General features: G+C 47.4%; 1 protein-coding gene across 1 annotated transcript; it reads left to right on the forward strand.

The window, feature by feature from the left end:
• The first annotated feature begins 679 nt into the window (after window positions 1–679).
• gli2a (GLI family zinc finger 2a) lies at window positions 680–59,211 on the forward strand. Its single transcript, XM_070976488.1, has 13 exons — window positions 680–815; window positions 26,434–26,539; window positions 34,754–34,959; window positions 38,069–38,275; window positions 45,282–45,483; window positions 45,678–45,876; window positions 47,373–47,483; window positions 47,939–48,079; window positions 50,154–50,303; window positions 52,353–52,517; window positions 53,345–53,623; window positions 54,759–55,125; window positions 55,288–59,211. Exons 1-13 carry the CDS (start codon window positions 701–703, stop codon window positions 57,627–57,629), a joined length of 4,590 nt encoding a protein of 1,529 aa, XP_070832589.1. The 5' UTR covers window positions 680–700; the 3' UTR covers window positions 57,630–59,211.
• The last annotated feature ends 12,878 nt before the right edge of the window (window positions 59,212–72,089 follow it).

The following is a 72,089-nucleotide window of genomic DNA, read 5'->3' on the forward strand; positions in this document are numbered from 1 at the left end:
TGTGTGTGTGTGTGTGTGTGTGTGTGTGTGTGTGTGTGTGTGTGTGTGTGTGTGTTCAGGGCCTGACCTGACATTACTTACACTGGCAGAATGAACTCACACACCTGTGGAGGAGTCACCGCGTAAACTTTGGACCGCACTTCAGCTTTTGGTGCTACTTTGGAAAAAAGGGATCATTTCACTCGTGGCGGGCTGCTGTTTGGCCAGTCACATCTCCGGTTCTTAGAAAGTTTCTATAGTTACCCAAAATCCCGGCATCACCTCTGTGTCTGTCACCTGTGTTTGTTGGGTCCATGTTCAAAGATAATGAGTACCACAGTAATTATAACACATTAACAAGGTTCAGTAGTTGATGGCATCGTGTCGGTGTGCACGCTCACTCCTCCTGCACTGCTCGACCTCTTTGTCCTGCTGTTCGACTTGTCGTTTTCACTGAAATTTTCACTGAACTTTAAATAAACAGTAACGTTGGTTTTTCTGTAATATGCATTATTAGAAATGTGAGCTTGACTTTAAATGGGTATTGTTTTTCTTCTGGAACGCAGCCTCTTTCTTCCTCTTCTAACAACTGTTTGTTTCTCATTCTAGTTGCTTCACATTTGACGCTGTTTTTGCCGTTTTAGCAGCCAGTATGAGATATTTGACCCAACGTTCGTGTCTGTCCTGCTTCTCCAGGTTGTGACGGGAAGTGGAGAGCAGCATGGAGACCTCAGCTCCAACAGCCACTGAGAAGAAGGAGTGTAAGGGTTCAGGTCTGGATGGAAGCAGCTTCTCCGAAATCCCGAAGAAGCCCTCACCCACCACTTTGACCAGAGGTACAGCTGCTTCCCAGTGCTCTCATTTATCCCCTAGATATTTGGGACAGGGTGGACGTACAGAAGACATAACACAGAAGAGCCGCAGAGTAACAGCAAGGTCATTTTGTAAATTGGTGGCAGCACCTCAGCGCTGTTCATTTGAAGCGCCTGTAGGATGCAGAGCTCCTGTATGCTCAGTTTTGCTGTGGGATCGTGTGCTCTGCAGCGCAGCGCTCAAACATTATGACTCCTCACAGCAGCTGGGTGGCTCATGAAAAGAGTCGGACCAAGAGATGGGGGTCGCTCGTTTCAGAGATGTCAGAGAATCGGTGATGAAAAAATGTTATAATGAGGTCGAAAGACCTTGTTCTCACCTCCCGAGTGTAAATTTCATGAATTACTAAAAAGGGCTGGCATAGCGCTGGACAACATGGTGTATCAGAGGCCCTGGATAAAGGCTGGGAGGAGGGAAGCACCTTTGAAATGCTAAGAAGACGTCGTATGACATTGTGGCGTTAGCTGTGTTTCTGCTTAATGATGGGCTTGGTGGCCTGCCACGAGAGGAGCCGGCAGCATTAATTGTTTAGGGATGCGGGGTGAGAAACTAGGACGTTCCAGCGCACCCTCCCTGGCACCTCCACAAAGAGGACACGAGTTTTTCAAACCAGCAAAGAAGAAAATATTGCACTTGCCACGACATGAATTATTCAGCCATGTACACAGTTGTGACCGTTGCGTGCCGTGGGCTGTGGAGGTCGGATGTTCGTTACCTTGCACGGCTGAAAAAGGTGGCGCGCACCAGTCAGAGGTTATCTGCACTCGTGAGGTAACGCAGGAGGTGCAGGGCGTGCGAGTTTCCACCATAAAGGGCTCATAATTTAAAGATGAGAGCTCGTGTTTTCATTAGTGAATGTGTGATGAAAACTCCTCATAACGAGGTTTAAAGACCTTGTTCAGGCCTCTGAAGTACCCAGCGTTATAAATTACTAACGCCTGCTGGTTGAAGCGGCTGCCGGACACTGCAGCCCCTCAGGACGACGCGCTGGCATCGTCCGAGGGGCCACCGCAAACTTATCATTCAAGTTGTTTTACTGTTTGATGAAGGGCCTGGTGGCCTGCCATCACAATGCTCACTTTGTCACACGGGAGCAGTAAAAGTAGGACGTTAGTGTGTCATTAGATAGTTTCAACGCTCCGCTTTTGTTTTCCATTTGATTATTCCTTCTTTTATTTGAACCAGCTCTCAGATCAGTATGCGTGGAAACAAAAATGTGGGGCGAATGTGAATAAATCAAGAAACATTCCTCACAAACTAGCTTCCTTAAAGGTCCTCTTTCTTTGTTCTTTTATTTGAAGTGGAATTGTAAAGTACTCCAAAGCATGAAAACAGTACTTCACAGTGCAGTGGTGTAACTGAAGCAGAGACATCCTGAGAACATCTCGCTCGGCCTAATCCTGTGTGTCAGCTGGCCGTGAATCTCATAACTTACTTGATGAGAGCTCACTTTGCTTGTGTTTCGTGGAGACATGCCTTGCCCTGTTGAACTTGTCTGGGTCTCTGAGAGCGAACACATACTGGAAGCATGTTTGGCCACTAATGAAGAATTCGGGGTCTGAGGGGAAGTAGAGGGAAGAGGGTGAAGTGCAGGTTGGTTCAGTCCGTATGATAAGAGTCCGGCTTCGTTCTCAGGACCTTGTTAATGGTTTTAAATGGGCGCCTGCATTCTGTGTGACAGCCTGCATCTGTCTCGCAGCTACAGGGCGTGCTTCCACAGGCTCGGCCCTCGCAACCTGACTCTCGGGCCCCTGGGATTTACGAGTCTGTGTCGGCTTGTGCTTTACCGTGTCAAAGTAACATGTGTTCAGATTAGGTGCCCGCTACCAGGACTGTAAAACATCTCAGAGTTTCAAAGGAATACCTGCGATCGATGCCCCCTCCCCCCACTCCGCACCAAAAACCAGCACATAGGCTCAGATGTGCTGTGTTTCGCCGCTTTCCTGAGGAAGAGCGACAGTTTCAAACACAGATCTGACAGCGTGTTGTTTTACGGACTTTGTTATATTCTGAGAAAGTTTGCCAAAGAGAATTTTTCCATCATTCCTCATTTTGGTGTTGACTGTACGAGGTCAGTGGAGCAGACAAGCTCGCCAGCACTCTGATTATTTCTGCCTAACACTGTGTTATATTCATCTTCCTTAAGGCTCGGCCGTAGCTTACCAACTCCCAGCAGAGATTGATGCTCTTCAGGATGAGAAACACATCGTCCACAGATAATTATTCACAGCTTTGATATATCTAAGGAGGATTCCACGAAAATGTGTCCTCGCCTTCGTCAACACTCGCCGTCTCACTTGTTCTCAAAGAAAAATCCAGCGTTAAATCACACAACCGCCAGTTTTTCCACATGAAGATGGACCAGCCACGAGTCGGGCTGGTCACTGTAGCATAGATGGATGAAGAAGAGGAGTCTGGTATAATTAATCTTTCGGGGAGCAGAGCGTGGCTCTGCGATAAGGAGCCGTGTGTTAATCATGGCCGTCGTGGGTAAGTCTTAGACGGAGCTGCAGTCTGGAGGGTCTCCGCCGGGGTCTCAGCACTGGCTGCAGGGCCTTTCTCTGGAGGGTGCACTGGAGCGGGTCACGGCCCCCCGGCAGAGAAAAATGTCCCAGAGAAAAATAGACCCCCGCCTCCCCCAGCTCCCTCCCCGTCCACAGGCCTACTCCAAAGGGACAGCCACTAATCTTCCTGAGAAAGAGATTTCTGCCTTTCTTTCTGTGCTCCTAAATGAGGCTCTTACGCTGCTGTGGTTCCACGGGCTGGGTGAGAGGTGGAGGAGGGGGTGGGGGCTCGGTGGCCAGGGTTATGCAGGGATGACTGCATTCATGCCAGACCCCTGTGCCCCCTTTTGGTTTAACTCCTTGGCCCTCCACCTTAGCTGAAAGAATCAAAGAGTTGTCTCCTCATGCCTGAAGTATTCCACTTAGCAAAATAAAGAAAAATGAATTCTTACGCTCTTTAACATCCAGACGAGTGAGCTCTTCTCAATGAAACCTGTGGGCTAACTGCAGCACAGTGCAACTTTATGTACGTTTCCTATTTAAAGAAATGCTGCGGCTCGAGTTACGAGGCGTAAAAGCGCCGCCTCCCCTGGCTCCAAACATGTCTTTGAACAGCCTGAGGCGCATGTTGGTTTCCCCAGTGTGGGGAAAGGATCCGCTCTATCAGGTCTCATCTGCAGTAACGTTCTGTAGCAGCGTGTCAATAATGCCTGTCGTGATACTTGAGAAGACCTGAAAGCAACAAGCTTACAGGAAAGCCTATTGACCAAGTGCGGCGTTGTTGGTCTTCCTGTCAGGGTCTGTAGCCGCACGCTGTCAGGAACCCACTGCTGTCCACTTCAGCAGAGACGATACCGCTTCTGTCCCGGAATGACTTCAGTCAAACTTAGAGCTTCATCCTCGGCATGAAGATGCCGTGCCCTGACTCGGGACCGGACTCATCCACCAACACTCAGACGGCTGTCTGCGCTGCATTAATTCATGTGGCTTTTATAAACAGTTAACTTTCCAAGTCGCCCCTCAACCCTCCTCCCAGCTGCCGTCTCTGCGTCTCCTCCTCGCTGCATCTCTCCGTCTTATCTGGAGTTTCATTTCGCTCACTGGCTGGATTTAAAGATTAGATATGCTAAGTGAAAGCAGAAGGGGGACATCTTGTTTTTTCACTGGCTGATTGCTGTTTTGAAAGCCAACAACACGGGTTTCTGAGCCCACTAGCACTCGCTGAAGTTGCAGCCTTCATCATCACTCATTACAGGGCGTCCTCATCACCAGTGCTGGCCTACATACTGGGAGCCGAGCGCTGCAGCAGGAGGCAGTGTGGCTCGCCTCCGGTGATTGCTAGCTATTGTTCACGAGGTTTTTGGAGCTTAATGTACTGCACGTACGTGTATTATCATCGCTTTTATTTACATTTTTTTAAAGCTGAATTATACATAAGCTCAGTGGATTCTTTTTTATGTTTACTTGAAATAAACAAGCAAAGAAACCCCAAGTTGAATCCGAGCAGTTCAGTTGAATTCTTAACCAGATGAAAGCACCATGGAGGCTTGTCTTCCCAGTTTTGAAAAGGAATTTCTCAAGACAAATGTTTATTTTAGCGAATGCTTAGAAGACAGTCATAAAGGCAAATATTAAGCAGTCTTGTCTTCAAACTGTATTTTGAGCCAGCCTGCGTGTTGACTGAATGGACGACTTACAGCCTTTGGCAGGTCTCTAATGTGGTTATGAAACATAAATCAGGCTCAAATGAGAGGACATTTCTGATATTGGTTGTTTCTTTGGAACGCTCCGCCTTTGCTTCAAAGCCAAAGAGTTAAAAAAGCAGCGTGGTATGCTTTGGGCAATGTCTGCGAGGATAAATCTCTCCGTACCAAAGGCGTCTACACACACAGGGCCTAAAGACAACATGTTGCATTCCTCGCCGTTTACAAGCAGTGGGAGAGGAGGCGGAGGAAATATATGGATGCTTTAGGGGATTAACCAACACCCCGTCAACCAGCCTGCTCTCCCCGTCCCTCGTCTCTCCCTTCTCCCGGGCTTGTGCTTCCCTTTTTCTTCTTGTGCTTCATCCTCTCTTAAACAGAAAGCTCTTTCCCAGCATGCAGAGTGTAATCCATGGCCCTGCCTCGGAGACACTTCCTGCCTGTTTTGTTTGTGGGGCTGATGGGAATCGGCCCAATAAGGTGCCGTCGTCTTTAAGGTGTCGCCTCAGGCAACCGCTTTCTTTTGACGGGAAGACACGGCGTGTTATTAAAGAGCTCCACGCCGTGCGTTTCTGTGCTGTGAACTCCTAATCTCTGACCCGGGGTAACCCTCAGAGTTTAGCCACCGCTCTGCCAGCCTCGGCTACTTTCATCTGCTAATGTAGCCCTAACACTCACAGTTCAAGTGAAGCAAAATAAACGTCCGAGGAGTTTAGACGTGGTAAAACAAAAATGTGTGCTAGCTGTAAACACGGACGGGAGGCGCTTATGTAAACAGGCCTGGTTCCTATGGGTGAGTTGGTCTAGAGGCGGACAGTTTGCGGTCAGGCTCTTCCGGTTCGTATCCCCCCACCCCCTCCCACAGCACCACAGCACCCCCCCCCCCCCCCGCCTCGCCTGCAGACACAGCTGTGGTCTGCCCTCGTAGAAACGCTGCTGGAGGAGAAGAATTAATTACAGCGCTGCACGGAGCAAAAAGGCCCACTCACCCATGAGGAGAGGTGCATGTCTGCAGTGGCTCAGCGTCAGTCCAGAGGATTTAAAACAACATACATACTGAAAAGTTTGCATGTTCCCCGGAGAACGTTTGTGTGTCCTGGTGAAGCCTCAGTAGCACACAGACACAGTTCAGTTGTGTCTCAGCCGGTGGACGTCAGGTGTCTTTACAGGACAACAGGAGGGGATTGATTTTCTCCATCAGTGAAATCCTTCCTGAGGGACATGCTGCTTCTTGTAATTACAGATCTGAGGTTTCACTGCTGCTGCTTCTCTCAAGCCTCTGCTAGCATTTAGCAATTAGCCCAGTCGCTGAGAGCTGTGGCCTGCAGTCACATCGAGCCAGACCTGTTCATACGCATCACCTGCCAGCGGGTGAGCTCAGCGAACTGAACTGGGTTCAGACTTTTAAATAAAACGGTCGCGGCCAGAAACAATCCCAGACTGTCCAGCCCAGTCAGCAGCGGAGGCGGAGGAATCCCATAAACATTCCTGAAAAAATAAACTTTTACAATATATTTCACGGTCGCATCTCCAGGAGGGTGAATCCCTCTGCAGACGGCGGTGACACCGGCCATCTTCAGTGGCCTCCCTCCAAGGACAGGACGCAGACGGGTCGCAGTAAACCGTGCAGCCAGCAAAATAAGCAGATGAGGACGTCTGAGTAAATAGAGTGGAAGCAGGTATAACAAACAAAGGCTGCCCACTAATCGTTGGCTCTTGTCCTAAAAACGGGATCAGAGCTGAAAAGCTGAAAGGCTTCCCAAGCGAACGTCACGTATTGTTTATCGTGGAATTTCTTATTTAGTACTCAGGCACAAGTGTGACTGCGTTTTAAGGTGACTATAAAGTCAAAGATTAGCAGCAGCATCTATGACAAAGCTCAGCAAGGAGATTTGGAGGAGCAGCCTCAGGTTTCATCACGTGACCTCTGTGGAAAGTTGGCATTTTGGGTAAATGATGCCGATTTGGTTTCTGTGTGAGAGTCTGATGATAGAAGCGACGTCAGTCTGTGTGTGACGTATGGAGCCAGTGAGCCATTAGCCTAGCTTAGCATAAAGAGTAGAGGCAGGGGGAAGCAGCCAGGCCAGGCCGGCTCTGCCCAAAGTTTAAAAAAATCCACCTACAGAAATGTAGAAATGTAAAAACAACCATTTGTGGTTTTAGGGGGAGTTTTGAGTATTTCTAAGCAAACGACAGCCAGACGCAGTGACTTACGGGAGTGCAGAGAAAAGCTGCTGTCAGCGCTCGTGAGATGCATGTTTATTAGTGAGCTGTAGAGGTGTATTTTGAAAGATGGAGAGAGTGGAGCTAGCTGCTGCCCCTGCTTCCAGTCTGTGCTCTGTGCTTCACATGCAGACATGAGGCTGATGAAGAAACGTCCAGCAAGCTCTTCCCACTCAAAAACCACCAGTCTTTATCAAACGTCCACAGTAAGGGCGCCTCATGAAGTCTGTGAAAAGCAGCTGAAATAAGAAAATATTGGGAATAAAGTGTGAAAAATTACTAGCTTACTAGACTTTCAGGACCTTTCGGCCACATCCCACAGTCTTCTTCAGGGAGCGCGGGTGTCGCGCTCCTGTTGTCACGTGACCAACACATTTGAGACTGAGATGTGGTTGCACGCTCTGAAAAGCAAGCGAGTGGACTTTGGGTTTATTTGTGCAGGCCGGTTTTCCTGCACAGTTCCTCTTGTGCCGGTCTTTGCTGCGGGACAGAAAAGGATTTTCTGCAGCCATAAGCATCCGTTTCCTACAGTGTCGTATTCTGTGAGAAAGTGCTTTGGGCCCGCGCTACTATTAGTTACACTGCTCTGTAATCAGAGCAAATCCTGTCGTAAGGCCATTGCACGGTTGTCATGGCCCCGCGGAAAAAAAGCAAATAAAATGCTGCCATATGGAAAACTGATTTGTAATGTCGCTCATCATACAGCTGCAGGAAGTATGCCGGGAGAAGCAGGAATAAAGACAGTCGTTCTGTAACAGCTGGGTAGCAACAGATGATTGAATGCTGCTCCTGGCAGGGGTTGGCAGGGCAGGTTTTTTGGTATGAAAGAAGCCAGTACATTTCTAGAAACAGGATGTCTGAGATTTGAATCTTCGCTTACCCAAACATCACATTGGTCCTGAAGTGCTTTAGAAGGGAATTTTTAGCTCACACGGCCTCAGCACAGCTCAGATCCGTGAAGGTGGTGGCCGAAGTGCTGCAGAGGAGGCATGAAAACAGTTCAATAAAGCATCACTGTGACTCTCCTTCTCTTTGTGACTCCACTTTAAACTGGCGAGGATGTGTAAAGATGTGTCATGAAGGCAAAGAGAACATGTGAGCCGAGCGATAATAGAAACAAGAAGCCTGTTCAGCAGATATCTGGTCCAGGTGCAGATGAACAAAGCGTCAGACGAGTCGGACTTTAACGCCTGTGGCGCTCAAAGCGTCCATTCATTCGTAGATTCAAACAATGAAAACACCCTCAAACCCTTTTCTGTCAAATAAACATCCGTAAGTGCTGAATTAAAGTTTTGTTCTACGAAGATATAATTACCCTCCAAGGTTCATCGCTTTGCTTTAGCTTCATTACGTAAGTGGAAGGAGGCGGCAGGCTAATAAACAGTCTAAGAATGAAAAGGGCTGCTTGAATGAAAGCCTGTGTGTGTGTTAGCATAGCGTGTAAGCCTGTTGTGTTTTGTTTGCCAGGTGATTTCCCCAACGGTGTTAGCTAAGCCTGAGAAATTTTGGCTGCGGCTTCAAAGAGCAGCAGGGTCGTCCCCCTTCGCAGCAGCGAATACAGACATGTTCACAGCAGACACGGATCTGCACAGCGCTGCAAGCAGACCGTTTGTCAGCTTGACCGCCGTCATCCTGCGTCCTGAGCGTGTCCAACGAGACCGTAGAAAGTCCACTTTTTCCACACTTCATGTCCCGAAAACTGTTCTCTGGTCTTAGTCGCTCAAACGTCAGAGTCTCCTCCTTTCCCTGTTTTTATCATTTCAAATCAGTCTTCAGCGGTGCGAGGACGCCTCGGCTCTGGGAAACGCTGCTGGTAATTTTCAGATTAGATTTTCAGATGGGCATTTTTCAGAACAGATTACTCAATAATGAAAACTGTAATTAGCTTCAGCCTCACACTTACATTCACACACGTTCACAATGCACACAGCTACACCCTCCGAGGGTACGTCGACGCTAAATCTGTATTTATATCTGACACGAGGGGTTTACTGCGGCCTCACATACCTGCCGCATAGGTTTCAGAGCACCACCGCCACACTGAATGAATGTATGTGATCCAGCACTTTGTGATACCAGCCTCTGTGTTGTGTCATCGTCTACCCCTTAATGCACAACTGCAAGTCCATCTTAAGTGTGAAAACACATCTTTTTCTGCAGGTTTTGAGTTTGATTTAGATTTTTCTATCACCACATGTTGGCTTTGATGCACAGCTCTGTTGTTTGCTGACCAAAGGAAGGAAAAGAAAAGGAGATTTAGCCGTCCTCCTATTGGTCGGGCTTTTCATTGTGGACAGAGAGCTTTATGATAGCAACCTGAAAATCCTAGTGCGGACAGCATCTTCAAACTTAGCCAGCTTTGTGAGGATATGTAGTCTCACAATCACCTCCTGACCCTGGAGGCTTCATGCAGCCTGTCTCCAGATGGTTGTCTTATCAGAGGTTGTAAGGTAGGCTTTAAATGTCAAGGTAAGAGATTTAGCTGTGTGGCATGTTGTGGCATGGTGCTTCTTCAGTAAGCACACAGGCAATTTAATTCCTAGAAGCATATCATAACAGCCATGTTGATTTGTCAGCAGTGAGAGATGCAGAGTGTTAGCGTGTGCGGCTCAGCTGAAGCCGGAGAGGTGTGTGTTCGTCTGTGCATGAGTGCAGAGCACATTCTCCGAGTGTTGGCTTTGGCAGAACAGGTCTGAGATGCTTCAGCAATAAAGGTACTGTAAATCCTCTTTATTCAGCAGAGTTGTAGTCTTAGAGAGAATCTGGCCCCTCTGAAATTCCCACGGAACAAGAGGGAGGCGGGGGGGAGGGAGGGGGGAGAGAGAGAGCGGGAGAGGGTACTCAGCTGAAGAGGGGGTATTGTTTACATATCAAGACACTTCCTCTAACTCCCAGGAAAAGCAGTAATTTACCTCGCGAGGTTTTACAGTTTAATTTCTCCATTGTGCAGGGGGATAACCCCTTAATTACAGAGGAGGAAGTAGCCCTAAGCCCCGGACAGAGGGCGAGGGCTCACGGAGAGCCTCCGCCAGGTTTGGACCCCCTCTTCTCCAGCCTCGGTCTGGATCTCTCACTCCCCCTTTGCTGGGGCTACTTCGCCTGTTCATTAGCACTGGTGGGGTGTCTGGGTGCTTGCCAATTAGCGCTCCGCTCCAGCTAATATTTCCTTCCGTGAGGCCAGACCGGCTCTACTGGTGGAGACTTGTAGGCGTCTGGGCGCGAAGGACGACGGGGGTTGGCACAAGCTGCCAAAGCCCCGTGGACCCTTCCCCTCTACGAACTGAAAATCACTTCATAAAATCTTCCCCACCTCTGGAGCGTTTAATGCAAAAGCCATCTCATAGCGACTCCCACCCCGGCCGGGTACCTGCACAGTGAGCCGTGAAGACAGACATGAGCAAATATTGACCCAAGTTATAAATGTTCCAAGAGTTCGGTTCAGTCAAATAAATGGATACGGCAAAACTATCCATCAACACGTTATTAAGCTGTGTATTCAGCACGAATAAACCTGTTTGGGGTTTTCACTTCTTTTGAATGCACTTTAATTTGAAATAAAGAGTCGAAAACCTTCACGGACGTCCGTCTTTTTCTCGAGACGCTCATATTATTTAGGAAAAACTCTGCTACTAGTTGGTTTCATGTGATCTTAAACTGAATCTACTCGGGTTTTGAACTCTTGATCACACAAAAGAAACAATTTGAGGACGTCACCGTGATGAAACTGACATTTTTCTGACATTTTGTCGACCAGACGTTTCACGAGAAAACAATCTGCGGATTAGACGATGATGAAAACAAACGTTAGTTACAACCCTAAAACAAACATTGTTCCAGTGTCGAGCAAAGCAGTTCAGTTCATTGCTTCATGCTTCACACTTCTCCAGCTGTTCCTAATCCATTCAAGCATCTGCACAAATGGGACCATCCCAGGAGATCTGGCATTTTGTTGAATCAGGTCATTCAGAACATGAAGCCGTCAAAGTTATTTTTTGTTCTTGTTGCCAAAAAGTGAGGAGGAAAGCTTTATTTAGTGTCTTGTGAGGCGTCTTATTTCATTGTTGGAGAGCTAAGCCACGCAGGGGAAGCTGTAATAGTGCTGTTTTTGCAGGTGTGCATTAAGTTAAGTCAATATTAGGCAGCTTGTGATTTTGTGAAATGAGCCTTGTGTATTTATCTGTGTGTGCGTGTGTTTTCCTGACCGGCCGGTGTTTAGCTTCGGCAGCTTGTCATAGCTGTGGAGACAGTGTAATTGCCCCAGATCTCGGCTGTGTGGCAGATGGAGTAACAACAATAATAAAAGGTTTTGCTTTCGGGGGACTCACCTCTCCACGCACAGGGCAGGCGCTCACAGCAGCCTGCAAAACGAGCCCACTCATGAATATTTATTAACAGTGTCCTGTGGTAGTTTTTATGGGAAAGAGTTTGTGAAAGAGTTTCAGCTCAACTGTTGCCTTTGTTGCGCGCTGGTAACTCGATATGTTTTACACACTGGCAGTTTGTGTTGCCCTCATCAGTGTCAGGAGTCTGCAGCGGGAGAAGGGGCGGGGGGGTTCAGCAGAGATTGGCTGAGGAATATTTTCCTTCATAAAATGACTCCTGAACGCACCACCTCAGACCAGAACTGGATTTTACCATTCAGAGCTTTGGAGAGACTTAACTGAAACACTTTTAGGTCTAGAAGCCTGTGTTTTAACATTTTAAGATTAGTTCAAATTTCCAAGCTTTTAATGCACTGTTTCTTTAAAAGATGCTAATGTAGCACCATCTTTCTTTTACTCTGTCCTCCACCCATGCTTGTATCTGTAATACAGACATGGCTACACCTCTGATCTTTGGGAAAGACAAGCATCTGTATGCTGATTAACCTCTGTCTTTCTCCTTCACTCTCTAACTTTCTCCACCCCCCCTCCTCCCTTCCCTCCTCACTCTCCTGCCATACAGTTACTAGCACCATTAGGCTGTCATAACATGGCACATATAACCTGAGGTGATTCCAGGACTGAGTGAACTGAGCGTCCCTGGGGCCAAGGCGCTGCGGCAGCCAAGCAGGATTGCTACCTCATGGTCTGGGGTGATGGGTACCACATGTAAGCAGAGGCAACCGCTGGCTCTAATAGGAGCTGACAAGTGGCGGTCTGACAGGGGGAGATCGGATGGCCTGGGCTGGCCTATCGCTGCAGACACAGAGCTCCGTTTCTATAGGCCCTGTGGCAGAGTGGTTGGCTTTAAATAGAGTCTTTGTGCAGAAGAAACACTTAATCATGGCTCCCCTCCTGCTCCGTCTCTCCGTCACTCTAGACCTTCGCTGGCTTGGTGGATGCACATGCTGGAATTCATATGGTCCCTCGTCTCTAACTAATCCTTTTAATTAAAGGGTCCTCTGGAATTTTAGCCCTCTAGTAACGCTGCGAGCGGGTCCTGCTATGTTTCTGCTGTGCATGTGTACAAGGACGTCTGTGCAGGTCTCACACTACTGATCCACAGGTGGCAGCAGCACACCAAGATGTGCAGCACTGTACCAGCAAAGACAGCAAAGAAGAAGACTGCACGCTCGTAAACGTGGACGTAAACAATAGAGGACTTAAAGACTTAAAGAATCTGTGCTGCTAATGTTTTACAGTGTTTGTAAGACGTCAGTGATGCACACGATGCGTTTTTGGTGAGTAGTACTGAACACAAAAGTTTGTTTACAGGAAACTCCATGGGGCTGTTTTGGTTAAATTTAGACCCAAATTCTTCTTGGTTAGGGCTCAGGAAAGGGTCAGGGTTAAAACAAACCAAATCTGACTTTTGGTAGGAAATGGGAAAGGAACAGCGGTCTCCAGTGTCAAAATCATACACTTTGTTCTCCTTCCATCCAGCCCAAACTCTTCCCTATGAGGTTTTCTTCTGCTATGTCAGTATCCTGCTTCTTCTTCTTCACTCACATGACCTGAAGAGGTCCTTGTCGGGTAAACATGTGGGTCACACAAGGCGTTTGAACAAATAACTAAAGCTCATCTCATCAGTTGTTCCCTTTAAAAACAGTGTTTAAGTCATCTTTATGTCACTGAGGCTGTGGCACACGAACATCCACCTAACGACTCGAATAAGTGTTTTTTCTCACCCGCTGTGACACCTACAACACCACACAGGAAGGCATGCTATCAGCGATCCGGGGGGAACGTGAGAGATTCACAGCTTTTATGGAGCGTCAGCTGGCATCCGAGCCGGGAAGTAGGACAGTGTTGTTTCCTGACACGGTGCATCTCATGAAAATGCCGGTCAGCGCTGGTGTGTGGCCTCGCTTCGACGACGGTGGAGCTTTAAGTACCGTGTGTGTCGTACGCAGCCTCCTCCTCCTCTTGCCTCTTCAGTCTTTGGGTGGGTGATTGAAAACCTCTCACAGCTACCTGAGGCCTGCAGGGTGGATTTTGAGAGAAACCAGTGGTTTCACACTGTTAATGCGACCTCTCCCTGAAAATGCACGCTGGAGATCGAAGCCACCAAAATCACAACTGTCTTTGCAGCCTTTGCTGCAGTCATGAATCACCCCCCCCCCCCCCCAAAACCACAGCATCCAGTGAACTTCACATGGTGTTCGTTGCGAGCTCTTAATGTGGTGCATTTAAGGAGAAGATTAAGAATAATACAGTGGCACAGAAAGAACAAGAGTTGCTTGATGAAGATCACGACTGGGCCACATGTGGATCATTATCAAGAGCCAGGCAGGGACTGTTAAAGAGTCAACGTGCTCTCAGATTGGAGCTTTGAAGCAAAGCGAAGGGAAAATGCTTTCTAATCAAGACCTTGCAAAAACAAAAGCCACAATGTCTAAACTCTAAGAAGACCATCTCCAAGCTTAAGGAGCCAGATGGCTTTTGTTTGCCTCTTTCTATTGCATGGAAAGCCAAATAATGAAAAAAATTATATGATAAGTCTGTAGCCGTTTGTTTGTTTAGTACATAAAAGCTGAAAAACTCCCTTTGGGGATTCTTTAAGACGCAACAACATTTTCTAGGTTTGATGAGTGGAATCCAGCTCTGGAAACAGGCTGTAAAGACAATTTTCAGAGGGAATTGAGTCAAGATAAGTGTACAAGACTTTACCCTGGATTTGCTCTGGAGCCGGGAGTTTGGCTCGAGTCCACGCTGTAATTGCTTCACCATGTCGCCCCTCAATTGCGCCGTCACTAAGACTTAGATAGCGTATGGAACTCTCCCATTTTCCGGCGTCTTATTTTGGCCCTCAAAAACGTCAGCGTTTGATGAAACCCCACCGCTATCATCATTGTTGTAGTCTGAGTAAGAAATGCTTAACTGACAGTGGCTTCAATTTATTCCCCAAATGTTTCATTTGCTGTGTTGATGGAAGCTCTCCGGCAGTAATTCAGTTTAGAAATGGGCTCAATGACAGAGCACACTTCTTAGCACAAAGGTCTCTGGTCAGAGTCCTTCAGCATGGGTCACCAAATATGGCTATGTTATAATAATACGCTACAGATTTTGTAATTAGACTGTACATATGTTTTAGTTTTGCTTGTCTATGGTTTGATGGCGCAGATTCACATTTTTCAACGTCTCTGTCACGAATAACGACGGCTTGAAGGCGGACATCAGGGAGTAAGTATTGCAGATCGATGCAGGAGAAGCAGACTTTCAATCCCTAATGTAAACGCTCAATAAGACATTTATGTCAGACCGTCCCGGCCCAGTCTTTCAAACTCTGCGCCCCCAGTTTGTAGCGCAGTCATTAATTTGCCGTCTTCAGGTTCAGATTCTCCACACTTGCCAAAGCTCCTCCAGAGCCACAGAAGACCGTCCACAACGGTGTCCCTTCAGTATTGTGGAAAATAAGACCTGTCCACTCTCTGACTCTGAGACCAATCAACCATGAAGCAAAACTTTGCCTGAACTTTCGTTTCACATGCACAGAAATCGTGCTTTCTGCAAACGAGGCCCTCCTCCCTGTAATTACAGCTCCGTTGCCTGCTTCTCTTTTAGTTTCAGGTTGCATGGCGACCAGGGATACAGGGAGTTCAGGCTTTAATCAAAACCTGCATGCTACGTTAGCCACGTTTCAACTACTTGATTGTATCACTGTCATCGCCATTTCCATCCATCTTTCATTTGCTTTGGCCCCCCCGAAGCAGCCTTTACCTTTTTGATCGTACGCCTCAACGCGGCGTTGGACTCTTTTATTTTGACGTTTGCCTGTTTTGACATATCCGCTGAAACATTGTAAGGGTATATCTGTGGAGCTGTGGAGCAAACGAGCACAATGCAGTCCAGATGCAGAGGGATCGTAGCGTCGACGGGAATCCGGTGGAGACCGTTTCTTTTTCCTTGTTCCATTCGAGCCGTGGAAGCTGACAGGTTAGGTGATAGAACCTTTAAGCTCGACATCTTTGGAGGAGTAATTTCACCTGTCACCTTTAATTGTTTAATCACCCAATTAAATCAAAGTCTCTTTGACAGGTAGATGGCCAGTAGCCTTGCTTAGCTTTGACTGAGTACAGTCCACGTTGTGTGGAGGCTTGACGTAGGCTTGGTCTGTCGTCATGGTGTCTACTAATTATTGTAAATTATGACTTATTACAGTTTAATAGTTAAATTGCGGTTTTACAAATCTGTGCTGTCAGGAGAGACACGTCCGTCAAAGAGTCAAACTACCGCTCTGCGCTTTGCAGGAGATGGCAGCGTACTCCCCGATTCCTAAACCGACGAAGGAGTGTCACGAATGTCACGACACACGTCAGCATCACGATGCTCTAATGCATGTTTATGTGTTCACACGGGTGCAAACGTGTTTATGGGCATAAACTTGACCCCCGTCAGGCCCGACTGCCCAGCCTCTCTTCAATAAACATTGGCCCTTGCCACCATGGCAGTGTGTTTTAAAGGAAGAGAGACATGAAGGCCCGTCCAGCCACCTCTGACGATGTTAACTGTGCTGCTGAGATCACTTTGAGGATTGTGTGAACAAAACTTCTCAATGACTTCCGGGCTTTGCTCCAAACAGGGCAGGCATGGCGCTCGGAGGGCAATCCTATTAGCAATTACAGTTGGCTTTGGATGCTGCCGCCTGCTTTAAACGTCAGATATGCCTCCTCATGTGCCAGTCAGGCGGCATTTCTCCATGTTTAGTTAATGAAAATGTGGTTTTTGAGCAAGAAGCTCATTAAAGCCCAAATGCTGCATTTGAGCTGCTCAGTGGTCACCAGTAGAAGTCTGTGGTTGAACTGGGCAGACTGTCAGTGGGAATGTGTGTAAATGTCAAACAAAGAGCTGAAGGATGAAAAACTACTGGACAGCAGACAAAACGATATCAAAATAATGTTTTAATAGATATATGAAACTGAAATTCACGGTGCTAAATGGCTTTTCAATCATATTAGATAAACCTAATTAAGCCAATTCTAACATAATTTATAGAAGGTGATTATTATGCAGCTCGTAAAAAGCCTCATGAATGAAAGTTGCATCAGAAATGTGCAGAGCAGCTTCCGTATGATGGAGCGCCCTTCCTGACCAGATCCACAGCAGCGTTTGTCAGATGAAGGAGATTCCCCCACTGGCTTACCCCGAGGTGACTCAACTCTCTCTGTGTCACACAAGGGAAGCGGCGTGTTGGCTAATTTTATCCCACAATGCATGCTGTTTGTCAGCGCGGCTCCAGTGACAAACGATTCCTTATCTGGAGGGCTGTTGTTTGTTGTTGCTGAGTAATGTCCTGGCCGCTCGCTCGTGTCTCTGGAGCCTTCAGAGGCTTCAGCTGCCGCCGTCAGCTGTCAGGAACGTGCGCACGCCCGTGCGCGTCCACCATGCACATTTCCTCTGCAGAAGAAGAAACTTTCTTTGATGAGGACTCAAACTCCGGTGTCGTTTACCCTTTCCAAGCCTCCCGCCCTCAGCCTGATGGCCTTTTCCGTTTGTCTGCATAGAAATGATGAAGAGCGGCATGTGGACTAACACAGATCACGCTTCTTTTGTCTTTCGGTGTAGAAAATCCCTCTGCTTTACAAACGGTTTGACCCGACTGCCAGCGAGGGACTGATGAAAGCGACGTGTGCTGCTCATAGGGCCCCTTGTTTATTTGACTTCCATACGTGCATCAAGGCCGAGTAAACACATCCGCTGCCCTCCAGGCTGCGTTCACAGCGCCACCCTTACTGCCTGAGGTAGCTGCAGGGAGGAGGAGAGCTCTCGCTGCCAGTGAACGCACCACCGATTAGTCATTCAGCAGTGATCAGCAGAGGGTAAACATTTAGTGCAGCTTCATATTTCAGAAGAATAAGCTTTGCATCTGGACAAACTATATATAAAATATAAGATTTGCTCTGCCTGAAGGCCCTTCAGCAGAGAAACTCATGTTTCGTGACCTGGCAGGTCCGTGAGGTGGTGGCCCTCATAATTCACGCCATTGTTGACTCCACGCCCTCTTCTTCTTCTTCTTCTTCTTCTTCTTCTTCTTCTTCTTCTTCTTCTCTTTCCTTTCTTTGCTTATCACTGTCTCTCTATTCAATCCTTCTTAATTGTTTTCCTGTCTGAGCCACAACAGACAGGTAGGTAAACTGACCAATAAGCAGCATGTCCCTGTCCCTGTCCCTGTCCCTGTCCCTGTCCCTGTCCCTGTCCCTGTCCCTGTCCCTCACTTAACAAAGGCAGAGGCCCTGTATATATCAGGCTCCTCAGTTCCTGAAGTGCTCAGCTGTCCTCATCCATTAGTGAGTGAAAAAGCAGCTTTTCTGACCTGTCTTTGCCTGTTTTTGATTTGTTGGGCTTTAGGAAATGTTTGTGCGTGGAAAGGTTTGAAACCAGCTGCAGACTTCACTGTTGAAGTGCTATAAAATGAAAGGAGTCCATGAATCAGCTGTGTGTTGTGGGTGTGGGGCTCCTGGCTGTGATCGCTGAAACTGTTTTTGCGTAGTTCTGACATCAGTTTTGACTCAGATGGAAAACCAATCAGTGAGCAGGAATACATGGTCAGATAATGCTGTTGGTCTGCGCTTAAAATTCCTAAAATTCATGAGAAAAAGTCTCGCTGTGTTTGATATGTATGTAGATACATGGTTCACAATGTTATTCAGATACTTTCATAATGATTAAACACAATACGATTCAAACTGATTCATCTTCAGTTGGAGATTATTTGATATTTAGCTCATAATCAGCTAATGTGCTGAAGTTTTGTCCTGGAGCCATGTGCTTTTACATCATCTCTGGCTTTGACGATTTCTCTAAAACTGACCGTAATCAAACACAGACATCTCCACAGTGTCAAGAAACAGTGAATTCAAGACACCTTTTCATAAGATATTGTGTTTGTGTTAGCTGATAATACTCTCCAGAGCGGCTGACAGTGGAAGGCCGAGCCAGCCGAGACACACGGCCTTTGTCTGAGCGACGGCTCGCTCTCACTGAGCGCCTTTGAAAATATGAAATATCACATAACAACTGCTATCAACCCCATCTTTTCCCTGTAAAACACAGACCCTAAAGCGAGGGTCACTTCACAAAAAAGAGAGCGGGGCAGCATTATCGGACGGGGGGGGGGGGTTGGTCGGAGGCCCTCTGACCTGCTTCACAGCTGTTTCTTGTTAGTGCTTTAAAACAAATTCCCAGAGTGAGATGGTTTCCACACTGAATCCTGCCCTGAAGAAAGAGGCCAGACAAGAAGGGGGTTTATAAGCCTCCGCTGCAGAGTGTGTGTGCGTGTGTGTGTGTGTGTGTGTGTATAAACAGCTCAGTCTTAACATTTTATCTTATCGGGACAGATGACCTGAGAGCTGAGGGCCTGCACTCACGCTGCTCTGCCCTGTGTTACGAACGCCACCAACAGTCGGCCGAGGCGAGTTGATCTCTTCAAAATGTGTCTCCAGCTTTAAAAGTCTGAGCCCTTAGCCGAGCGTCAGTGACACTCAGAGGATGTTTACAGTAATTTAGTGCGCGTCGACCTTTGATTCAACTGCTGCTGAATGTAAACACGTGTAAGTACGCCTCATCCGTGATGGTGCGCACAGAGCATGAAACCCCGCGAGGTTCGATACGGCGGACCAAATGTTTTTAATAGTTTATTCTCACCTGTCAGCAGACTTTTAAAATACCAGGAATCGCTCTGCTTTGTAATGCAAACACAGGTGAAGCGAGTGGAGGGATGTCCGCTGCGTCCTGCAGTTAAGTCTGAAACGGGCCACATGTTTTTGGAGCTGCTGTAAACTTTGCTGCTATTAATGTCACCATGAAACTAATGGACATGGGTTGTTTATTTAATGAAAGCTCCACGCTGATGTTATAAACATTTTTTAGGAGCATTAATTATTTTAAAGGTTCCTCGAGAAGAATTTACCTCTGGCCTTTTAAACCTGAGTCCATCTGCGTCTTATTGGCGTCTTCAGCGTCGGAAAGGGAAAACACGTATCACGCTTCGAGACCACAGACACATCTAACGGATTCAGTGCGGCAGTCTGATGGAGACCAGACCAGGTCCGTACAGGAGATACTCCCCAGCCTCCTGCCCGATTCTCCCCGGGGGGCGCCTCACCTCAGGGTGACCCCCAGCTGAGACGGCTTCAGATTGATGCACACTGCCTCCTTCTCCCACACATTGTGTGCTGCTTTTGGGCATTTCCTCTGCCTTTCCCTTCTTTCCTTTAAAGAAAAAAGCCCTGTTTACCAGTCGGGGGGGGGAGTGCTGAGCTCGCGCTGAGGATGCCGTCATAGGGCGCTGAGGACGCTCTTTGTGTGAACTGGCAGCTACTCCGTCAGCTGTGTCTGAGAGGTTAAAGGGCTCGTGGGAGACAGAGGAAAGCACTGAGTTCCCGCCGTTTGAAGTAATTTGGCTCCATCGGTGCTTTTACACTTGCCAGAAACTGTTCAGACCTGAGAGAATGAGTAACAGATTGACGAAGAGGCGTATAAACTGCATTTTTTTATGTATTGTATTGATTAGTTGGAATAGCAGGAAACGTAAAAGTGGAAACTCAACAGTCCAGCTGTCATTCCACTCAGTCTTTATTTACAGCACAGTGGCCATGGGGACACAGTTTATCCCGTTTTTTCTTTCCTCCTCCTGATTTGACCGCCAGCTTATTCTTACCATCGCCGCAACGCTAACGAACCCAGTGCATTAATTAATTGATCAGGCCCACACCTGTGCTCTGAAGGGGCCAGACGATAAATCAGAAGTCTGCACGGGAAGCTGATTATCCTGACACCTCATCAGTCTTCACAGAGAGGCCCACTGCCTGCCACAAGGAGAGGCCTGCTAAGCCAAGCTAGCTGTATGCTAACACCCACATGAAGGATACACCCAGCCCCGCTAAACGCCCAACTCTCAGCCGGGTGATGCATGGCAGTCGTTAGGCAATGGTCCCCAGGTGCTGCTGCTGGACACCAGTGATTATACCAACACTTCCAACTTGAAAACCCTGATTTTTGTGAATGTAATTGAGAGTGGGTCTCAGTTGGCTGAGATCATAAATGTAGTTGGTGAGTTTTTGGAAGAAGAACTACAAATGTTGTGGTATTTTTTGGAGTTGCAAGCATCTGACAAAAGCAAGAGTCTCCTGATGCCTTGCTGCTTCCCTTGACGCCTATTTTACACTGAATGGACGTTAGTACCACCAGCTAATGGCAACCCAGGTGAGATAAGGTCTTGGTAGCACTCAGTCTTTAGAACAATTAGGAGAGGTGGTGCAGCACCTTGCAGCCCAGGTGATGGATCGTACTGGTGGTGGGTTCGCGGGGTTGACTCTGAGACTAAGGAGTGATTGGCCGAGGCAGGCTTACATTTGACAGAGACTGATGGCAGCGGAAAGAGGCCAGCTGGGTCTGAGTAGGATCTGTAAACAGGCCGGGACAGGAACGGAGGCAGCGGAGGCCCGGCCAGCCACGCAGCAGCCCCTGTGAGCCGATACAACACATCTGCAGGGGATGGGGTAGGATGGATCAGGGCGCCATGGCAACCAGATGTAAACACAGGCACGAGGCCCTCATAGCAACCCCAGATTTTAATCTCACACTCGCTCATGTGCACACAGTTCATCACAAACCAGCCCACAAAGACCTGGGTGTTATTTTACAGTGTCCACAGCTGCAGCAGTCAGTGTCTCTTTCTGCGTCTTTCAGCTCGTTGTTTTGGTTTTTCCCTCGACTTCAGTTTCTCTGCCGTCATTAACCTGGTTTCTGGCTCTGGTGCACACTAGCTCTGCAGGACCAAACAGCACAAAGACCGCAACTAGCTGGTGGACAGTGTGGAGTAAACGGCAAGCTAATGTGGTTGTTGTTACTGGACTTACCTACCACCAGATGTCCAGCACAAGTAGCTGTAAAAGAACTCGTTCATGGACTCACCAGTGGACGTTGCTGTATCTGAAATCTAAACACCCGATTTCATAATGTGCTATAAAGAAGTTACAAGCTTCCAGCGGCGTGTCCTCCTCTCAAAGCCTCTGGAAAACAACTGAGTGAGTCTTCCCAGGGAGTGAGTGTTTGATGTGTACATCATAACACACGCAGACTTTGCAGGAGTTCACAGGGACTAATGAATTTCCGCTCAAACCATCTCGTGTCATTACGGAGACCATTGGTGTAATCCACTTACCTTCTGCCCAAAATCCCCCTATCAATAAAAAAGGTATCATTTTACCCTCCCCGAGGGCTGCTAAAAGCAAAGAGCCACTCTGTTAAGACTTCCTTTCATAGATGGCGGTGGTTCCGTGCTCTCCTGTAAGCCTCTAATCCCTCTGTCGCCATCACTCGCCCATGTACTGCCCGAGAGGAAGCGACGTCTTGCAAACTAAACCTGCAGGTCTCATGTTGTGTGTGCAGCGCAGGATTCCCGGATTAGGCTGAACATACACTTTTTATTAACCTTGGGCACGACGCTTGCCGTAGTGTGTTTTGTGCGTGTGCGTGTTGAAGAAAGGCATTTCTGTGCTACCTCGGAGTTGCACGTTTGTGTTTGTGTCGGTCGCTCTTGATGGTCGCTTTCTGAGAGCGAGCTGCAGAACAAATCAGCGTCTGTGTGTGTGATCGTGAGTGTGTGAGTGTGTATGCATGCACATGAGTGTTTGTGTTTAGCCGTTGGCACGGCGTTGTGTAGTTAGGACGCAGGCCAACTTTTTCTGCTGGAATTTCCTGTCTGAGTCGAGCACCCCCACCTCTCCTCCTCTGCTCCTCGCTCCTCTCGGTCTCTGCTCCTTTCTCTCAAAGCACGACAAAGGCTTTTTTCCCGGCCTGGCCTGGCTTGGCCTCTCAGGGCATTATTATTATCGCTGAGTACTTCCTCGAAGACATGAGCCCACTCCACTCTCCACTTCAGCATGGTCCTGATCTTGGCCTTCATTTGGACCTAATGAAAGAGTTCTTTTCCTTCTTCTTTCTCTGAGTCATGAGACTCGAAGGGGCCTTTGTTAACGCCGAACACCTGGCATTGTCTTTAGTGAGAGATCAAACCGGGTATTTAAGATGCAGAGTAAAAAGGAGGAGATGTGGGGCTCTAACCCTGCTGCTGGGCAGGATGTTTGGCACGTCTGGAGCCTTATTATGGGGGCTAGGGGGCAAAGATCTGTTCAGTCTTAAAACAAACACGTTATGAGAGATCACAGCAGATATGGTGCCTGAAATTGACCACCAGCTAAAGGTTTCTGTGGGTTGGATTGATTCATGATGTTGGATTACACCAACACAAAAGCCCCTCGACACTGTGCACGGTGCGCCTTTGCTAATAGTTTACATGATTACCTTAAACTTTTCTAGTGTCCCGTTATTCTAATGATATCAAGCTCTTCCTCAGGGATCCGTCAGTGAGAGTGTGTTGTTTCAGGCGAGATGATGAAGTACATTTAAGGAAGTTCAGTTTGTGCAGGAAATCTGTGATTTTAGGATTTATCAGACTCAAAAACACTGCAGAGCGGTTCACAGCGCTGATTTTACAACAAAGTTATCACAGTGACCATTCACTCCTCGGTCTCTGACAGTTGAGACAGTCCTCTGCTCTGCTGTGGACAGACAGCGTGAGGCCCAGGCTGGAAAACCCTGCATGCAAACACACCCAGAGGAGAGCAGAGGTACATCAAGAAGCCGCAGCGCGTGAATGGTCCAGCCATGTACCTGTCGCTAGCTGTCCCTGCAGCCCAGGAAACAATGCAGCTGTCTGGGTGATGGAAGGGCCTGTTCAGCCCTTATCACCCCCACATCCAGCAGCCCCAAGCTGGGAGGGGGCAGGGGCATCAGCCTCTGGGGCTTCAGCTGGGTTCAGTTTATTTTAGTGTGTTTGTGTTTTCACTGTTGGACTGAACATCATTCACTGATGGCAGTTTCAACAAAAATCACAGGATTTTCTCAGATGGATAAACTGCCATGTTTTCCCTGACGACCCAATCAGGAAGGCGTTTTCACCTGCCGCTCGTAATGCCTGATATTATGCAGCTGAGTGCAAATATATCAGCTAGTCCTGCTGAAGATCGGTTGAAGGAGACTTAATAGAAAGAAAATACATCACAGTGTGCTCATTACTGAAAAAACATGCTCAAGAAACTAAGAACAGCCCAGGCTTGACGGTTTAATTGATCAGCTCTGATCCACTGAGAAGCAGCTCCTGACTTCCAGCTCAAGCTGGCGGTCTTTGTCCCAGTCCGGCCTCCCGTCCCGCGCCCTTCCCGTCCTCTCCGCCGGAGATGTGCCAGGCAGCACAAGCAGGGGGCACCTCTCAGACAAAGCCTGAACTTCTGGCTCCACTTGTGAAACAAAGCACAAACTCCTTTTCTCCGCTCTCACTCCCTCTCGCTCATTTACTGGGCGCCTCTTTTGGCTTTGTAGCGCACAAGTTGACTCGGAATTGGCCGCCTGTCTCACGCACAAAAGCGAGGGAGGGTCTCTGGCTGAGATCCAGCGGCGCAGATCTCGACAGAAACGCAGAGGCTCGGCTGTCTGAGCTCAGAGACGAGGAGACACCGGTGTGCGGTGGAGGTTTGACGTTATTTCACCTGGAGGCATCCGGTGATTTGTAAAAATTTCATTCATTTTCCTGCTGTGAAAATCGTCCACGTCTGTGACTTCTGAAGAAGAAACTCCCCCAGAAAGGATCCGAGCATGTTTTAAAGATTCACTTTAAAATAAACATAAACTTTAAAAGCCAGGTGTTTTCATGGCTAACATGTTCTCCTTTTTCTTTGCTAGACTGACTGAATCTTGTCAGGAAACTGTTTCTTCTGCAAAACCTTCATGTTCACGAAACAGGAACAACCAACTGCCCAAAATTCTTATCTTGATCAACAGATTTCAGTCCTGACGGCGGCGTATCAGCAAAGCGAGCCGAGTTTTTCAAAAGGAAAACAATCATTGTTGGCTAATGCTTGTTCTTAAACAAATTCCACACCAGTCAAAGCTTCAGAGCTCAGAGCCGCCTGCAGGGAACTCTCCTCTCCCCGTCATGTGTAATCCCATCAGAATTAACCAAGAACAAGATGGTACAACGTCACCATGATTACCTCAATCACAATAACAAAAGGCTCAATCAGGGTTAAGTAGCAGTAATGTCTGTCTTTGTAGCCGGCATCACCTAAAAACAACATCCAGCATTCAGCCGCAGCCCGCAGGCGCAGAGTCCTGTTACGCCTTGTTTTCACAGCGTTTGCTCCAGCGAGCTCGGACCCCGAGGCCCAAGTCACCCCTCAGACAGGACGGTGTTCAAAAAATGCTAACACTGAAAAGACAATCTTTAGGATGACAAACACAGGACTTTAAACGTATCAGAACATGACGTATAAAACGCCAAAAATCCCAAAATGACATTTTCATGCCGTAAAGCAGATAAAATAATTCATACCTGTTTGTCCTCGTCTCTACGCAGCAGACATGCTCCTCACTCTGTTGCTCATATTTTTAATAATGTTGTTTTTTATTTCCAAATTATTTCCAGTCACTTCTCCTTTTTTCATTTTATTAGTTTCTTTTCCCCAAAAACTGTTAAAATGCCATCAGTGAAACACAACACTTCCTGCACAGATGTTTCACATTAAAAGCCGTCCAGGGGCTGAATGTGCGTAATCGATCCCGTTCTTGGCAGAATTTTAATGTGAAAAATTTGCAGGAAGTGTCGGGTTTCATTGATAGTAGCTTAGCAGCAATTGGAAAAACTGCAAAGTGGAATTTGTTGAAAAGGATAATTGAATGAAGCTGTTGGGAAAGAGGCTGAAACAGAGGATGAACTCTGAGCGAGGCGTGTACACACTGAGTTAGTGCTGGAGAAACGCTCATTTTACTGCTGGCTGTTGAGTCCGGCATGTGCTGGGGACTTAAACATCCTCCATATTGGCATCAGACTGGTGTGAAAAGACGAACCCATTTCTCCCAGTCCCAGAGAGATAGAGATAATGATCCGCTCACACTGAGCTCTGACCTTTGACCTCAGTGGTCTCTGCTCTCAGGTCATCCCAGGTTTACTGGACCGTACAGCCAAAGAATCCTAATGGCCAGCCGGGCTCAACCCGAGGGATTAGCATTTGTCCCTGTCCCCCCACAGTGCAGCACACACACACACGCACACACGCACACACACACACACACACGCGCACACACACACACACACAGCTGAGTGTGTTCATTTTAGGTTTCTTTTCCTGCATCAAACATGCAAAACAGGAGAGAGTTGGTGGGCCTCCGGTCTGCGATTAGAGCTCTCCTCCTCCTCCAATCCAGACCAGAACGTCTCCTTCTCAGGGCTTGTAATGACAGTAATTAATGAAGATCGGCTGTGTTGTCTTAATGAGACTTCCCTCGAGCCATCAGACCGTTTACGGCAGGAAATCGTGGATTCGTGCATTCTTTGTCTGACACATAAAAACACATTCATTGTTGTGTAAACTCTGCTTTGGTCTCATCGGATAGAGAGAGCCATTAATGAACACACAGCTCGCAGGGCAAAAGCCACAGACAGTCTACAAGGTTTCAATTACCGCTGGATTACGGGAACTGTAAAACGGTACAGTTGCATCTCATGCTGCGCTGCAGGCTCGAGTCGGGAAGCGCTCTCCTTCTTCTGCGTTATTTCAGTCCTCCTCCCGTTCGGCCAGCTTTCAGACACGTCTCCTCACTCACTTTGTGGTTTGTTTCACTGTGTTTTGTTGCTTTTTCGTGACCTCTCTCTGTTCTCTGTGCTCACAGGCGCCCACCACCTCTTCCCCACGTTTCACACGCCCATCCCGATCGACATGAGGCACCACGAGGGGCGATACCATTATGAGCCCCACCCACTCCACGCCATGCATGGGTGAGTGTCATTAAACATCAGGAAATAATCTCAGCGAAGTTTCAAAGCTCTGAATCAGAGCTGAAAAATCCTAAAACACTCATCATATTTTCATCCTTCATACTGGTCTGGTTGCTTTTCGTCTGTTGGTGATTACGGCTCAAAAACAAGCAGATTTTTACGTTAAACAGTTAAATTCCACTTTAAATTCTGTGATAAAGTTGTTTTTTACAGGGGTGAACAAACAACATTGGCAAAGCAAAGGTGGCTCACTGTAACTCGTGAAGGTCAGCAGTCACGTTTCATTGCTTTCTGTCTCGGAGAATTCAAAGACTCCCTCCCATCGGCCTCTCTGAGCTTCAGCGACGGAGCCAAGCTCAAATACATCAAAGCCAGACAGGACACACCGAGCAAGACGGAGACAGAGATGAAGAGAGACAAGCCACATTAGCACAATACAACAGCCTGTTAACATTTCCTCTCCTATCTCCTCTCCTAACACACAAATGAGGAACTCTGCCAAGAAACATGGTGTGTAGTAGAGCAGCCGGGCTGAGAGGAAGCCCAGAGAAGACAGTGTGGGAGCAGAGATGCTTCACTGAAGTCGAACTGGCAGCACTAACGCTCACAGTGAAATCCATATGAAAATCATCAGAGTTGGCTATCAAAGCAGAGTAATGTCAGAAAATATATCACACATCCACATCACGCAGCCGATGGGTCCAGACGAACAGTCCAGTTGTGTGCTTTGGGTTTCAAAGTATCCTGAGCTGACCTACAAAGAGACACTGGTTTCTTCTCAGACTTTATTAATGTGGCTTTAAAAGTGCGGCCCTCCTGACGCTGCCAGGCCCTCCTCTGCTTATCTCAAGTGCTCCACTCCAGGAAGGGAACCCAGGAGTAAGATCAATAGAGGTTTTGTGAGAACGCTGCTGTTACATTTAAATTCAGCAAGATCAGGTGATACACAGAGCAGGCAGAGCTATTCATCACCTGCAACGGCGGAGAGGAGAGGGGAGGGCGGGGGGGCCGGGGGGGTGGCTGCGCACCCAGTTTGTTTTGATTAATGTGACGTGACTCTGACGGAGTGCTCCCACTAATTCATCAACACCTTGATATCGCTGTCTTTTCCCCAGCATGCGCCAAATTCACCTAATTACTGCGCGTCGTCCCGGCGAACTGGAGCACGGCGCTCGGCGTGCCCTGTCAGGGCCGTGCTTCCTGTCTGAAGGATCGGGCCAAGTCCACACGGAGCGGCCGTCATCGCTGTTTGCGTGTAACATAATGAGGGCTGCGGGTCATTCTGTCACAGCTGTCATAGTGCAGATCCTGCAGTCCTTTATCGTCACCGCGCTCACGTCTGACAGTGCAAGAGAACAGACTCAGTCGGCCAGTGCACAAACCATATGTGCACGTAGCTTTGAGCGACCTTTGCTGCATCAGTATGTGATGTTCAATTAAATAGAAATTAGTGGTTTATTCCTTTGCATACAGTAGAAACTGTTGAAGGAGAGCTCCAGTGATTTAGCATTGCACTCCTGTAACACACTCGGCAGATTCGTCCTTGATAAAACCTGCAGCCTACATTACCCACAATGCAACCCAACTGTCCACAGGTCCCAGATTTGGTTGCTAGTCGTGGCTCAGGTGAGGAGCAGCTACAAAGGTCTCATGAGACCACTTCTTTCTAACTCCACTTCTTTCACACTTAACTTAAAAAGTCCTTAGCCCCAACTGACTCAAGTGACATCACATGAGGCAGCTTATGAAAATTCGTGCAGCTCCCTCTGGAGCCACAAAAGGTCTTTTACAACTTTTTCACATTTGCAGTTGTTCTGCACTGAACAAGTTTACATCGATGCCATTCCAAATGATGGCTGCGTCCCATTTTCTGCCTGATTCCTATTGGTCATACTTGGTCGTAAACATGAAGAGCGGGAACAATGGCTGCATGAAGTGGGATTTAAACATTGATGCTATTTGACAAGCACTTCATTTGAAATACAGCGGGGCCTTAAAGAAGCAGAATATCTGCGGGAAAGCCAGAATAGAAACGGGTCCAATGTGCTGAAATGAGCTGGTTTGTGATGTGTGGCAGCATGTCTGAAGGTAAAAGGCAGTTCAGACGCTGTTAGCATGCTTAAATTGAAACGTCTACTCAAAAGCTGTAACAAACACAGGTGGTTGGACAAAATAGTCTCCTGGGCCATGTGAATCACATTTATATACTTTACCCGGGGTTGCAGTGTGAGTACATCATGCATCTTTCAGCACGCCTCTAAAGGCTTGATCCGGGATATAAAAGTAGCAGCCTCCTGGCTGTGGTCTGCCTGCCTTTCACGAACTTAGCATTCCAGAGAGGAGAAACATGCCATATCCCAACTGTTTCTGGAACACATTAGGGAGAGCCTCTTGTGGGATGACAGTAGAACTTGGACTTACAGACAGCACTTATGTGCCGCTGCATATTGTGGAGTCGGGCATCTTCTGTGAGAACCCACAAGCCAGGAAAGCCAGCCACCGTGCCAGCATGTTTGACCGGGTAATTAGCATCCGAAATCCAGCCTTCCGTTCCCAGAACCTCAACGACAACGCAACGGATGAGAAAAACAGATCCCCCGCTCATTCCACAACCCGTATTTATGCTTTTTGGGAAGCAGTCGGGGGGCAAATTGCAGCACTGAAAAGTTGAAATATGCCCAAGGTTTTTGTGTGGCAGAGCTGTGGCCTACACCGCCCCTGTACACAAACAGATGTGGTCCAGCTCACCAGGCAATCAGCCTGTTCAAGGCCCGCAGCCCCACAGCGCGGAATGTGTTGATTAAACACAGTTTACAAATCAGCCATTTGGGTCCATGTTGTTTTTTCCCTTCATTGTTTTGGTTTGGTTAACATGGAAAGGGGAAGGGTGGGGGGGGGCAAGCGGAGGGGGGGGTAAGGGGGGGGACATATTTTGACTGCAGCAGTGTGCTCTGACGATTGGCTGTCAGTGGTTTTGACAGACATGTTGTTATCTGGTGTTGTTGTCGGTTGGCTCCGGCTCCGGCTCATCGTCACGGCTAATGTTTGAATGTGGATGCTCCCCTGAGTTACAGCCAGGAATGCGCTGCTGAAAAGACAAGGGACCCATCAGTCAAAAGACTGCCGAGCTGCAAATCAATAGCCTGAAATCTTCACGCTTTATCGCACGGTCTCAACGTAATTTTCTTGCACTCAAAAAAGGCTAAATGGTATGTGACAGCAGCAGCGCAGCCAAATAAAGGATAATTACCCTCTGTATAATCCCATCTCATTTAAGTATATTATCCCATCGTCTGACATAGTTCCACTGGCCCCCTCCTTTGTACACAGCCCCCTCTTCTCAGGGAGTACAGTATTAAGTTGTGTTCAAATCCTCAGCATCCTGATCAGGGCCCCAAAAACAACTAAGGCAGGATCTTAGCACGTCCCCTGTGGGGTAGCGTGGTGATTTATCTTGATCGCCTCGGCTGCCCAGAAGTACAGAAGGGAGTGTGTCACATCATAATTCATCCCACCCTCAGCCAGTAGGGAAAATGCCAGAGAGGCAAATTCGAACTTGTTGGTCAGCCAGGAGGGCAGGGAGGCAGCAGACGGACAGAAAGGGAACTTGAAGCAGGAGCGTGGCTTCAGCGCCTCACCTCTGAAACAGGTACCGCGGGCAGCGAGAAGGCGGATCATCACTTCCACAAACACCAGTTCAAACTTCGTGAAGTCTCACCAGAGTGAAGCCAGATTGGCTGAATTTATGGATGCAAAAATAGCTTTTATTTTACAGTTAAGGGTGGGATACGCTTAAAATGAGCTAGTCTGAAGTCTCTTTGAATGGCCACACACAGGGGTAACGCACACTTCTGGACAGTTTGTCCACAGTTCAAACTCTGCCTGCGGTCAGCCGCTGGCAAAAGTGGGCCTGATCGATGGATGGTTGATTTCTGAAAGTTGCAAATACTGACAGATGCTGCCCCCCCCCCCCCCAAACCGGATGTGGGGCAGATGTGAAGGCTGGAAATGTCGGACGCTGATTCAGCATCCTGACCCCGTTACTCTGCGTAAACCAAAGCTTTGTTATTGGTACCACTGGGTTTTGTGGGATGTTGGATTGGTACCGCATTGGCAAGAAAGCGAGAAGAGACTTGAAAAGATGAAATATCTGCTGCTAATCATGCTGCAGCCTTCCCCCCGCCGGCGATCTAATGTACATGCAGTCTGGTATGCACTTACTCATAGGGTTACTCATATGCTCAACAAGCTGTACCATGTCCAAATCACTTTTCTCACAGCATAGTTTCAACAATGGAACAACAGATAGCATGTAATCATACAGTGCAGAACACAGAGACAAATAGCAATTAGCTCGTTGAAAGCATGTCATCTGCTGACTTCCCATCGCTCTATCTATCCCAGGTTCTCCTCGAGTGTCATCCTTACAAGAACAAACTGCAGCATTTTTATTTGCTGGTGATGAAGAATCTGATTTGCACAGTTGTTGCCACCCATAGTGCTGAGGCCTTTAAAAGGCAGCCACTGATGAAGAGACAAGGCCCTCACAGGAGCCTCCCGTTCAACCTGAAGCCGCTGGAAAACTCACAGACTTCAAGTAACATCTTGTCAGAAAAAGGGTGGATCGACAAGGCTTCAATAATGGTACCTGCCAAACAGGACTATTATTTGTAGCGTCCCGACAGGCAACAGCAGTAAATTTCACCTTATTATGAAGGCCTCAAACAGCCTGTTGGTCATGATTTACTGCAGCGAGAGTGATGTGCGTCGACACGCCGCTGGTGATGGGTAAAGGTGTGAAGTAAAATGTTGCAAAATGGTTTTGCTGGATGGAGCGTGGAGACGGCCACGTTGGTTTCCAGTGGAATTCATTTATTTTCAAAGCAAGTTCACACTCGAAGCTCCGGATATATTTTTGTTCCTAATGCAATATAAGATGACTCACGTTGTCTTATCCACAAACATCATGAGACTAATTTGGAAGCTATTTCTTAATTTGCTTTAACAGATGAGGTTGGAATCGCCTGTTTTTATCATTCAGTTCAACAAATACTTTGATGCTATTGCCCGTTTATCCACGGCCTGATTCCTCTGAGCCATATTAACACACGCTGTGCATTTAAATCTTACATGTGCCATCCTGCTGCAAGAAATGCACCAAATGTGCATTAATCTTCTGCAAAGTGTACAATAATGTCAGCCCTGTCCTTTAAAATATTAGAATTATATGCTTTTTTTATGAACCTTCAGTACAAGCTGGCGTCCATCATTAAATCTGCATTGATCCAGGATGGAGGTAAAACATGCTGAACAGGCTCCTGCATCACAGTCAGCAGGTGTTTCTAATATTCTGTCCATTCAGGAAACATACTAGACTACACTGCGCTATAGCTCAGGCTTTAGTGAGCACAGGGAATCCCAGTGTGTGATTTCTTTGAGGAGCTTTGAGTCACCGGGCCTGATAAGAAAGAGAGCCAGAAGCGCTGCCAGCTTACCCAGGTATCCTCCAGCGAAGCGCCGAGCACTAATCTGAGGAGGCGCTGCCAAACTCTCTGTATGCTGCTCCGAGCCGACGGAGGGAAGCGTGTTTTTGTGTATGGAGCGTCTGTTTCTTCTCACTTCTCCCCTCCTGTCCAGAACAGAGGGCTCTTTATGGTTGTTTGTAGGGGAAGAGTGGGCCTGACGGCAGAAAGTTGGCCCTCAGACAAGGCCAGCAGTCTGCAGGCGCTTACTGGAAATGGAGCGAGGGCCGAAGCTCGGGGTTGGTTGGCTCGGCCCGAGCTGGGCAGGGCCGGCCCGGGAGCAGGTTGGCGTCCGGACAGAGACGGTGAATGGGAGACTGAGCGAGGGAGGATGGGGGTTGACGAGCATTTTTTCAGGGTCTCAGGCCCACCTTTCACAGCCACAGCCAGTATGTACAGCCTGGACCGGCAGTCACACTCGTTCTATCAAAGGATTTGACAGGCCTGAATTTCTCCTTTCCGGTGTGTCAGCACATGAACATACCATTTCAATATCTAAGCTTCTTTTCCGCTCACATACCTGAAGGCATTTCAAAATGAACTTGTCTTATTCTGTAGTATTTTAGCCTGAGAGATACAACACGCTGGATCCATCAGACGTCCATCGACTAATATTAAACTGAACAACACTAATTAGCCGTGCTAGCTGCTAGCGTGATCCTCTTAGATCAACCATTCCTTACACATACACACACATGCTGCGTAGCCAGCGTGCTGCCAAAAATCCAAACCACACATATAAACACTCGAGCTCTTTGCAGCCGTCGAGCTGCTGAAGTGTCGGCTCTGAAGCGTTTGCTCTCAGCCCCTCATAAAGCAGCTGTTCTGCTCTTTTTACGGCATTGTCGCGGTGGACGCGAGTGTCGCTGTGGTCAAACTTCCTGCAGAAGAAATCGCTGCCGATCATGAGGCCGATTTAAGTGAAGCGAGTAATCTTTGACAGATTCCTGCAGAGAGCACGAGGTCCAGACGTTTTAGTAACACTCAATACGAGAGCGAAAGGATGAGCCGACAGGAAGCGACCTCAAACCTGGGCTCCATTTTAAAAAGAGGCAGCGATGCCGAACATTTTCCTCATTTGTTGCTCACTGTGTGAAAGCCTCCCCCCACCCACCCCCCGGCAGCATTACAGTGAGTCATTCATCTGGTCATCTCTGCTGAGGGGAGGACACGTTTGCCTTCATAGCTTCCCTTAAGGTTTATTAACCTCTCTGTCTTTGGAGAGACTCACTGAGGATTATTTTATTTCCATGAGAATGAGATGTTTGCTTTCCTTCCTCACAGAGGCTTATCGGGTCTTAGTGCTCTTATGTGCATTTAACTTGATGGAAATTCATGGTTCACTCATTAGTTTTATGTGCTCTTGAAATATGAATTGTAAGCATCGTGTGCAGTGTTACACATTTTTACTGTGCTCATGTATTATTTCTACTCTGTTCTGTATTTTGTACTGTGCAATAGTACAAAACACTGTGTTTTAGTGTCCATATCTGACAATGTGTAATTCAAAAAATGTTCCATCTGAAGGAAACTTTACTTTTACACACTTCTTGTATATAGTGAACATAATAAATAGTTGATTTTTATTTTGTTTTCCTTTTTATTGACCATTTGTTGTTCTTCTACATCAGTAAAGTAAATAAAGTTTGATCTTATCTTATCTTATCTTATCTTATCTTATCTTATCTTATCTTATCTTATCTTATCTTATGGGTGTGCCAGGTGCGGCATTGTAACCTGCCCGTGTGTCCAATCAGAGCACAGTTTCAACTAAAAGTCCACTTAAATTTGAGCCCGATTGACAATTTATTGCTTCCCGTTGAAGCACTCTTGCTGTCATTCAGCCTTTTCTTTTAGTCGCTCTTCCTCCCACTTAAGAGTCTTTCTGGGGGCTGAGTTTCAGCTGCTCTTACCGCACACTGAGGGAGCAACAGGCCGCTTATCAGCGCTGAAGCAACCAGCTCGACAGAAGTACCAGTGCCCCTTCAAAGGGTTCTTCCTCTGCCAGCGGCCGGCAGACATTTTTATCTGCAGTTCAGCCCCGCAGGCTTATTGAGAATTACAACACCCACTCGTCTGTGTTTCTGCAAGAGGAGCCGCCAATTACCTGCCCAAGATGACAAATTTACTGCGCAGCCTGATGTGACCGGCAGGCTGCTGCAGGAGGCTGTTCTTGCCAAAGGTGGCTAAAAGCAGCTACTTAAGCTTTAGAGCATCCGGTTGCTCTCTCTTATCACACGCCATGTGACAGCTGATGGGAGAGACCCTGCAGTTTTGCCCACCCAAACAGACAGAAAACGTCTTCCTGGTAGCCGAGCAGTCGAAAGCCCTCGGTCTCGACTTGTCTGTAGCTCCGGGGCTTAATAGGAGAAGGCGAACAAAAGGGGATTATTATGTATTAGCTGTGGGACTCGGGAGGGGAAAGGGTGTAAGTGGATTGAGACTGCAGACACTTTTGTGGAATAACAGAAGTTAAGGCTTGTCTGTGAACATACCGATGAGGATCACTCACCAAGATAAGTGAGCACAATGCAAGTAATCAAATCAACACAGGCTGACTCCGCGCCCTCCATCTCCCACTGTTTTTGTCTTTCCATGTATTTATGAGCCTCACCCCCCCTCCTCACCACATCTTTCTCCTTCCTTCTTGCATCATTTATTTCACTTTATCTCTTTTTACTCGTCTTCACAGACCTCCAGGACTGACGGGCAGCCCGGTCATCTCAGATATTTCCCTCATCCGTCTGTCACCCCACGCGGCGCCCGGGACGGGTGAATCACCGTTCAGCCCTCCACATCCCTACGTCAGCCCCCACATGGAGCATTACCTCCGCTCGGTGCACGGCAGCCCCACCCTCTCTATGATCTCAGCGGCCCGGGGATTGAGCCCTGCCGAGGGTAAGAGTCCCGCCACGTCCCCGCAGACACTGATGTTTCAGATACCGCAGCAAAGGAAGACGGTACAACACATTTATTAAAAAACAACACTTTGAAACGTCTTTGTTAATCAAGCCAGCTAACAACTGCAAGCTAGTTTCCCTCGTTAGTATTTGTCTGAATATCTGATTCAGCCGCTCAATGCAAGTGTGCAAACACACTTTGGCTGTACAAATACGAGTATACACACACACTCAGGCATGTGCTTTGACAGTATTTACCTGTGGCCAGTGGTGGATCCAAAGGTGAGAAACCTCTGAAACACTCGTGTGCTGTAGATGCTCAAACGCCCGGGCACATGTGTTCATCCATAAACACTCTCATACCTGTTTGGCAGCCGTCACCATCAGGCACTTGCGAGATGGAAACACTCGGCCTCAGTGCTCTTATGATGTATGCAACACAATATGAGGAACAAACTGTGGAAAATCTTTCAAATGGGGGCTATTCTACAGCTGCTTGTACCAGTTAACATTAAGGAGGTGAGATTGGAGTTGAGCGGGTTTGGAATTTATGTATCCTGCTCACTATAAACCAGCTCTGTCTGCTTGGCTGCAGCTCTCTGCATGCACAGTTTACACAGTTGGCTATTTAACCACGGCGATAATTAGTCTTGCACCTTATATACTCCCCTACATACGGCACTGAAGCACACCTTTCATCAAGCATGTTGAGGTGTTTTGCATGTGTGTGCACGCTGGTGATTTGCTGGTGTGTCCAGCACACGCTTGGCGGCGTGCGCTGCTTTGCTGCTGGTTTGTATATATGTTTGGACAGGAAATACCATGAACGTTAGCATAGACACAAACGAGAGCTATTGAGCTCACTCGGTGACGGACCTGTCGGCGCTCCCGCTGTGAGCCGCCACAGCCCCGCGCCAATAAATCACCAAGCATGCACTGCTGGCAAATATTGTCCCCCCCACCCCACCCCAGCCCCTCCACCTGTCAAGAGAAGCAATGCAGAAGAGATGCTGTCGCTGATAAAGTGGCAGGGAAGTATGGCAGCGAATGGAGGGCACTGTGCAGCTCTGCAGAACGTACTGTAAATAAAGCCTGTGGAAGCAGAGAGCTCACTGAGGCATGTGTAAACCTCTGATAGGGATGCCTGGGTGCAAGGCATGTGCTGAAGGCTGTTTGTAAAACCCTAACTGCTCCAGGTATCCTACATAAATTACCATCATCCCCAGTGTCGATGCCGTACTGATTTCATTCAGTCGGGCAGATAGTTGTGCACAACTTAACCTGCAGGATTTCTGCAACATCTCTTGAGCTCAAAATGTTGTAAAAGTAAACTGACAATGACAGTCAGTCAGCTGGTGGAACGCTTCAGTCCAGACTGAAAACATCCTGATGCTCCACCAGCACATTGACATTTATGGTTTTGAGTAAAATGTCTCATGGATTACAGTGAAATTTGGTACAAATATTCATGTTCCCCTCAGTCACTTTGGTGACCCGGTAACGTTACATCTGACGCCATCATCAGGTAAAAATTTCAAATTACTCACATCCCCATCAGCCTGAGCTGCACTTTGTGCTCAGTGCTAAGTTAATGTTAACATGCTAACAGGCTTAACTAAGATGCTTAATGTGAGCATACCTGCTAAATATCAGCATGTTAGCATTGTCCCTGATAGCAAGTTAGCATGGCTCAAAGCCCCTGAACTCGCAGTTTACTAAACATCGCACTGCATTCATTATTTCTGTTCATACCTGTAGAAAATGACCTTTGTTCATATCAGAACGCTGAATGCTGATGAATTAATGTTCAAACCCCAGTTTGCTTTTGTAGAGTTAGCTTGCTTTGTGAGGTGAATGAGTGAATGAGGGAGTGAACGCAGACACAGCCTGAGCTTTTGTCTCACTGCAGCCAGTAAAATTAGGTCTCGTGTTCAGAAAACATGACTGCTTTTCACCAGTATGACCTTCTGTCTGCTTTCACTGGGACCACTGGAAGTGTCCTCGCTGTCTCTCATCCCTCCTTGTCCATAAGGGAGTTCACACAGCAGCTCTCAGACACAGAGTGCAGCTCTGTGGAGGTGGTAACGTGATCTGGCAGCCATGGAGAAACCAAAGGAACATGGCGGAGCCGCTGCTGCCGGAGCACAAACACGCTGCCTGTGGACTGTTTCTGCAGCCACGGCCTAATGGGTTCTGATGGATCCAGGTTTTTGTTTTATGTGTATGTGTCTGTGTGCGCAGAGGGTGGGGGAGGCCACGGTTTAGCTCGCCCAGTATCCCACTTGGCCCCCCGCCCAGCGATCCCAACCCCCACTTCTCCTCTGTTTCCACCAGCATGCATATTAATCCAGCAGGGCCCACACCCGTCCCCTCCACGCACCCCTGCCCACTGGAGGTGGGGGGGGGGCAGGAAACGGAGGAAAAGGCACGGTGGGATGGAGGGAAGAGGAGAGCCAATCCATCGCTCACTCTTACAGCTCCTGACACTTTAAATGTGGCTTCAGCGGGTGCAGGTGTTAACACACTTTACGTCAATATTACCTTTGCACATGCAGCGTTTAAGGCTTCCTCAGCGCTACGAGCGTGTGCGTCCGTGTGCACCTGCACTCTGTGTGTGACTTCAGCCTGTCAGTCTTAATGCATACACAACACCAGAGGAGTGCAGGAATGTGGTACTCCACCTCCCTCCACCCCCTCCTCTGCTTCCTTTACTCCCCAGAGATTTTTTCCCATAACCCAGCGAGCCTCAAAGACATCAGACATCTTTTATCACAAGCCTCTTGCCCCGGGGCGTGCACGCAAGCACAAATCTTAAAATCTGTAGAGCGCGGCGCTCGTCTCCTTTGTTTGAGTCCTTCCTGCGGCCTCTCTGTTCTGCATGTGTTTTTGTCATCCTGTCAGGAGGAATGTCAAATACTGTCACTGAATACGTTACTTCATTACAGGAAGGTGTCGACTGCAGCAGCCTTGGCAGAACTCACCTCCTCATTGGTTCATTCATGAAACAGATAATTAGACAACAGAGTATTTGTCTTTGTTTTTACGGCAGGAAAAATTCAAACTTGTTCTCCCACATCTCCAATTTGTTCCTTTCATTTCTGCTGCAGTGACCCACGAACACCTAAAGGACCGCGCCCTGTTCAGTCTCCCCCCTCCTCCGCCGGGGGCCAACCCCACAGAGTACTACCACCTGATGGCCAGCCAGAGGAGCCCCTACGGTGACCTGCTGATGCAGAGCGGTGCAGCGGCGGCGGCGGCGGCTGCAGCGGCGGCGGCTGCGGGTCATCTGCCAGATTACATCAGCCCTGTGGATGGTGAGTGAGCGTCTACTGACGTACTGATGGTTGCACAAAGATGGGACGCTGTGTAGCATGAAGACAATATATTTAATGTTTGAGCTCATCAACATGTTGAGACAGGAGTAACCAAAGAGTGGGAAAGATGTGGAACGCTCCAAAAACACCTGTTTGGATCGTTCCACAGGTAAACAGGCTCACTGGGAACAGGTGAGAGGATCATGATTGGGTGTGAAAGGGGCGTCCTGGAAAGGCTCAGTGGCTCATAGAGGAAGGAGCGAGTTCACCACTTTGTGAACACATGAAGGATGTTACACTCTATCGATCCTGGTCTTAAACTGCAGAAGCCCACAGCCCATAATTTCAGAGTTTTTGAGTGTGCTCCTCCTAAAAAACAATCTTTGGACAACAGGCTCTGGCTTGCAGAGAGCTTTAGCGTAACAGACATGAGCAACGTTTATTTTGGCCTTTTCAAGCCACCTATAGTGATGCCTGCTCAGAGGAAGACTCCTGCTCAGACGAAGACTCCTGCTCAGAGGAAGACTCCTGCTCTGCCTGAATGTCTGCATCACTCTGCTAAAAACACAGAGGGAGAGGAGACTGAAGATTGAAGAGATTCGTTGGAGGTTAGCAAATGCAAAATTTTATCAACCTGGAAGCAGATCGAAAAGAGAACCTGTGACATAAATCTGACAACCGCCAACATGACACGTCAGTGACATTTTCATGACAAAAATATGATCAAACTCCCGTCGCAGTAACACCAAAGCACATACGTGTCTTTCTTCCCCGGTAAAAGAGAAACAGCCAAACTTTACAGCCATCTTGCCCTTTGTTCTCAGCACCAGGCATGTTGATACCATCCTCTCGTTCTTCCTCTTGAGGCTGTTTCATGGAAGAGCTCCCCACATCAAAGCTAGCGGAGCTTTTCAGACGTATACGTCGCATGGGGGCCACGGCTAGTTGAGGGTGCATTAACACTAAAAGCCCCAAGGCCAGGAGCTCGTAAAAACACGTGTTACCTTCCAGTCTCTCATTCTGATGGAGTCTCAGGTGTGTTTGTGCTGTTATTAAGAGTAACACCCCACACAACTAATCCCGGGTTACCGTAAAAGGGCAGCCTGGAGTGAATGCGGCCATGCGAGGTGGAGGAGGAGGTTTACCCTCAGAGCTTTGTGTCAGGCGGCGATGGATTAACCTCGCGGGCTGCATGCGCTGTCCACTTCCTGGCATGGACGAGGCAGCTTCACACTGACCCACACACACACAGACAGTTTAACAGCCAGGCAAATAAGCAGGCAAATGCTCACAAACTGGTACACGTGTTTGCACACAAACTCACAGAGAGCAGCCTGTTCTTTCATGCCAGTCAGAAGCTCTATCACGATGACGGTCAGGCACCAGAACAGACGCCTGATTTCAGCAGCGAAACGCATCCAAGAAGCCGTCAGCCCTCATGAATGGGGGACAGAGAGCGCACAGAGTGGAAAACTGTCCGTGAAAGTCCGCCTTTTCGATGCCTGATAATCAAACACTCCCCTTGGCCCCGCTCGGCTCCAGGAGCCGTCGCTCCTTCTTTCATCCCGTCCGGCCGCCCACCCAGAAAAAGCCCCCACCTCTGCAGCATCACGCTCTCCACAGACACCGTGTGACACTTCTGCCGCCATCAACAGAAAGAAAACTGGACCAGATATCTGATCGTTTGGCAATTAATCTTTGAAAGGACCTCAATCACTTAGCTAAACACAGCGCTGCTGAAAGGGAAGGGTGAGGAAGGTTAGGCCTCCTCCTCCTCCCCCTTCTTCTTCTCTACCTCCAACCACCTCAGTGACCGCCGCTGTGCTGCCTTGCCCACACTTGTTTGGCGAGGCTGTTTACTCAAATAGCCACAACCCCCACCTCCCTCACCCCCGCCGCCTGCCTCAACGCAGCGTCCACACTCGCTGCCACCGTCCCAGCAGCTTTTATTTAGTGTTCTACCACGCTGGGAGTGATGTGGTCAGGTTTGGGCCACTCTTCCAGTCTGGAGGCTCTTCCACTGCGGCCTCCAGACACAGGGCCCATATTGACCAAGGCGGCCAGCTAATGGTCATCGCGGGCAGCCTCGGCCTGAATCAAAGGCCTCATTTACTGCCAGAGCGTGGGAGGAGCAGCAGCGGCGGAGGTGGCAAATATGTGCTTAATCCCTTGCCGTTAGTTTTGGAAGGCAGTGCAGATAAAACGCATATTAAAAATCAATTTATGCACTAATATTCAGCAGACCCACCGCAAAAACTGGGAGCCCTCAGTGAACCCGTAGCATGGCTCCTCACCCGTCTCCCCCTCCTCCCCCCGTTTTCCCTCTGGATGAGTGAATTGCGAGGTGTTCGGTCGAACCCTGAATCACTGCTGCTGTGAGGATGTGCTCCGGTGGAAAAGCTGTGGAAACGTGCGTCAGTAAAGGTTTTTAGGCTGTTCACACACCTCAGCTCAGACAATGAGCTACAGCCACAGACCATCACAAACCCGTCCAGCAGAATGGTTGTTGGACTGCTCTTGTTTTACTTCTTGAGGATCCAGAAGCTGCTCGCCGGGTTTCCCTCCCACAGAAAGGCCCCATGACAGCATGATGGACAGGGCCGCTACGTAAACAGGCCGGAAAGGCTTCGCTGATACGCTTAGCTGCTCCTGTAAGTCCGCGCTGGTGTCTCCGATTTGCTTTTCACACATTAATCACTGTCCTTATCCGACATGAGTGATGTGCAGACTGACAGCGACAGACGGGGCTAAAACAACAAAAATACATTTTGCTCCAAAGACTCACCGTAAAGCAAATATCAGTTTCATCAAGTCGTTAACTGTAGTTTTGTCTTACGGCTCTTTAAAAACTGGCCAGTGGTTCAGTGCTTTCACTTCTTCTTGAGTGCACGAGCTTTGTTTGTGTGTAAAAACATGCTTGACTTCTGCAGGATTAATTCCAGGATGAGACAACTCAATATTTAGCTTTTTGAGATGTTTATGTGTCACATCAGAGTCGTACATGGCTGCAGCGGTTTGGTGGGGGCCAACGTCACTGTTTAACCAGCACAGCACCAACAGCATCGTTAGCATCATGGAACACGTCGTTGAGCTTGTGAAACTCAGCTTTTTGTTGTGACGCGGCGAGGCCTCGCAGTGTGCAGCCTCCTCTGCAGGTGTGTGCACGCTGTCTGCAGAGGTGAGGTGCACCGAGCTGTTGTCACCGCTCTTCATTCTAAGACAGAGAAACGTTCATTCTTACATGACTGAAAAGACGTTAGCGTTAGCGTTGGTACACCACCACTACAGTGAGTCTAACTAAAGGCGCATTATGGTGCTTCACATTGGGAGGCAGTCAGAAGGCTGTTTGTCTGCAGCGAGCAGGTATGTGACGGCTGGGTGGGCAGAGGAATATCAGAGGGGCTTGTGGGAAAACGCTGAAGCTCCCACGACAAAAGCGGCGGCCAAAGTAAATGTCTGCCGTCCCGGAGAAAAAGATTTCAGTGTTGATGCAGCGGAGGGAGTGAGGGAGATAGATCTGTGTACTGATGTGGTGGTGAGGGGAGAGGGGGTCCGGGGGGGGGCGTTCCCCTCAGACTGCATACACAAACACTTAACTATATGTTGGTTCATGAGCACATGGGTGGAAGTGTGTGCATAAACACACACTGGCAAACACAACGGCGGCTTTGGGCTGGACACTGGGGGCTCATAGAGGATTCAGCACGAGCCCCCTCGCTAATAAAATTCACAGTGTTAGTATTAGTGAGATTTAACAGGGAAAATAAACATTTTCTCACTCTGGCTGGTCCGGGGGGGTAGAGAGGCTGGCTGAGGATGTGGAGGCCTGGGGCCCTGCTGGCACGAAGTCAAGCCGAGGTGTGGTGGTGATTGGGGGGGGGGGGACTTTGCTGCTGAGGCCTGCTTCACCCCAGACAAGGTCAAAGCTGGGGGGGGCAGCTGCTCAGGACTGCGTTTGTCCCTTCAGCACATCATGATTTGAAGTTTCTTGAAGCGATTTTTTGAAAGAAATGTGAAAACATGAAACCCAGATTCACACCAAAGCCAGTAAACGTGTGAGGCACGTGCACTGAGGTAGATGATCACCTGTAAAAGTGCTCTGATCTCACTCTGCACATTAGCAGCGTCGCTAATTTGACCTTCAAAGACCTCTGGGGTGTTTCCTGCGCTGTAGAGGCGTCTGCACAGGCTTTACCTCACAGGCTCAGATCAGACCGTAACACAAGTGGCTGCAGCTTCGCTCTGCAAGGTGGAAACTGATAACGTATCTGCAGCTCAGTGGACATTAAATATCTCGTCTTTGTGCTGTATTCAATGGAATACAGGTCAAAAAAGGATTTGCACATCATCCCACTATTTTTGAATAAATGTCTTACACGGTGTGCTGACTGTCTGGACTCGGGGTCGTCCAGTACGTCCCCCCGGCCCAGGTTAGGTACACATGACATGCTTGTGTGCATAAACTACTTAAACTTAAACAACGCGGTTAAAGGAGGCATTTCCTGTACAGTAAACCTTTCCACCCTAAGAATAAAATACCATAAACCCGTAAGATCTCACTCAGGCTCTGCTTTTACTGCCTCTGCTCAGTCAGAGCACATGCTAGCGTTGTTTTCCTGTAAACTCATCCAAGGATGTTTTGACGTCTCACTACATGTTGAGCTGAGGACTGTTTCTGTATCTCACCCAGACAGCTCATCACTCCACTGATGGCGTAATCCATTGCCTGTAAACTCGAATCATGACTCAGGAATACAAATCTGAAGTTGGAAGTTTCTGATTTTATTTAGCGTACCTCTGAAAACGCTCATTTATTTTAGATCAAAATGATGATGAATTCCTCGCAGGGCCTCACATCGACCCTCCATGAGCTCCAGGCCGGGACGACGCTGAGAGCTAGCTGCGTCTGAGAATTAGCACAACCCTCCAATTACAGTGTTTTCATTTTCCACAAAACCTCCTCAGATAAAACTGCACAGGCAGATGCTTAAAATAATCACACACACACTCTTGACTCCCATCCTTTTTAATATCCTCTTTTTTTCTTGCCTGTATCGATGCGTACTGCAGCGCCTGTAATTATGACTCTCTATATAAATCCAGATCCCACAATTACAACCAGCCCGCGATGCAGTCCCACAGAGCAATGGCACACACGCAGACACGCACTCACATACAGCATGTACACATTCACACACACACACGGCGTATCACCACACACTGCCGCGCCGCCACGGCCTGCGCAACATCTGTTTTCTCACTCCCCGCCGGAACCTGCTCACCCTTTCAATTATAACTGCCACCTATAAAACACGCCTTTACCAAGTGGTGAGAGTTCTGTGTGTGTGTGTGTGTGTGTGTGTGTGTGTGTGTGTGTGTGTGTGTGTGTGTGTGTGTGTGTGTGTGTGTGTGTGACATTTGACATTAGATCTGACCAATGACATCCACTGGAACAACACTGAGCTAAACAAACCTAGCCTGCCTGCAGCTTAGCTTCGGCGGGCCGAACATTACAGGCGTTCGAGCGTCGCCGCTGCAGGCGGCACGAATTCTTCCGAGCTGAGGTCGACGTGTGGACCGAGGGGGCGGTTTGACGATGGAGGTAGAGGGCGGCGTTTTGGGCACAGTGCCCAGAAGGGTGAAGCAGGCGCCAGGCCACCAGGCTGCGAGGCCCGTTTCCTGCTTTATGAAGGGGAATATTAATGCACCTATCTCGCATTAAATCTGTGGGCGACAAGCGCGCCTCAGCGGTCGCAGTGCTGATCAGAACGAGCTCTTCATTCATGACGATCCACCTTCCCTCCACCTCCTTTACTCCGTCCTCCCTCCTCCTTACTCCATGACACATTTATTTATTAGCCCTAAAGAGGCACATTCCTGACGAGCGTTTGTTGTGTTTGCCAGCTCTTTCATACACATCTCTATCATCTCCGACCAGCTTTCTGGTTTTCTTTTGAGGCCCCCAACTACTGTCGTCTGCCGTCTGAAGTTCCCGGGGGCCTTTTAACTAAGTGCATATTCCTCTGCTTTACGACTCGCCACCTCCAAACGTAATAGTTTTGTAAGTAAGATCCTGGTTTACGGCTGCAGGTCTGGCGCGGTGATTATGGCGGTGCCTGGATTCATTTGGCTCGAGGCGCTGTGAGTCGTGCCAGCAGAGAGTCAGGGATTGGTTTCACATTGACAGCAGTGGAGCTGACAAGTAGCAAATGTGTTCTTAGGTGAGTTGTGATGGGCCTATTATGAGTTTCCTGCCTCTCGCGCCTCTGGTGACGTCTGCTTTAAGACCTAATTACACATGTGCACAGAGACTCAGGCCGGTGCTGCTCTCTGTCCCGTCACACCGCCGAGCAGCACCTGTTGGTCCGAGGTGACCCGTCTGTCTGCGTGGGAGCTCCATGCCTCACATGAACGACGGCCGCCGGCGCGTTTGGAAAAATAAATAGCCTTCTCTTCATGGGAAAAGAGTCTCCCCATCATTTTCCTCTGCTCTCTTCTGCGAGAATAAGAAACTAGTGCAGCGACCAGGTCTAGCGGGAGGCCGTGAACCCTACCTTTGTGAGTGCGCCTTGTTCTTTTTTAATGGTATTCTGAGATCAATTTGTTTAAATTGCCTCCATTTAACTTGCCCGAGTACGGCAGTCTGAAAGAGATCGCTATCGCGGTAATTACGGAGAATGATTGGGGGTGATTCATTATGCATAAGAGGATGCGAATGTTAAATAGGGGAGCTGTGTGTGTGTGTGAGAGATGCAGGAGATAGCGTGTAGCTTAGCATGGCGGTGACCTCCACCAGAACGCTCAGGGCTGAATGTTTCTCCTCTCATGGTCCAGGGTAACTGCTGGTTTCTATTGAGGCCAGGTGGAGATTTAATGGAAGGAAGTGACACGTTGGTTTTCCAACCCGAGCCATGACGGCAGCATCGTGATTCTGCACGTCAGACGTCGTGCTAACTTCTTTTGGCGTCGTCCGGAGTTGACTGACATCTACTGTGTCTGTGTCCAGTTTCACGATTCTCCAGCCCACGACTGACACCGCGACTGAGCAGGAAGAGGGCGCTGTCCATCTCCCCGCTGTCAGACGCCAGCATCGACCTGCAGACCATGATCCGCACCTCGCCCAACTCCCTGGTGGCCTACATCAACAACTCCCGCTCCAGCTCGGCCGCCAGCAGCTCCTACGGGCACCTTTCGGTCGGAGGGATCAGGTACTGCATCAGTGCACGTGACACATGCACATTTCCAGGCATATACACACCTGAACATACACATTGGTTGAGATAATGTCTGTAACAGGACGTTTTGCTTTTTCATGATTCAGTCGTTGAATATTAGCCACTAGAGAAAAGTCTCCACTCACATTTTCCATGAAATAACGTCTTTCCTTCACCCTCCTGCTCAGCCCCTCGTTCAGCTTCCCCCATCACATCAACCCCGTGGCGTACCAGCAGCTGCTGTCCCAGCAGAGGGGTCTCAACGCCTTCGGCCACACGCCTCCTCTCATTCAACCGTCGCCGTCCTCGTTCTCTGCTCGCCAGCACCCGCTCACCGCTTCAGCCATGTCCACCTCCCACAACAGCTCCGGCTCTGAGGCCAACCAGGTAGGAATGGGAGTGTTTGTGAATGTTCCAGGGATTAAAATACCGTGTACAGGGAAGTGTAGCGCTGGTGCTCCTGATTGTTTAAGGACTAATACGGAGCTGAAAATGGTGAATTTTGCTTTTGAAGCTCGAAATACTGTCAGCTTAGATTTCACTCACAAGTTTGCATAATATATAAACATGTCATGAGTATGGTGGGAACTAGTGATGGTTTACATCAGCTGACTGAGCCAAAATGCAGCTTTTGTCCAACAAAAGGAAAAACTGAATGCACGTTTGCTTCATGCAGGACTTCAATAATCAGCTGATGATATAAATTACTGGCAGTTTGGTGAACGGCAGTACTGTACGTGCAGCCTATTTAAAGTTGTCATGAATGAAGTACACCCCGTCTCAGGGTGGAACTATGCAGGAGGCTCCTTCCCGTCCCATCTGTTCCACTTCCTGCCTCTCCTCGCCCTCCTCATCAGCCCGCTGCGTACACCGCAGCCACTCGTAACGTAAACTTCCCACTCGGTGAATCGCTCCTCGCGCTGCTGTCAGAGCCTCCAGCTCTGTTTCGGCACAGCGTCTGCTCACACACACCGAGAGCATCCAGGAGTATATATCTGCATACGCACACACACACAAACAAGACACACCCCCATTCACCCGCACACACGGACACACATTCAGCCTCTTTTCAACAGTGATCAGAAACATACTTCCCTCTTGGTTTGCAGCCAACTGAATGAATCATCGAGGCCCCCAGAAATGCTGAACTGCACTGCAGCGTCTGGGTGGGATTAGGAGACCCCCCTCCAATATTGGACCGCCTCCAATGAGCCCCAATTTACACACACACACACACACACACACACACACACACACACACACACAATAATTTATCAGCTGCTTTGCGTTTTATACCTCCCCTTTCTTTCCAGCTCCATCACAGCTTTAACAGGCCTTGTGCGTCCGTGTCTTTCTGTCGCCTTCAGAATCTGTTGGCAGATCAAAGCCCCCGCCCCCCACAACCCCCGACCCTGCCGCCTTCCCCCCCTGTACTGAGGGTAATAACTCCCCTTCTTTCATATTTCCTTGTGGCTTTGGCGATCATAAAGCAGTCTAAACTGTTTAGTCTCGGCGGCGGGTCCTGGTCTGACTTATGGGCCGCGGTGCCTGGCGCGAACGGGACTCAACACGTCTCTCTGCAGCGGACTGTCGAGCCAAAAACAATTGCGTGCTATCTCTGTGACTCCATTATCTGATTCCCCCCCGCCGCTCCCTGTGGTGACTGCGTGGAATCTGGTGGTTTAATGAACTGGACGGACGCGTCGGCTGGTATGTGTTTGGATTAATGGGATGATTCACTGGGATGGATCATGAGCGAGTGGGTTGGCGGATCGGTGGATGGCAAAGCGAGGTTAAATGGTTAAAAAACGCACCGTTCTGCTTCCTTCATTCATGAAATCAGACCAGTTAAATACCCAGTGTCTGTCCTTTCTGTCCTTCAGAACGCCAGTGGAGACCCAGCAGTGAGCAGCACAGTCAACCCGCTGACCAACAAGAGGTCAAAGGTTAAGACGGAAGCAGAGGGTCCGGTGCCCATCTCTCCGTCCTCTCAGGTAAGAGAATTTAAAAAAACTGTGGACATTAGTCTGAAATCCTGAAAAGATAAACACAAACATAACGTCATCGCTGATTTCTAAGATCTGCAGTGACCTTCAGAAAGTCCTCATCAGCTGTATAGATTTTTTTTTTGTAATTTATCTCTCTCTGCAACAGCTTCAGCTACTCACAGCAGGAAAACACTCCCCACTTTATCCACAGCTGCTAATTTGGCTCTAACTGATTACTGGTAGCGAATAAACAGCAGCTTTAATTAATGACGAGACATGTTGTCACGCGTGGAGATCAGAGGCAGATAAGAGGATGCAGAACAGGACAGAACGCTTCTTTAACAAACCGACCACAGATTCAGCTAAAGACGCATTATTGCAGTCATTCATACGCTTCACTGGATGCACACATCTGTGCTGTTTGTTGGCCCCTCCTGACAAAGTGCTGTCCCCTTGTCCAGGACCACGGCGGGGGGATCTTGGACCTGAGTGAGGATCTGGATAAAGACGAGTGCAAACAGGAGCCCGAGGCCATTTATGAGACCAACTGCCACTGGGAGGGCTGCAGCAAGGAGTACGACACCCAGGACCAACTCGTTCATGTGAGTGTTACTGAGAGCGACTGACCGACAGCCTGGTCACGCTTTTTTACATCATCGTCCACGTTATTCGTCTGCTTCTCTGCAGTGACAGTCAGTTCCAAACGTTTGGTTTTGTTGTGGAAAAAGTGAAAAGTTCAAGCTTCTTTTCCGCTGCTCATTAAACCCTCGCTGATGGAGTCTGGTCAGAAAGCGGTCCAGTAACTGATGCTTTCCTGTCGGGCTGACACGCGCGACGTTAATGAGCCTGCCGGCTCTCGCCAAATTCAAGCCCAAGCCCTGCAGCTGTGCCCCCCATCCCCTCTGCCCAATGACCCCTGACCCCTAACCTCTCACTCCCAGCAACACCCCCAACCCCCGAAGCCCGAGGGCTGACCATAAATCCATCGTCATGCCAGGACCTCTGGAGTTATGGAACCTCGTGCTCCCCGCCTTCTCCACACCCGCTTTCCTCCTGTTTTCCACTTTCTGACTGTCAGCCATAGCAGAGCGCTGGTGGGAGGGGCATATGTCAGGTCCACGTACCCAGAGACGATGGCGGGCGCTGGTGAACGGGTTGCTGGGCTGCTGCGTGTCAGGACCAGAGTTACCTTTTGCCCAACTCCAGCTCCCAAGCCACAAACTCTGTGAGAGCCTGCCAGGATTAGCGAGCAGGCTCGCAGAGGATCGCTGGTTTGACCTCGGGTGTGGACAGACAATGTGAGGCCAACACATTCTGAAATCCTCACAGGAACGAGGGTCTCTGCTTTCTATCAACTTTATAAAAAAATACAGGCGCGTAAAAGTCATTTTCTCTGTAAAAACTCCAGACAGCACATCCAGGTTTCTTTTAATATCAGCCAAAAAAACTCGCACACCTGTGGCTTTTTCCGGCCTCTGCTTCACCAGAGTAATCCTGTTTCAAGCTCTGGATTCACAGCAGTGTGTGACCTGAAAATAGAGGCCTCCGCTCGTTTCCATCCCTCCACTTTCACCCAAAATAGATCTCAGCAGAATCGCCAACCGCTGAGCTTTTTCGCTGGTGGAGAAGCGGCCACATAAGTGGAGCGTTGTGGGCCTGGATGTCCTCAGGAAATGAAGTGGTTCCTCTGGGTGTGTGGATATTTGCATGTGGTGCACGAGAGTTTGTAAGTGTGTCTGTCCAGAGACAGTGTGTGTGCGCACCGTGTCTTTGTCTGCAGCGTAAGTCATCTGAGTTTTCATTTGAATTATTAATTTTAACACAAAAAAAGAAATCTTTAAGCATGACGACAAGGTGGAATTCATGCTGAAATTACTCTAAGATGTTTAATTTTGCAGCATCGTTTCAAAGAGAATTCTCTCCGAGACTTTTCATGAAGGTTTGCACTTTAATTGATCTGAAATCGCTAAACTAGCTAATGCAAAGTTTAAGCCGTGTCCCCGCTGACTCCCCCACCCATCAGAAGTAAGAAGAATAGAAGATAAATGCTCTTCCTGATCACTTTTACTGGGATCTGAGGAAGTTCCTCTTCCTTGAGAAGCACACAGACACACAAACACACACCCGGCCTGAACAAACAGACAACGCTTTTATAGTTTCTGTCTCCTGTTGACAGATGCATAATGACTGTCAGCCATAATGGATGGCACCGTCATTCAGAGTGTGTGTGTGTGTGTGTGTGTGTGTGTGTGTGTGTGTGTGTGTGTGTGTGTGTGTGTGTGTGTGTGTGTGTGTGTGTGTGTGTGTGTGAGGATGGATGGACATATGCATCTGGTGGGAAAAAGACAACAATTTGCTGACTCGCTTTTAGTAACACACACACACACGTTAGGTTTCCATCACTTGTGGGGACATTACATAGACTTACATTCATTTCCTGGAGACTTACCATAACCTTAACCTCAGTCTTCGCCCTGAAATGTACTGATTTACATTGTGGGGACCTGCATCCCCACAGTGTGACTGTGTACACAGATTTATTTCCCCACAACGTGAGTAACACATGGACACACACACTCACTTGGTTCCTGCTCTCCATTTTAGCTTTTATCCAGTCGTCTGCATCTCACGCGTGTTGCGATACATCGTGGTGATTGACTTGAATTGTCTCCTCAGCACATCAACAACGACCACATCCACGGCGAGAAGAAGGAGTTTGTGTGTCGCTGGGAGGAGTGTTCGCGGGAGCAGAAGCCCTTCAAGGCTCAGTACATGCTGGTGGTCCACATGAGGCGTCACACCGGGGAGAAGCCGCATAAATGCACAGTAAGAACCTGCATCGCTGTCAGGCGCTAACCGTCCACTGAGCAGAGGCTCATGTGACTCACTGATTGGCTGACGGGCGTCTGCAGGTAAAGGCGGATTTAGTTTTGCTTTTCACTGAAGGTGGGGGAGTTAAGAGAGACTGATTTTCAGCAGGAATGGTCCAAAACACCAATCCTACATTTCCCATAATGCAACTGAACCTCCCTGCGTGTATGTCCATGTCTTTCAAATGCCACCAGTTTGTAGGACAGGCCTTTTATTCTGAAGTCTCAGAGTCCAAGCTGATATCAGATATAACACAGCTTCACACGCGCTCCATCATCTTCAATGATTTTTGCTTATTCTGAATTTTAAAGCAGTTTCAAACAAGTTGGGACAGAAGCACCAAAAGACTGCAAGCCGTGTTTGAGTGTCTGGAAAACAGCCGTGCATTAAGGGTTAACAGTTAACCAACCACTGGAACTAGAACTGGGATGCTCCTCAGCCAATCAGTGTCGATCCTCCATCTCTTCCCTTTGATTAAAAACAGGTCCGTGTGATTTTCTTTGTGCTGAGCATCAGTGATATTTTCCATGTTGATAAATCATGCGGGTTTTATTGAAGCCTTCATTTGCTGTGTGAAGATCAAATTGAGGGCCTGTTTGCTTGGCTTCAAAGCTTGCTCACAGGCTCTTGTGAATGCATTAAAACAGATGACTTGTGAAAGAGAGAGTTAAGAAAGCTGATTGACAGCGTGGGTGTGTAATTAAAATCTGCAGACAAGCAGAGGGCCATGGGTCCTTATTAACGCTGTATATTCTCTGCACAAATCCCACATGCATCTGCTCATAACACTCCCCTTCAGTCTCCTCTTTTAAGGGAGAATCTTCTGACTTCTGTATCCAATTCCTGAGCAAGTCTAATTTGATTCTCTTTTCATTTCAAAGCCAATTACATTCACAATGACTGCTCAGAAGGAATACTAAATTATAGCTTGTACAGTACAAGTGAATACAAAGGCTAAACACAGACTTTTCTTTGTCTCAACAAAGCACAGCAGACAAAGAGCTCCACCGCACCTCACACTTAGTTTAGATATTTCACATAATAGCCCTTTTTACCAAAGTGTAGCACTGCTTTGCTTTTGTGTGGCGCGCCACAGTCGGTGGGCACCGGTCCAAGCGTGGATTACATTTAAAAACTGAAACACACGGAGCTTTTTTTTGTCGCCCAGCTGCCGACGAAACAACAGAGCACTCAGGCAGTCGGTCTCACTGTCTCTGTCTGTCTGTCTGTCTGTCTCACTCACTGTCTGTCTGTCTCACTGTCTGTCTGTCTGTCTGTCTGTCTCACTGTCTGTCTGTCTGTCTGTCTGTCTGTCTGTCTGTCTGTCTGTCTCACTGTCTGTCTGTCTCACTGTCTGTCTCACTGTCTGTCTGTCTGTCTGTCTCACTGTCTGTCTGTCTGTCTGTCTGTCTGTCTGTCTGTCTGTCTGTCTCACTGTCTGTCTGTCTGTCTCACTGTCTGTCTGTCTGTCTGTCTCACTGTCTGTCTGTCTGTCTGTCTGTCTGTCTGTCTGTCTGTCTGTCTGTCTCACTGTCTGTCTGTCTCACTGTCTCACTGTCTGTCTGTCTGTCTGTCTGTCTGTCTGTCTGTCTGTCTCACTGTCTGTCTGTCTGTCTGTCTGTCTGTCTGTCTGTCTGTCTGTCTGTCTCACTGTCTCACTGTCTGTCTGTCTGTCTGTCTGTCTGTCTGTCTGTCTCACTGTCTGTCTGTCTCACTGTCTGTCTCACTGTCTGTCTGTCTGTCTGTCTGTCTCACTGTCTGTCTGTCTGTCTGTCTGTCTGTCTGTCTGTCTGTCTGTCTCACTGTCTGTCTGTCTCACTGTCTGTCTGTCTGTCTCACTGTCTGTCTGTCTGTCTGTCTCACTGTCTCACTGTCTGTCTGTCTGTCTGTCTGTCTGTCTGTCTGTCTCACTGTCTGTCTGTCTGTCTCACTGTCTCACTGTCTGTCTGTCTGTCTGTCTGTCTGTCTCACTGTCTGTCTGTCTCTCTCTCTCTCTCTCTGCAGTTTGAGGGCTGTTCAAAAGCCTACTCTCGCCTGGAGAACCTCAAGACCCACCTCAGGTCCCACACCGGGGAGAAGCCCTATGTGTGTGAACATGAAGGCTGCAACAAGGCCTTCTCCAACGCCTCAGACCGGGCCAAGCACCAGAACCGCACACACTCTAATGAGGTATGTTCACACACACACACACACACACACACACACACACACACACACACACACACACACACACACACACACACACACACACACACACACACACACACACACACACATCGATCAGCCGACTCGCTCAGTGGGGTTTCGTGCATCTGAGCCTCCGTCAGCAGAGTGTTTAGTTTACTCTGAAATGTAATTGTTACGCTAGGCCTCATGAACAGATTTGTACTTGAGTGGCACGTACACGTGATTCTGTCCACGCGTGTGGATGTGACACAGTATGCACACCCGCTCTGTAGCCTTCATGACGTGTAGACCGTGTTGGCGGTGCTGAAGAGTAAGGACCACCTAACGCATCTACCTGGACTTCAGTCAACATTTGCAAGTATGTTTACAGGCTGTTTAATGGGCTGCAGCTGAGCAGCTAATTAGCTATCTAGCCTGTAAACTGATATTAGCGGTGCACTTTTCCCCAGTGAACGTTTGTTTGTCCAACAAGCTAAGACGTGTTCATGTTTGGAAGTTAGAAAAGGAGACTTCCTTAGCACAGAGGCTAATGTGGCTTGTTGTTCAGACTCTGTGACCGTCTGCTCTGTTTCATGCAAGATTTGATGCGCTGTATCAAGATAAAGTCCCCATCTGCATCGACTGATGCCGGAACAGTCAAATTATATAAAGCTGGGGGTGCCAGCCTGAAACCAAAGGCTATTAAAATGTACTTTCTCCTTTTGTATGAAGATTGGATTCAGGAGAACGCAGATAAATGATTTGTTTATGCTGGAGCAGACAAAAAAATGCAACTTCATTTCAGATGGACTTAAACTCCCTCTTTGCAGAAACCATATGTGTGTAAGATCCCGGGCTGTACCAAGCGCTACACGGACCCCAGCTCTCTCAGGAAGCATGTTAAGACAGTCCACGGACCCGAAGCCCACGTCACCAAGAAACAACGAGGCGACGCACCTCCGAGGCTGCAGCCGCCCAAAGGCAGCGAGAACGAGGCGAATTCCAAGCTGAGCGCTAAAGGCGTGGACGGCAAGATCGAGGCCAACAGCACCTCTAGAGGAGTGGAGGACTGCCTACAAGTCAAATCTATCAAGACCGAGAACTCTATGGTTGGTCCTGATCATGAAAATCAAAAATTCTACACACACACCTTTTTATATTTCATTAAAGATTTGCATTCAGGAGACTGTGGTTTGACTGAGTGCATCTTGAAGGAAATTAACCATTTTCAGCACTTATCAGTGCCCCTTGTTAATATGTAAGGTTAATGTAACTGCATGGCTTTACATGTTTAGGACACAACAAAGAGGAAAAGACACTAATTTTCTTGCTGTTTTCCACTTTACTAACATTGCTCTGAGGTTAAATGTTTACTCCTGGTACTGCCTGCATCCTCCCTAACTCACCTCTCTGGTTGTTGCTTGAACTTGCTTCTCTCAAGTTAACCTTCCTAATGGACAGACTTCACTGAGGTGAGCACTCAAACTGTCTCTGTGCCTTCTTGCCACTCAGCATGGGAGATGTGCGAATGTGTCCTCGTGTTTCATGCTGCATCGTTGCATTTTTGCATGATGTAAAATGTCCTTCTTGCATGGTTATCCATTTTTGCAACTTTAGGACGCTCCTTCCTAGACGGGATGCACACACACACACACACACTAATGTTTAACAGGATATTTCTGTCCACAAGATCACTGGCAGTAGCCTGTGCTGTCGGCCGATGATAAAAGTGATTGTCGCATTAATATTCAAAGGCTGGGGCTGTTTTAGCATGTGTGCTGAACAAACAGTGCCAGCATCAAGCTGTGATCAAGACTTTAGTTCATTTTAGGCCAGTTTAAATTACTGTCGCCGCTGAGCTGGATTGTTGCTCACAGAACTCATCTATTATCTACTTGTTTTCTTGTTGTAAATAAATCAAACTCATCTATAATTAATAATTATGGAACTATAGGCCTGCATTAGTTTTTACAAAACACCATCACAATCAGAATTATTTAACTGTGGTAATTATTTAATATTGAAGAATGCATAATGTAGTCCTCTGAACTGAGACGACAGCTTTTATTATTTTATTATATTCATTTCTGTTGATAAATTTCACTTATTCTTTCCACCATTTTTGCCAGTTTCGCAGAATATGTATTAATTAGTGGAAAACTGTACCGCTATCATTTATAATAAAGCTTTTATGCTTTGATTCATTACACTTACATTAAGTTCCTCCCTGCTCTCCTCCTCCAGACATATCAGTCCAGTCCTGGTGGCCACTCATCATGCAGCAGTGAGCCGTCGCCTCTCAGCAGCGCCAACAACAACGACAGTGGGGTAGAGATGGCCATGCACAGCGGGGGCAGCTTCGGGGACCTCAGTGCACAGGATGAGTGCCCCATGGTTGACTCCACTGTTCCTGCTGGGGGACAGCAGGCTGGGGTGGGGCTTCAGTTGAGGAAAGCCGTGAGTCATGGTGGCGCCGTCACCATCAAGCTGGAGAACATCAAAAAAGAAAGGCTGAAAACAGTGAGGGACTCCTGCCCCTGGGTCAGCTCTGCACCACAGCCACTGCAGGGCCAACGCAACAACATGAAGCTGCCTCCCATACCTGCAGTTGGTAAGTGCGACAGGTTGAAGAAATCCCTTAGTGTGTGTTGAAAGAGCTGAATGGCATTATTTGTAGATTAAAACAAGCAGAGACAGTGATGCTCATTCTCTGACTGTTAATACTGTAAACTTCTTGGTATCGTTATGTAATAATGTCCCATGCATCTGCCAGGTTCCCTGCTGGAGAACTCCAACGTGATGAGCAACTTGAGCAGTTTGTATCCTGGCCAACGAATGGGTGACCCGTCTTCATGTGAAGTCACACTGCTGAACCAGCTGAATGAGCGCCGTGACAGCACCACCAGCACCATCAGCTCAGCTTACACCATGAGTCGGCGCTCCTCTGGTATTTCACCCTGCTATTCCAGCCGCCGCTCGAGTGAGACGTCCCAGTTTGGTGCTAACCGGCACAACAATATCAGTTCTGCTGACTCCTATGACCCAATCTCCACTGATCTGTCTCGTCGCTCCAGCGAGGCCAGCCAGTGTGGAGGTGGTGGTGTCAGTGGAGGAGGGGGAGGAGGTCTCCCAAGCCTCCTTAGTCTGACACCAGCTCAGCATTATCGACTCAAGGCAAAATACGCTGCTGCCATCGGTGGAGCTCCACCTACTCCACTCCCCAATATGGATCGAATGAGCCTGAGGACCCGCATGGCACTCTACAGTGACTCCCAGGAAGGCTCGTCCCACCCATTCCACCAGCCACCTTCTGGAGCTGTGCCTCGGCGATGCAGTGATATTGGATATGGCACACAGAGCATGATGCCCCATGAGGTACCAGCCAACCTTCCCCGTCGTGCCAGTGATCCAGTGCGTCGTCCCTCACTGGACCCTCTCTCCTTTCCAAGGGTTCAACGCTATAACAGCATGAACAGCATGAATCCCATGAATGGTCCAGCAGCTGAACGCCACCAGGCACTGGCTATGCAGGGATACACTCGCTCTGATGGCAGCCTACAACGCTACCCATTTGCCCCCAGACCACCTAGCATTTCTGAGAATGTAGCTATGGAGAACATGGCAGTAGATGGGATGATGATTGGGGGGGAACAGAGTGGGGAGGATGATATGGTGCTTCCTGATGATGTGGTACAGTACCTCAGGTCCCAGAATTCTGGTCCCTCAAGTCACAACTTGGGGCAAGTGGACTACCATTCCAACAATCAGACTCAGGGCTACCAGACAGGCATGGGCCCACCGGCATCATTTTATGCACAGAGGAGGATGGCCATGGTGGATGGCACAATGACTCAATCTGGTCAGGACATGCAGACCTGCCAGATGGGTCCTGGTGGCTCCCAGCAACCCTTCTCACCACCGTCGGACAACATGTGCAAGAACAACATGCCAGTGCAGTGGAACGAGGTGAGCTCAGGGACTGTGGACACCACAACCAAGCTTTCCAAACAACAGCAGAACCCTTTCAGAGGGAATCTAGCTGTTGTTCAGCAGAGGCACAACTTTGGTTCCTTGCAGGGACAAGGTCAGGGCCTGGGCAGCAACCAGCAGGTAGTGCCTATGAGTCAGAATATGTCTATGCAGGGGTATGTGAACCACAACAGCCAGAGGCTGATGAACATCTCCCACCAGCAGCATCAGCAACAGCAACAGAAGCAGTGCAACAATGTGAACTTTAGTGAGCAAATGAGTCCTCAGCAAGGGTTTGGTCAAGAGGCAATCCCAAATTCTATATCCGGGAGCACTAGTGTGAGACCAACCCGGAACATTATGGCAGAACCAGAACTGCAAAGTCACAGAGTAAGGACACAGGCTGATGGGTATTCTCATGTGAACCAAGTGGACCCGCCACAAAATTACAGCGTTCTTTCCCAGCAGCAGCAGCAGCAGCAGCAGCAGCACAATATTCATAACGGGCTCAGAGGAATGTTACAACCCAGGCCTCCCACAGAACCCAAGTCCATTGCCAGACAATACACAGGGTCTAGCATGATGCAACCGAGTCGAATACCCAAGTCTTCTGATTTGAGCCCCAGTCGTGGTACTGACACCTCAGAGGCGAGCCCAAAGAGGCCCAGTGGGTCAGCAGCCCACAATAGCAACTCTGAAAATCCGAACTCTGCTGTGTTCTACACAGGTCAGGTTCAAATGTTTGAACCAACTTCTGTCACCTTTGATGCCCCTATGTCCCCCTGTGCTAGCCAGGCTCCTCCCAGCAACACCACTGCTGCAGCCAACATGGCCTCACCAGGAGTCAACCTGGTCTCCAGCAGTACGGCGGATTCTTCTACTGGTGGATCTGGTGGTCCGGAGCATGCCCAGATCGACTTTGACACAATGCTAGATGATGGGGACCACTCCAGCCTAATGTCAGGCACCCTGAGTCCTGGCCTTCTGCAGAGCCTCTCCCAGAATTCCTCACGTCTCACCACCCCCCGCAACTCTGTCACCCTCGCATCTGTACCGGCAGGGATTGGCAATATGGCCATCGGTGACATGAACTCTATGCTCACAGCCTTGGCTGAAGAAAGCAAGTTCCTCAACATGATAAGCTGAGAGCAATCAAACATCGTATCATCCATCCAGTCTTGATCATTTCTACATCAGGAATATATGGACTACACAAGAAAGCACTGATTGAACAATGCAAAACTGGCTATTTCATACATTTCTTTCTTCATTGCCCATAGGAATATGCTTATCTTGTAATATTTGCTTCAGATTATAATATGCTACATTAAAATTTTAATAGTAAGTATATCTAGGGTCAAGGACAATTTTCATTATTTGTTAAAAAGCCATACATTTTACCTACAAATATATGATAACCCAGGGTATATAAATGCATCTACAAACAATTGCCATTCAGTATTTGCTGGTCTAACAGCCCTTTACAAAGTGGTGCACTGAAAACAGTTCACATCATACCTTGCAGAGGACATCCAAGGTTGAGCATCTGAGTACAACATGAAAACAGTTACCAGGAAATGGAAAAGATATGTAGATAACAGATAATATTTTTTCATGAAGACCTTTATGTGTATAGATTATACTGTATGGTACTTGCTTTAAGTTATGCTTTAGAGTTTTGATGTTTAAACTGGGGCTGTCAAAGGTACAGTAACATACGAACACCTGCTATTAATTAAATGTCTACAAATCCATCACGTGGCTCAGAAGGACGGACACAGCAATGTATGTCAGTTTTTGCAGGCAAATAACTTGCATCGACTTTAGCCTTTCACTTCACTATGTTCACTCAACATAGTCCGAGCCCAACAACACGCAATGCATGTAGAAACTGATACATGCCAGTGGTGAAAAAAACATGAACTGCTATTGTAGTTTATACAGTATATGTACTCACTATACTTCAACTATCTGGCAGTATAAAGAAAGAAGTGCTATTGTAGCAGCATGTCCTGTGCACATCTTGTTTTGTACTGCTTTCAATTACACCTGGATTTTGGAATGAAGGTTATTCGTGAATCTGAGAAAAACATCCTTACATTGAACAGTGAAAGTGAATTTTTCTACGAACGTTCGTGAATTTTCATATGCATTTAATACCGTTCAACCAGACATGTATGACTAATTAATTGTAATTTACAGAATTAAGAATTTGACAGCCCTAGTTTAAACACGTGGTTGTACAACATTATGATCCACAGATATTAAGTGCTTTTTGATCACGGTCTGAGCTCTTGGGGATGGCACTGTAAAATCTGATTTCCTTCTTTGCCCTCTGGATCAGAAGCATTAACTCTCCATGGTCCCATCTCACAAGGGTAAATGATTGAAAAGGACAAGGATGTGCCTCTGTGTTATCTATCAGGGCACATGAACCCCTGTGTCTGATGAGGAGCATTCTCTAAAAGAATATACAAGTACCTCTGTGTGTTCTCAGTAGAGATCCAGTCCTAATTAACACATTCACACCACCCCCTTCGCTGCACCCCTGGGCTCTGGATGAACTGCAGAGAGTCCAGGAAGGGACACAGACTTTGATAATGAAATCCTGTTTCGGACAGGACTGGTGAACCGGCCCTGCAGATTCCTCAGTTTTATTATGTTTGCTGAATTTCTAGTAGCCTTTGAAATGTTTGCGTGTATGCTACTATTCCCTTTTACTATGCTCAGTGTGCGTGGGTTCATGTGAGTGTGTGTATATAGCTTTTGTACATTTCAAATAAACTATCTCCTTTTTTTTTCTGTTAAGATCCCTGCGTTGTGTCGTCTTTGATAACATGGTCTGTGGTCCCTGGAGGTCACATGAAAGTACAGCTAGTACGCTACAAGTGAGATCATATCTGGCATGTTCTCAGACGGCTGCTGAGTACAGCTCTGAGAGCAAACACCAGTATGCTCACTGTAACTCCAGCAGCCATACGTAGAAAGAGTGCACACAAAGAGGACTCTGAGCACCAGATATTAATGAAAACTGCTTCTACTGCGCCGCATATGTAGTACTTTCACAACTGGCAAATATAACATGTTAAAAATTAGCATTTTCCAAACCATTTGTAAGAACAGGTGCCTTAAACCTGCAATCTTTCTCATGGCCAGCAGGGGGCAACTGCAAAAAGAAGTCTGTATCAGGGCTGTACGCTTACTTTTTTAGGTGCTAGCACTGGTGTCGCGTCTTTTATCCTCGTTGTCGTGACCTACCGAGGTAGAAACTACAGAAAAATACCTCTTCATTTTGCTCGAGTCTTCTTGTTATTCTTAGTTGTTGCAGTTGGTTTGTCACAAAAAGGGTTAGGGTTAGGGTCCAAAGTCGTGGTTTCCCGGTACAGATCAGCGAGGGCGGGAACGTTTACCCAGAAACGTAGTTCTTTTGTATTCAGATTGAGGACAGTACACACTTAGAAGTACAACTCCCATGAAGCATTGTTCCAACAACTGACCAATTGGACAAGAGACAGTAATATAGCCCAGTTTTCCCCTCTATTTCTTTAGACATGATACCATCGCAACACCGTCGCACTGCTCGTGGATGCATGTTTCTCTTCGCACAGAAGGACTTTTAGTAGCAAATGCGATGGAAATTGTCGCACTGCACAGCCCTGCTGTATGTAAGCTTACGAAGAAGATTATCCTACTTCTCGTTTGATGTATTAGCACAGTAAACATTTTCATAACAGCATAATGTTCAGTTTGGAAGTTATGGTCCCATTCAGAGCAAAACAGGTGATGAAGCAGGGCGTGCTTCAGAGCGCGGCAATGCGCAAAAATCCAGAATGGTAGTCCACAAACCATTGAATCATGTGGGTTTACAATTGTTTTAAACCTACGATAACTGATTTTTAATTATTTTTTCAATTTAACTGAATTTTATTTTAATGGCTACGTGGAAGCAGCAGGAACTGAAACTATCACTTTACGAGATGATTTGGTGAATTTGTTAGCTAACAGTTGCTTATTCACACGTCCAGCAGGCACAGAGTAACATGACTCATTTGGAGTCGAGTTTCTGGCCACCTGATCAATGGAAGTCCAACACTAACTGTCTTTCAGCTCAGTTTTCAGTCTCTAGCAACTGTGTATGGAGTGTTTTTGCAGCATTTTCGCTGGAGAGAGCAGCCTGCTGTGGTCGAAAACAGTAACAGAAAACTCACTATCAAGCAGATCTGGGTGCTTACTATCTGTTGGTTCATCACCACGAAACACCTTTCACATTGTAATTTAAGAGTTTTTTAAATGGCGATGACACCTCACAATTTATATCGGTTTATAATTGATATAATTACAGTGTGATGACTACAGCCTTGGAGTAATTCTCCTGGAGTCCTGTATGTTAAAGATCTCTCTTTTTATCACTATCTGGAGATGGAGGAGCAGCATCTGTTGCTTTGAAGCCCTGTCTTCATCTGCATACAGCTGTCAGGTGCGTATCTTTCTGGATTGTCTGCTAATGAAAAGATAATGTGTTACTTCCAGCAGTCATGCTTTTCACCCACTCTGCATACTGGAGCAAAAGAAACAAACCCCGGTCTGAAAACCCAGGTGAAAAAGGATACTCCATTCACACAAAATGCACACAGAGCACTTTCTAAAGTTAGAAGGCACAATGTCCAAAATTAACAGCAGCAGGCCGGCCCTGAAGAAATGGGTCTGACAGCAACATAAAACAGGCAAGAAGAGAGAGGAGAAAAGGTGGTGCGAGAATGGAGAGGAGGGCAAAATGGGGAGAGAAGAAGAAAAACTAATGTGGAGTTGATCAGAGCGAAGCTAGTGAGAGATGGGAAGCAGGAGAGAGACTAGAAGAAAGGGAAGTGGGTATAAGAAAATATGCAACAGAGTGCTGAAAGAAGGAGAACAAATCACTTTTAATTTGACAGCGAATTCAGCTGGGGACTGGTTGAAGTGGAGCTCACTGATTGCTTCTGCCACTGGAATTCCTTATTCTCTTAGAGAGAGGATGGGAGAAAAATAGCCCCAGGGTAAGGAGTCTCATCAGAGAGGAGAACAAGAGGTTAGTGAGGCAGAAATGGATGATTAGACAAAGCACACAGATGAGGAGAGATGTGAGCTCTGAAGCTCACGGCCTCATACTGTAAACAGGCCTGCAGATACAGTACGGTGCTTCTGTATGTGAGAGGGTGAAGACATCCGCCTGCTCCCTTCATAACGTTAACGCAAAATCTAGACTTAAAAGTTAAGACAAAGTGCAGGTTAAGCTGTGCAGGACACCTCATCTTAAAGCTGCACTGATTCTTCTTCCCACCTTCGCAACAAGCTGAAAATTCTGCAACATTTTAAATGGCTAACATGTTAGCCAAAGATCGCCTGTTTTTACAGCTAGCAGCTCTGTTTTTGGTCTCCACCATCTCCTGACAGCATTATCTGGCTCTTTAGCTGCTGAACGCTCCACTGCGCTTACTTACAATCACTGGCCTTGTCTCTGCTGACACTGCTTGGGTGGATGATGGTGGTGGCAAAACCAAAACAAACTTATTAGCTGGAAAACACAACGCGACCACAGCGTGAAGCTTGAGCCCAGTTAAAATCTGATGTCCCTGTTTGTAGTGAAATCCTTGATCTGGCTGTAAATTACCCACTGTCCACTGCACGAAGCTAGTGATGGCCAGATGAAGCTTCTTGAAGCTTCTTGAAGCCTTCCAGCCAAATGGTTCACCGAAAGGTTCATTTCTGGAGGCTTCATGTGCACACAAACCCCCCTGCTGGTCAAAGACTGTAAAACAGCCAGATATATTATAGATATATTATAGGTGATTTTATCTATTTGTAATAAAGTCAAGACTGTGCTGCAACAGTGCAGCCATGGGAATGACTGTCAAGTAAAATAAATCAGTTCATCTTAATGCATTTCATGTGACGTTTATGTATTCATTCAAATAAATAAAAGTTAGATTTTTGTTTACTGTATTATGGTAGCTAACATGACAATACAATGGAATCGAATATTGCTTGTCAAATGTTTATCAGTAAATCATTTTGTAAACGCTTGAATAACGTGATGACGGGAACAATTGTTTTAAAGCTTTTGCAGTGTTTTAACAGTGAATGTGCTTAAAGATTTTTTGTTTAGAAACTAAATCTGTTCCACTGTGCTGCGATTCAGACGATTCCTCCTTTTACAAACTTCTCCTGCTTTGGAGAAAACTTTCACAGGGCACAGATGAGGCAGGGGTGCACAAGAACTCCACAGCAAGTTTGTACAAATTGGGATAAATGGTTCGTTGCCTCTCCCAGTACTGAAGGGGGTCCTCCGTCCTGGGAATGTTTGGTTCGGCCAAAAATCTCTGGACTTCTGTGGTGGCATCAGCAGTCACGCTGTGGTTTCTCTGGTCTCCTTCACTGTGTCATCTACATGACACCACAGTTTGCTTCCTGAGAAACATAAAGAGATTGTTTAAGTGAGAGTCATAATTAATCCATTTTTGACCTTAAACCAAAGCAAAAATAATTACCAGGTCTTGCAATTACAGCATCCTGTGAAGACGCTGATGCTGATGCTGATGCTGGAGAGGACTGTGACCTTATCATGATGGTACAATCCGATGTTAGTCTTCTGACAGCGTCATTGGCCTTTGTTTGCCCAAAGAAACCTATTTGTTGGATGCAGAAAGATGGCCAGCGACGTGATGCTCATGCTTTGAAGATTGTGTAGCTTTGCCCTCAGGAGCCTGATGAGGTGCTCGCCCAGTTCCCAGTGCCAGTGGAGTTGCAGCGTTTCTTGTCTCCTCCTGGAGAGAGCAGATCTGCTCTAACATTTTTAATAGTGGTATAACTTTTGAGCCAGACACCTTTTTTTCCTCAGACAGCTCTACAGTGGCTTCATTGAAGGGTGGCAGAATGGACAGGCAGGCAGTAACACTGGTGTATTCAGATGTCAGTCCAGGGATGTCAGTTTGTAATCCTGCCAGTGCTGCTGCCACAGGCTCCCTGAGCTCCACCAGGCGATGGAGCACGTGAAATGTGCTGTTCCACCTGGTTTCAGCCTCCTGAAACAGTTTCAATTTGGGTCTCCCCATCTGCTCCTGAACAGCAGCAAGTTTCTCCTGAAGATGAAAAAGTAAATGGTGTTATTATGACACGCACAAATATGAAATAATAATACATTAACATGTGTGAAAAGAGCATTGGTGAACTAACTTCTGCAGTTGTGCTGCTTTGGAAATATCCCGCCAGCTTTGTTGCCTTCGAGCGAATTGAGGACAGGACTGGGGTCAGCTCAAGAGCCTTTTTTCATTGACATTGAGTATGTGGGCAATGCAGATGGCATGGCGGAGCCGCCAGTCCCTGTCACAGGCAGTCACATTTGATGTGCCATCATTAACTAGGCACGTTATTTTAGATGTTGTTCCCCATTCCTCCATGATGGATTTCATCACAGAAGCTAAACTGTCTGCTGTGTGTGGAAATGTCACTGCACCAGTAAAGCTGACTGCAGACAAGTGTTTCCATCGATGTAATGGCAGGTCACAGCCAGGTACGCATCCACGCTGATGGATGTCCACATATCTGCAGCTCAGCTGACTGCTGCTACATTTTGAACCACAGCTTTGACTTTCTCTTTCTCTCTCTGGTACTTTTCTTCAACCACAGCCTTTACAGCCTAAAGGAAAGGGAGAAATATAGGTTAATAGAAGAAAATAATAATCAGCTTGTTAAATTCAACAGTACTGTCATCCATGTCACCAAACACACCTTTCTTGTTGGGAGGACGTAGGTTGGATCCTTAAAACTGCGTCCTCCACGATGAACGGCCGGGTGTCTTTCACAGTCATCGACACCAAGGCCTCATCCAGCTCCTTCTTTCTGCTCACTGGGAGGAAAAGACAAGCTTTTCAAAATATTTACTGCATTGGATCTTTGGCGATGTAAGAAGACCATTTTTGTCAGATTGCAATGAGACTTGAGAGCTGTCGACATTTTTAGAATAGCTTGTCCATGTTGTATCTTGAAATTGAGTCTTTGCTTTGCAGTGATGTCCACAGAAGTTGTGTACATGGATTGGTGGAAATATTCAGCTATCTGGCGCACCAACACTCCACGACTTTAAGAATTAAATAAAAATCACCTGTCACCTGTCATACAAGTCTCATTGTTATATCTACGGGGTCTTCGAGGAGGCGCAGCGTCGGTTCTGTCTGTGGAATCCACTTCCTGTCAGTTCAGCTGTCCCTGCGTTGGCCAGCGTCTCACTGCGGGCTCTAAAGTGCTGCTGCCCGTTAAGACGCGGCATCCAGAGGAAGTCAGCTGTTGGTTGATGACATTCTCACCCTGCACCGCGGCTACCAGACAAAACAACGCGCATCAGAGAGCCAGAAGGTCAAGCGGATGAAAGATGGTCATCCTCAGCTGACGCACAGTGGAACGAACGCAAACTGCAAACCTGGAAAACAGATTCTCACATCGAGTACAACGCTCATCTTTAAAGTGCAGGATTTCCATCTGTAGAGGTCTAAAAAGGTCGCTCATGGTTCCCAGATGATGAATCCTGAAGGCTTTAGTGATGCCCTGTCTGGATGGATTGCCATGAAATGAAGCACAGACGTTCATGTTCACAAACTTAAACTAGAGGAACTCTGCTGAAGTCAGTGAAGGACAAAGCACAGCACGCTCTCTGCAGGCTACTGTACTGAAACGGTGAAAATGATGAATATCTGTTCCTTAACATCATTTTAGCATTGTTACTGTGAGCACGTTAGCCTGCTGATGTTAGCATTTTGCTCAAAGCGCATTACACAGTGTATTAGCAGAGGCCTCTGCATGACTGTGGACTTGAATCTTGTCTGAAAATCACCTGAATAACTGCGTTTCACCTCACATACGGCAGTCGAGCGGTCCCCTGAAGAGGCCAATGAACAATGTGATTAACTGCAAACTGTATTAGCCTTGACACAACCTTGCTTTACTCATTCTATTTCCATTCACTTTCTAGTTCTATACACAGAAAGCTTGTCTTTCTCTTTTTTGTATCTTCACTCATTCATCCAGTTCGTTAATCACACACATCTATCAGGTCCCTCAGTCTGCTTTCCCAGTTAGTTCCTGAGCATTTCAGCAGGTCCCGGTGGTGCGTGAACAGTAGTTCATTGTTTGATAAAACAAGCTGCTACAGGCGCTCCTCAAATCCTTCCTCTTGTGGAAATGAGCCACACGAGTTTCATCATCAATGCATCTACAGCTATATATATATATGATAATGGGTGGATCACTGTGGTGGCTTTATGCTGCTGCTATGAATAATGAATACGGCCAAAATTCTGTCTGAAACGTATTTGAGGGTATTTGCAGAAGTATGGGAGTGTGTCACATTTTGCTCTTTGGCCTTTGAGGTCAGGTCATCATAATAAAGCGATTCACTAGCCGGGGCTGTTGTGCCTTCCTCCCCAGGCCTGGCTCAGTTTCTCATCAAAGGCTTCCTGCATTGAGCTCTGAGATCAGAGGGACGTGACCCGTGTCTGAGGCAGGGTTACCTACTGCTCCAGCAGAGCTGTGTTCGTCCTGCTGCCGCCGGCCCGAGGGCAGAACGAGCCCCGCTAAACTCTGCGAGTGCAAGAATTACGATCATCTCGCACAGAGCCTACGGGATGTCTGTGATGAAGGCCAGCATTGTGGCCTGCGTCGGGGGTGTAAGAGTCCAGGGTCAGTCCCTAACCCAGATCGTGACCTCTCATAGGTTATCCTCTATCGCCGGCCGGACTGGAGGTCAGATGCTCTGAGAGCTTCGTCATGAGTAGGCCGTTGAGAAATGCCATCGTTTGATGGAAGTCAGGGGATCTTCAGATTAAAGGCTTATGTGAGTGTAGGGAGTGGATGACCTCCTCTCAGCTCTTGGTCAGCAATGTTTCCAGCTCCTCTTTTATGCTTTTTCAACTTTTCCTTTTCCTGTTGTAACTGGCACAAAGACACCCGCCCACTCGTCTCCCTCACCGCCGCACTTTCCCTCTGAAACGAACCGTCGCTGATTCCGACTGTTGAAGCACAATCGTGAATTCACTTCTCGCGGCTGGACAGCATGCCGCGAAAAACTCTTTAGTGTTCATGTATATATCTAAAAAGTGAAGCTACATCTGTTATTGTGGCCGAGGAGACCGCAGGGAGTATGGGCAGTTCCACTTTGGCTAATGTTCCTTTGGTTTGGCTCGCTCACGTTCCCTCCAGGCCGCGCTGACCCGAGTGCCTCCCCGTCACGGTGAAAACCCTCTCGCCTTAGCATTTCTGCTTCTTCTGGGGCAAACGCACTAATAAGCCAAAGGAGGTTTCCCCACCCTGAACCTGAACCCTTGACCTTGTTCAGGGGTTGGGAGACCTGGGCTGTGGCTGATGTTGGACTAGTATTTTCACATCCTCAACACTGTAATTATGGAGTGGAAATGCCAACTAGAACGACAGTTTGAATAACTGAGCACAGCTGAGAGACAGCAGAATGACTGGGCTTAAAAATAAAAGCCCTCCACGGTAGAATTTACCTGCACAACCTTGCAAACAGCTATTTTAGTGTGTTTGATCGCAAAGGCCTGGAATCCCTCAAAAGGGCCCAGCGCTGAGATGATCTTCATACCGTCATAAATCATCGGAACAAAGAGGATGTTGGTGCCATGATGCATTTCAGAGAGGCCAACCACAGCACGTAAGGCTGGGGTCAGTTACCTTTAACTGCTGCGAGTCCCAGCTGGTGACTCGAGTTTAATACGAGTCCTGACCATCTCACAAGTATCATATATTCACCCCTCTTTTCCCCGGGGCCTGGGGCAGGAAAGGGGGTCTGATGCAGCGAAAAACTCAGCCCAGACAAAACACAGATTGTCTCCTTCCATACAATGCACAATGGTACGCTTTCCAAATCAAGCTCCTCTTTTAGCACACACAGCAGGTCTGTGTAGGACGGCGAGGCACTGCTGCAAGGACGGACCATGTGCTGCATATGTCCTCGACATAATGCCAGCGTGTGGGATGCTGACGTCTATTTTAAGGAACTGCTGCTTCCCTCATTCTCTGTCATCTTCTTGCACCGTTTTAAACCGCTGGAATTTGGTTAAACGACATCTAAACATGCACAGAAAGTCGCTCATCGCTGTCTACACAAAGAGCTTCAGCTGCTGCCTGACGAGAGAACCAAAACAGAAACGCTGAAACGCTGAGCTGAACACAAACAGCCTCTACGACAGACCCCCCTCCCTTTACACATCGGCCATTGTTAAAATGAAAAAGTGCACTTTCCTTCCTTTGTTTGTTTGTTTACTTTTAGCCTACAGTGGAAACCAGAGGATTTGGGGCTGAATGCCACAGACGGGACAGGAAGTCGGAAAGTATTGCAACACATTTTTGGTTTTGGTCTTTTCGCTGGATTTGTTGATGACGAGGAAAATATTAAAAGAAAAGTCAGACTTTGCATTTTCAAACATATTGAAAAAAAGATGAACATACTGGCGATCTTGTGGGCAGCACCTGGAGGTTCACCTCGTTCACCTTCGACAGTGACGCAGTATGATAATGGCATTAATACAGCGGGACATATGGGACAGTTAGACAGCTCAGTCCGTTTGAGTTCAGCTCAGTTCTACACTGAAAACAAAACGTTCTTCTTCATGGAAATCTGACGGTCTGTCAAAGACGCAGCTCAACATCAGCGTCACTGCGAGCATTTTAAACGTCCATCATATCATGGGCCTCAGCTGATAACCAGCTCAACAAGAGCACATAATCATACACTGTTTGTTTGTTTGTTTAATCTCACACACACACACACACACGCACACACACACACACACACACACACACACACACACACACACACACACACACACACACACACACACGCACACACACACACACACGCACACACACACACGTTATGAAAAGCTTTACCCAGAAGCCAGTGTGGACTCACCTGAAACTCTCCAGCTGTAGCGTGATGCTCTCTGTCCCTCCCTTCATGGTCACCACTGTAAGAAATTAAGAAAGTGAAGATGAAGTATTTTACACGAGAGCCACAAAATAAAAGTGACAGAGGAGCAATGTGTTATTTATTTTAGCTTGTTTGTGTGAGGAGCAGCATGTAGAGCAACACTTAATCACAAAATACATTTTATTTGACTTTGAACAGCACATGTAAACAATGAGGAATTCTTTGATAATACATAATAATTAAACGTCTCTCTGATGCAAATTTTCACACTTTCCCACATTCAGCTAAGATCCATGTCAATTTATTTGTCCACCACATGTACAACCATGCTATCCTGATGCTAAGAATGTCTGTGGTCACACAGCTAATGCAAAACTAAATCTGATTGTCCTTTAGTCTCTTTGCACATCAGAATATTCACTCACTGAAACAAGAAACCGAATGTCTGACCCTCCACAGACGAGTGCCACGCCTGGACTCTGTCCTTAGCCGCATCTTTCCCAAATGACTGAAGCAAACTGCTCGGCTTTTAGTGTAACTCAGGTGCAGCGCCGACGTCCTCACTGATATGCTGCTTTTAGCACTCCAAAGTGTCAAAACGTCCCATTTTAGGTGACAATGCATTATCACACATCTAATCTCCGGCTACATGGGTGGGGGTGACTAAGAGCATCATTTCGACTGACAACAGGACACTCCTGCTAAACGCTCAAACATCCAACATGGAGCATTCAGAGCCGTCAAAGACTTGAATGTGGATCACAGAATCGTGTCTACGTGTGACTCGCTGATGCAAAAGCATTCAGTTTTTTAGTTAAGGTAAATCCATCATGGCCCTGCACCAACACATAAGCACTGCACATCCAGGAAAGCAGTCATTAGTCTATATGACAGTTTGGGTCCTGATGATTTTGCTCCCCTGGATGTCCAAATTTTGATAACCGGGTGTTAATTTAGGGAGCTAGCATATGATTCTCCTGTTTGCAGGTGACGCAGATGACTTTATCTATCCCCAAAGGTCCAACAAAGTTTTTCCTGAAACCTCCTTTTCTCCAAAACGACAGCGTTTTTTTCATGGTGGCTCTTCCCACAGGCAGATCCAGGTGCACTGGCCACAGGTGAAATCTTTACAGATGAGTTAACACCTAAAACTATGGCACCTCAAATAAGATAAGATATTCCTTTATTAGTCCCACAGTGGGGAAACTTCCAGAATTACAGCAGCAAAGTGGAGAGCAAAAAATAGAGGGCATCAGTAAAAAGGACATAGCAAACAAGCAATATAAACAATATAAACAAGGAATACTGAAAAGTGTGAAATAGCATCTTGTAACTAAAATGATGCTGCGTTTATGTAATGTGGGAAAGACTGACATGTTTATGACTTTGATACAGCTTGGATGTTAATCTGTGAGCGAGATGGTAATTCCGATGTGACTTGAACATGACATGAGACTGGCATCAGCTGAACTGAAGCGCGCACAGCGTCGTAGAGTCACCATTCACAGGTCAGTTCATGTTAAAAGAGCGTTTTCTTGCTGCTGTCCGGTGGGTAGCTGTTAGGTAGCAACAAGCTACATCATCACGAGTTAGTTCAGAGCGTTCCGATGGTCCACGCGTGGGCCGGAGGATAACGTGCTGTTGTCTATTATTCTTCCTGACGCTACGTTCACGTGTATGCTCACATTAACCAAAAGCTCAGTCTGGTCAATCTATCAATGCAAACCATTAAAGATATAATCACAACAGGTGGCTCAATAAAGACCAACAGCAAACAAACAAACAATTTCAAAACTGAAGCTACACTGAGCTAACTCACCGCTGACGTCTCAGTGATCCACAGGTCGATACCAGTCCGACAAAAACGGTCTGAAAACATCCACGAAGATCCACTGCAGTGAAGACTTTTAGTCCAAAACGTGAAAATAATCCACAGAAACATGTTTTCTTCTTTCAAATTAGCTGGAGATAAAGTCGTCCTCTGCTTGGTAACTTCCGGAAATGTATACGAAAACTAGGTCATACCTCATCTGACCAATCACGATCTGCCATATGAAGGCGGGCACCCAGACAAGCCAATTACAGTGTAAGTTGAACAGAAGTTTCTGGTTCTTTTTCCATTTAAATACTGAACCAATCACAGCTGAGTTTGCAGATGAGTGACACTGCAAATAGCCAATGAAATTCTGAGCATTTCAGTAGATTCAGTGGATTATTTAAGTCTCCAGACACACAGAGATGTTCAACGCAATTTGAAGGATAAATGTAGTAAATGTTCTCAATACAAGAGTATATAGCCAAATTATAGTTAAAAAGACCTTAAATAGGAATAGAGATGTTTACTGGACTTTTAAGAGATTAAAAATGTAATCTCATTTTAATTTAAAATGTAGACTTTTTATTTTCTGTGCTTGTTTTGAAGCACACAGGGGGCTTGAACGAGGCTCAGTTTGCAAAATATATTCAATAACGTGTGTCTTTGCTCAAAATACTCGTGAGGGACACGACCGGCCTTCAGACCACACTTTGAAGACTCTCGCTCTAAATTCAGCCATGTCAGACCCGACAACAAACGCAGGTGACACATCTTAATGTGCCAGTGGCCTCGCTATGTGACTTTTCACATCTTGACAGACAGAGAGAAGCTTTTACTCTGTTAAAAATGTCAGAAATGAGTCAGAGTTACCTGCAGGAGGCGGCAGCAGACTTATTATTATATCAGCCTTCATTTTTGAGCTGAGTGAGTGCTTTATCTGTTTCAGCCATGGTAAAAGTCTGGCTCTGTGGACGGCAATGTTTGTCTGTTGGACTTTCTTCAGACCATCACTTTGGTCCAGACTGAAATACCTCAACTATTCAATGAAATGCCATGAAACTCTGTCCAGACATACTGACTTCGCTGATCCTCTGGCTTTTCTGTAAAACTTTATAGTTTTGGTTTTGAGTGAACAATAGTGAACAACTATTGGTTAGATTGACATAAAACACAGATTTTCATGTCATCCTCAGGATGAATTATAATAACACTGCTGATTTATTAACTTTTATGTGTCCCATAGTTTGGTTTATGACTCATAAATTATGACCAAATCTTCGCAAAACTAATGAATAAGCATTCCCATCATCCCTAGCTGTGCTTTACATTTTGTGACAATGCTAGCAAATGCTAACATGCTAATACAGGGATGGTTAACACAGTAAACATGCTAAACATTGGCACTGTACAGTCGCTCACATGGCTGTGGATTCTTCTCTTTAAGCACTAAATGTGGCCTCATCTTGTTCCACAGCCGCAAAGCAGCCGAATGACAGGAAGATCTCGGTCTGACCTCTCTCCAAGTCCACTGTTTGAACAAAGTCTCAAAGGAGGGAAAGCTTTTTGGTCCTTCGCCAGTTATCCAGGGTAAAAAACGGACGGGGGCTTAATGAGGATGATAAATGCATAAGAATGTCATGAGGGTTATATAAACACAGCACACAATATCTTTGTAAGGACATGATTTTCTAGAAAATCTTATGTAATTTCAGCAGCAATTCAGCTGATTATGCACGGTGAGCCAGACCCCGCAGTAACAGCATAAAAACAAAAAACTCTTGCATTCTTCTTATTCATCTTATTGTTTCCCAAAAGT

The sequence above is a fragment of the Chaetodon trifascialis genome, chromosome 12, assembly GCF_039877785.1.
Source record: "Chaetodon trifascialis isolate fChaTrf1 chromosome 12, fChaTrf1.hap1, whole genome shotgun sequence".
NCBI classification, from domain to species: domain Eukaryota; kingdom Metazoa; phylum Chordata; class Actinopteri; order Chaetodontiformes; family Chaetodontidae; genus Chaetodon; species Chaetodon trifascialis.

Coding starts and splice junctions, on each gene's coding strand:
- gli2a (XM_070976488.1), top strand. CDS start 701: ATGGAGACCTCAGCTCCAACAGCCACTGAGAAGAAGGAGTGTAAGGGT. Junction 45,484..45,677: donor CTTTCGGTCGGAGGGATCAG/GTACTGCATCAG, acceptor CCTCCTGCTCAG/CCCCTCGTTCAGCTTCCCCC. Junction 53,624..54,758: donor TCAAGACCGAGAACTCTATG/GTTGGTCCTGAT, acceptor CTCCTCCTCCAG/ACATATCAGTCCAGTCCTGG.